The 72,089-nt window shown below is 35.8% G+C and overlaps 3 protein-coding genes, 1 non-coding gene and 2 pseudogenes across 8 annotated transcripts; 1 reads left to right on the plus strand and 5 right to left on the minus strand.

The window, feature by feature from the left end:
• Positions 1-21,962: 21,962 nt before the first annotated feature.
• LOC140182252 (NAD(P)H-quinone oxidoreductase subunit K, chloroplastic-like) lies at positions 21,963-23,297 on the minus strand (annotated as a pseudogene).
• A 3,059-nt stretch (positions 23,298-26,356) lies between these two features.
• Positions 26,357-33,714, minus strand: LOC112779736 (cyclin-H1-1). 5 transcript variants are annotated; one of them, XM_025824072.3, is made up of 16 exons: positions 33,512-33,714; positions 32,623-32,710; positions 31,838-32,057; positions 31,212-31,301; positions 30,833-30,883; positions 30,473-30,551; positions 30,198-30,316; positions 30,042-30,115; positions 29,044-29,164; positions 28,884-28,952; positions 28,683-28,724; positions 27,569-27,646; positions 27,203-27,261; positions 26,989-27,073; positions 26,812-26,900; positions 26,357-26,701 (listed from the first exon to the last, which is right to left on the minus strand). In XM_025824072.3, exons 4-16 carry the CDS (start codon positions 31,269-31,271, stop codon positions 26,620-26,622), a joined length of 1,008 nt encoding a protein of 335 aa, XP_025679857.1. In that variant the 5' UTR covers positions 31,272-31,301; positions 31,838-32,057; positions 32,623-32,710; positions 33,512-33,714; the 3' UTR covers positions 26,357-26,619. The 5 variants fall into 5 exon arrangements, 3 of the variants coding, with proteins under 3 accessions (XP_025679857.1, XP_025679858.1, XP_025679859.1); XM_025824073.3 differs by having other exon boundaries at positions 31,838-32,037; positions 33,512-33,694; XR_003815948.2 differs by lacking the exon at positions 26,989-27,073.
• Positions 33,715-36,448: 2,734 nt separating this feature from the next.
• Positions 36,449-39,050, plus strand: LOC140182253 (uncharacterized). Its single transcript, XM_072228394.1, has 5 exons — positions 36,449-36,525; positions 36,628-36,776; positions 37,384-37,526; positions 37,639-38,269; positions 38,515-39,050. The coding sequence occupies exons 1-5, from the start codon at positions 36,449-36,451 to the stop codon at positions 39,048-39,050; spliced, it is 1,536 nt and encodes a 511-aa protein (XP_072084495.1).
• A 10,267-nt stretch (positions 39,051-49,317) lies between these two features.
• LOC112778292 (protein LATE ELONGATED HYPOCOTYL-like) lies at positions 49,318-53,058 on the minus strand (annotated as a pseudogene).
• Positions 53,059-57,338: 4,280 nt separating this feature from the next.
• On the minus strand, positions 57,339-57,446 carry LOC112782040 (small nucleolar RNA R71). The gene has a single exon (XR_003192783.1). It is a non-coding gene; the product is annotated as a small nucleolar RNA R71 (small nucleolar RNA).
• Positions 57,447-64,226: 6,780 nt separating this feature from the next.
• On the minus strand, positions 64,227-65,108 carry LOC112778293 (protein FAR1-RELATED SEQUENCE 9-like). Its single transcript, XM_025822628.1, has 2 exons — positions 64,706-65,108; positions 64,227-64,600 (listed from the first exon to the last, which is right to left on the minus strand). Exons 1-2 carry the CDS (start codon positions 65,106-65,108, stop codon positions 64,227-64,229), a joined length of 777 nt encoding a protein of 258 aa, XP_025678413.1.
• Between the last annotated feature and the right edge of the window lie 6,981 nt (positions 65,109-72,089).

Consider the following 72,089-nt stretch of genomic DNA (forward strand, 5'->3'; position numbering starts at 1 on the left):
ATGCCAAATTAGCAGGAGAAAAACGATTGCTCCAGCTAAATGAGCTAGAGGAATTCAGATTCACAGCTTTTGAAAATGCCAAGCTTTATAAAGAAAAATCAAAAAAATGGCATGACAGAAAGCTGTCATCTAGAATCTTTGAACCAGGACAGAAGGTCCTGTTGTTTAACTCTAGACTCAGGCTATTCCCCGGGAAACTGAAATCCCAGTGGAGGGGACCATACGTGATTACAAGTGTGTCACCATATGGTTATGTGGAGCTTCAAGATATTGATTCTGATAAGAAGTTCATTGTCAATGGACAGAGAATCAAGCATTATCTTGAAGGCAACATTGAGCAAGAATGCTCAAGGCTGAAGCTAGACTAAAAGCTCAGCAAGGTCCAGCTAAAGACAATAAAGAAGCGCTTGCTGGGAGGTAACCCAGCCATGGGGCATCAATCCTCTAAGCATTTTTGCCCTATTTTTATTTTTATTTTTATTTGTTTATATAAAGTTCACTGACACTAAGGTACAGAATCATTTGTATAAGTTTACAGGGTTACAGAAGGAATCTGCACACAAAACAGAGATAGGGAGCTCAATGGCAAGAAAACGCCAGTAAAGGGGCATTTTGGGCGTTCAGCGCCCAAAATGGGCATCCACTGGGCGCTGAACGCCAGTAAGGGCAGCAATCTGGGCATTCAACGCCAGAAACAGGCACCCAATGGGCGTTGAACGCCAGTAATGGCAGCAACTGGGCGCTGAACGCCCAGGAGATCAGCATTTGGGCGTTGAACGCCCAAAACAAGCAGTGTTTGGGCGTTCAAACGCCAGGAAGACAGGGAGGAGCCAAATCCATTTATCCCACACGTATTTCCATTTTAATTTCAAATTTTATGCTTCAATGCATGATTTTTTACATGAACATGTCAAGAACCCTGATTTCTAAAATCCTTAATTTCTAAAAATCCATCTTTCCAAATTCAATCCAACTCTTTTCAAAATCTTTTCTGAAAACAAATCTATCTTTTTCACTCAAAAATCTTTTCAACTAATCCATATCTTTTTTCAAATATCCATATTATCTTTTTCAAAATTCAGAGTTATCTTTTTCAAAAATCTATCATATCTTTTCAAAATTAAACTCTATCTTCTATCTTATCTTTTTCAACTCAATCTTTTTATCTTATCTCTTCCAATTTTTCGAAAACCCACCCCCCCCACCCCTTTAAAATTGGGTTCGGCCTCCCCCCTCCTCCATCAACAAGTGCACCTCGATCTCCTTCTATCCCTCTCCTTTCTTTTCTTTTGCTTGAGGACAAGCAAACCTCTAAGTTTGGTGTGTTTATCCGAGATCACTAAGATCATGGCTCCCAAAGGAAAATAATCCACTCCAAGAGGCAAGAAAGAGAGCGTTCCAAAACCACTTTGGAATCAAGGGAAGTTCTTATCTAAAGAACATTCAGACCATTATCTTAAAGTAATGGGTCTGAGATCAGTGATCCCGGAAGTTAGATTCGATCTGAAAGAAGATGAATATCCGGAGATCCAGGAACAAATTCGAATCAGGAACTGGGAAGTCCTGGCTAATCCTGAAACGAAAGTAGGAAGGAATATGGTCCAGGAGTTCTATGCTAATATGTGGCAGACTGACAAGCAAAAACTATCTGGAACTGCCTACTATGAATTTCGGACCACGGTCAGGGGAAAGATTGTTCACACCACCCCTGACAAGATCAGAGAGATATTAAAGCTACCTCAGCTAAAGGATGATCCAGACTCCTTCAACAAGAGGATGATGAGAGCAGACATTGGCCTGGATAAAATTCTAGAGGACATATGTATCCCTGGAGCCAGGTGGACCACCAACACAAAGGGCGTCCCAAATCAACTCAAGAAAGAGGATCTAAAACCAGTTGCCAGAGGATGGCTGGACTTCATTGGGCATTCTCTGTTGCCTACTAGCAACCGCTCTGAAGTCACAGTTAAAAGAGCAGTGATGATCCATTGCATCATGATGGGAAAGGAAGTGGAGGTTCATCAGCTGATTTCAACTGAGCTCTATAAGATTGCTAACAAAAATTCAAAAGAGGCCAGGTTGGCTTATCCAAGCGTGATTTCTCTGCTCTGCAAGGACGCTGGAGTAAGGATGGGAATAACTGAATATATCCTAATTGAAAAGTCAATCACCAAAGCATCAATGGAGAGACAACAAGCACAGGAGGATCCTATCAAGAAGAGAGCACAGGAATTGCTCCCAGAGATTCCTCAAGCGGAATATTGGGAATATCTTGAGACGTCTGTCACCAAGATACAGGAAGCTATGGAGCAAATAATAAAACAACAGAAGGAACACAGTCAAATGCTGACCTATATGTTTAAAGAACAAGAGGAGCAGGGGCGTGACTTAAGGGAACTGAAGCGCCAAAAGTCTTCTCTTGTAGGACCAAGCATCCCAAGGATCAGAGGAACCCCCGTTCCCCCAGAATAAAGGTTGTTAACTTCCAATTTCTGCCTTAACTCTGTGACAATGTCTTTATAAAAGTTTACCTTAGAAGTCATATAATAGTAATTAGTATCTATTTGATTTTATCTCCAATTAAGCTATAGTTTATTTTTCTCATCATCATTAAACATGAATAAAATAGTAGATCTCTTGAATAAGAAGCAATAAAATTTCGAGTTCAATAAAAGAAATTCTAATTGGTTAAATGTGGTGGCAATGCTTTCTATCTTCTGAATGAATGCTTGAACAGTGCATATGTCTTTTGAATTTGTTGTTTAAGACTGTTAAATATGTTGGCTCTTGAAAGAATGATGAACATGAGACATGTTATTGATAATCTGAAAAAATCATAAAAATGATTCTTGAAGCAAGAAAAAGCAGCAAAGAACAAAGCTTGCAAAATATATATATATAAAGAAAAAGCAAGCAGAAAAAGCCAATAACCCTTAAAACAAAAAGGCAAGGGCAATTGAAAAGGATCCCAAGGCTTTGAGCATCAGTGGATAGGAGGGCCTAAAGGACTAAAATCCTGGTCTAAGCGGCTAAACCAAGCTGTCCCTAACCATGTGCTTGTGGCGTGAAGGTGTCAAGTAAAAACTTGAGACTGAGCGGTTAAAGTCAAGGACCAAAGCAAAAAGAAGAGTGTGCTTAAGAACTCTGGACACCTCTAATTGGGGACTTTAGCAAAGCTGAGTCACAATCTGAAAAGGTTCACCCAGTTATGTGTCTGTGGCATTTATGTATCCGGTAGTAATACTGGAAAACAAAGTGCTTAGGGCCACGGCCAAGACTCATAAAGAAGCTGTGTTCAAGAATCATCACACTGAACTAAGAGAATCAATAACACTATCTGAATTCTGAGTTCCTATAGATGCCAATCACTCTGAGCTTCAATGGATAAAGTGAGATGCCAAAACTGTTCAGAAGCAAAAAGCTACTAGTCCCGCTCATCTAATTAGGATCTGAGCTTCAATCAAAAACTCTGAGATATTATTGCTTCTCAACCTATTAGTCTTCTATTTTATTTGTCTAGTTGTTTGAGGACAAGCAACAGTTTAAGTTTGGTGTTGTGATGAGCGGATATTTTATACGCTTTTTGGGGATAATTTCATATAGTTTTGAGTATGTTTTAGTTAGTTTTTAGTCTATTTTTATTAGTTTTTAGGAAAAATTCATATTTCTGGACTTTACTATGAGTTTTGTGTTTTTCTGTAATTTCAGGTATTTTTTTGGCTGAAATTGAAGGAGCTGAGCAAAAATCTGATTCAGGCTGAAAAAGGACTGCTGATGCTGTTGGATTCTGACCTCCCTGCACTCAAAGTGGATTTTCTGGAGCTACAGAACTCGAAATGGCGTGCTTCCAATTGCGTTGGAAAGTAGACATCCAGGGCTTTCCAGCAGTATATAATAGTCCATACTTTGCATAAGAATAGATGACGTAAACTGGCGTTCAACGCCAGTCCTCTGCCCAAGTCTGGCGTCCAGCGCCAGAAAAGGATCAAAAACTGGAGTTGAACGCCCAAACTGGCACAAAAACTGGCGTTCAACTCCACAAATGGTCTCTGCACGTGAATTGCTTAAGTCTCAGCCCCAGCACACACCAAGTGGGCCCCAGCACACAGAAGTGGGCCCCAGAAGTGAATTTCTGCATCATCCATCATAGTTTATCCAATTTTTGTAAACCTAGGCTACTAGTTTAGTATTTAAACAACTTTTAGAGACTTATTTTGTATCTCATGACATTTTCAGATCTAAACTTTGTATTCTCTGACGGCATGAGTCTCTAAACCCCATTGTTGGGGTGAGGAGCTCTGCTGTGTCTCGATGAATTAATGCAAGTATTTCTGTTTTCCATTCAAACACGCTTGTTCCTATCTAAGATGTTCATTCGCGCTTAACTGTGATGGAGGTGATGATCTGTGACATTCATCACCTTCCTCAAATCATGAACGTGTGCCTGACAACCACCTCCGTTCTATATACGATTGAATGAGTATCTCTTAGATTCCTTAATCAGAATCTCCATGGTATAAGCTAGAACTGATGGCGGCATTCATGAGAATCCGGAAAGTCTAAACCTTGTCTGTGGTATTCTGAGTAGGATTCAAGGATTGAATGACTGTGACGAGCTTCAAACTCCTGAAGGCGGGGCGTTAGTGACAGACGCAAAAGGATAGTAAATTCTATTCCAACCGGATCAAGAACCAACCGGTGATTAGCCGTGCTGTGACAGAGCGCGTGAGCGTAGTTTTCACTGGAAGGATGGAAGGTAGCCATTGACAACGGTGATCCACCAACACACAGCTTGCCATAGGAGGACGTGCGTGCGTGAACAAGAAGACAGAGGAAAGCAGAGATTCAGAAGACAAAGCATCTCCAAAACTCCAACATATTCTCCATTACTCCATAACAAGTAACCTTTAATCCATGCTTTATTGTTTATTTGCAATTCAACTGATAAACATAATTGACTTCCTGACTAAGATTTACAAGATAACCATAGATTGCTTCAACCCAACAATCTCCGTGGGATTCGACCCTTACTCACGTGAGGTATTACTTGGATGACCCAGTGCACTTGCTGGTCAGTGGTACGAGTTGTGAAAAGTGTGATTCACAATTCGTGCACCACGAGGCGCTATGAATTCTAAAAATAAAAACTTATATATATAATACAGTTGAATAAGATTTATTCTAGGAGCCTTTGAAGAAAAGTTAAAATCTAAAACGGTAAAATGAAAAGCGCAACACTCACGACATGTAAACGATAAACAGAAAAAGATAAGGGAAGCTAACATAGATATAACTGAAAGAGAGTTCCAAGGTACAAATATCAAAGCTCAAGACATGACTCGCGAAGATAAACCGGCCTGAGAACCTAAGTATATATATACATAAGAGAACTCAAAATAAGCCCAAAATACAAAGTTACAGAACCTATTTCTCCAAAATAACCTCTGAGAGGAAGTTAATACGTCAAATACATAAGCAGTGGAGAAAGAGTATCTACATATATACATATATCCCAAAATAAAGCCCCAAAGACAATGATCTCCACTATCAGAAACTTCCAGCATGCCTCAGCGAGGTGCCGCCTAACCTGCATCTGAAAACCACAAATATTGTATGGGATGTGAACCGGGGGTTCTCAGCATGGTAATGGTGTCGCATACATAATAAATAAGGTCCTGAAAAAGCCAGAGGCAATCCTAGAACGCCGACACTTAGATTATAAGACTTAAAGAATTAGAATGGAAACCATAAACAAGGGTGGTTTTCTAAGGTTCTTAAACTTAACCAAATTCTTACTAAAATCCTCAACTATCCTCTTGATCCTCCATCCTCTAAGACAGCATCAGAACAACACAGACAAACAAAGCAGACAAAGCAAACACAAGTAAAATACAAGAAATGCAAGTAGCAAGTATAACAGGTAAGCATAATAATCACATAGGCAAACCCAATTAATTCACAATCAAACAAAGCACACATATGCATATGATGTATGTCTATCCTACTGGCCGTTAGCTCACGTGTCGGTTAACTACCAGAACCCGACACATCCGGTAGCTAATTCGGATACTGTCTCTCGACTGCGCATCTCCAAGAGGCATAAAATCAGGGGATTAGTGCCCTACCACCTTCTCCTGGAAGCATACACTAGGGAAAATAAATCGGGGATTAGTGCCCTACCAGCTTCCACTAGTGAGGCCTGCCATACTAGTTGAGGAATTAGTGCCCTACCACCTTGCAGACAGAGAGAGAAAGAATGTAAGAGAATACGTCGGGGGATTAGTTCCCTACCACCTTCCTCACATCCCACAAAACACATTCACAATAAATGCGGGGGAATGAATTGAGGGACTAGCATCCTACCACCTTTTCCACTTCTTACAAAACACAATCACAAGGAATGTGGGGGAAAAATATCGAGGGATTACCGCCCTACCGCCTTCCCCGCATCCAATACATCAGTATCATCATTATTCCTTTACATTCATTCATTATAGCCATGGCATCACACATATTGCTCATGTATTCACATTTTTCATATATAAATCATCACTTTCCAACCTTACTTCACCCCCAAGATACCTCATTTTCCCTAGCTTCATCTCATTACTAGGCCTATTACTAAGATCTAGGGTTAAAAGAGTGAAAATAGAGGTTTAGATGTTCGAAATTGGGTTTTAAACACATAAAATCAAGTTTACTGAAAATAGAGGTCACGCGTACGCGTGGGTCACGAGTACGCGTGGGAGTGCATTACTGAAAGGTCACGCGTATGCAGGATGCCTAACTTGAAAGAGTTGGTCGCGTTGCGTGCAGGTGGTCGCGTACGCAAGACCTGCAGAATGCAAAAATGTTGAATGCTGCAGAATTTTCAGTTTTGCACTCCAAACTTCCAATGGCCATAACTTTTTCGTTTTAAAACATTTTTCATCCATTCTTAGAACAGTGTAAACTTCACGGACCAAATGTTCATAGGAAAAAAGTTTGAAACAATTTAGGGGTCTGGAAACCGAGTTATGGCTCACCAAAGTTCAGCCAAAAATCAGATTTTCACAAAAATACTCTAACCTCTATTTTCAACAATTCACCATTCAAAACCATTTTCCTATGCTCATAATCAACAACAAAATATACCATATCACAAAAACATAGCCCCACATCCTACCACAACCAATCATACCTCAATTTTAAACAATCTCATACATGAACTTCTCAATTAAACCAACAAGATCATCAATAATTCGTCACACACACACACACACACACACACACACACACACACACACACACACACACACACACACACACACACACACACACACACACACACACACACACACACACACACACACACACACACACACACACACACATATATACATATATATATATATATATATATATATATATATATATATATATATATATTCATCCCCATCATCCTCATCATTCATCATTAAAATCATCATTCTTCAATACATTCTCACCACAATATCAATTGCCAAACTTCATATTCAACCCAAATCAACAATTATCGTCAAGGATACTAAACATTTAACACAATCATGCATTCCAATCTATCCTATGGCCATCTAGCCTAAGTTTTCACAACACATTATATATTAAATACGAGAAACAAAAACCATACCTTGGCGATTTTTCGATAAACCCGAAACACCTCAAGCATTTTCCACACCCCATGATATCAGCCTCAACTTTCAAAATATATCACTATAATTAGTCCCTAAACTCAAAATCCCAAGAATCCACAAGAGGGTTAGGGTTCTTACCTTGCCCATAGCTCAAATAAGTCAAACCCAACAAAACTCACGAGCTAATTCAAACCTAAACACCAAATCATAGAAAATTCAACATACTTTTACATTGAATTTTCAAAATTGGGAAGGAAGAAATTGAAACTGAGAAGTGGTTTCCATACCTAATCAATAACTGGCCTTTGTAGAGCTTGTCGCGTGGTCGCAAACGGTGTGGCGATTGGAGCTCCGAATCAAAAGTTATTTGGATTTGAATCTAATCAACAGTTTGTGTTTTGGAAGAGTATTTTTCCCCCTTTTCCTGAGTTTCCCAACGCGGAAATGATGATGAAGAAGGGAAATGAGCTGAAGCTCATTTTATTCATGGGTTTTTTTAGGGCTTTGGGCCTATTTTGGCTCTGGTTCAATCGGTTCGGCCCGTTTGGCCCAATTTTGGACCAAATTCTCTAAAATTAGTGTCAAAATTTTATTTTAATTAGCTCTATCTTATTAAACTATAAAATTCATATTTCTAACTTCTTTTATTAAAAATTAATTTATTGATTAATTAATCGCTGAATTTACGGGGTTTACAATTGCCTTTTTTTGTACCCCCCACAATGCTTTGTTGCAGCCATACCACGTTCTCATTCACCACTGGTGCTTCTACCTTCTTAGTCCATCTATTTTTATTTGGGTCTTTATCTAGTGCAACCCTTCTAGGAGACTCTACATTCTCCTCTACTACTCTTTGTCTCCTTTCAATATGAATTCTTCTTCCACCACCATTTCTACTTGTTTCCTCTTTGTTGCTCTTTGTGTTCTTTATATCGCCCCCTTCTGTACTTCGCTTCTCCAACAAAAATCTGTCTTCCTCTCAATACCATATTATTCATATCTGCAATAGCCTTTAAAGCTCCAGTTTTCGTAGTATATTGTATAAATGCAAACAAGTAGATCTGTTCATTCTTATTCTTTCGTGACAAATAGATATCTATAATTCTATCAGTCCATTTAAACATGCTAAAGATTTCTCGTTTTTATATATCTTCCGAAAGATTGTCTGCAAAAACTGAGAAAGAATCAAGCTCCAATCAATGATACTCCTCTTTGTTCCAAACCCTGGGATCTTTACCATGATGTTTTATGTTCCCAGCCCGATCTCCCTCTGTGTTTTTCCACCTCGCTCTCTCTCGCTTTCTCATCAGTTATGTTTACTCTTATAGTAATATTATCCTATAATTTATACTGGCCAACTTAATAATGAATATGTCAACTTAAATCAATTCTATAAACCAAAAATTAAATTAGCACAAATATATTAAATTTTCATACCTAATATCCAATGGAAACATGGGTATATTCCTGATGCTTGAGCTCTAAGAAACTTGTGGTATATTTAGGACACCAATAAAAAATATATCTGGCAGTATGTGTCATGTTGCGATGGGTCGCACTTAATAGAGTGTTATATTCATGCAAGAACAACCAAACTCTAAGATAGCTATCACTAACGATATCTATCAAAGTTAGCTAATAAAAGAGCTACCTCACACAGTGATAAATCCAGAAGTTTTAAGTTGTGGGGGCAAACATATAACATATAAGAATAACAAAAATTTTTACATAAATATATCGAAGTATGTATAATTAAATAATACAAAAATATTAAATATTTAATAATTTTTTATTATTCATATTAGTATATTATTCATATTTAAAATTTAATATTACTAAATATTAAAATACATATAATAATAGTAAGCGTGAAATTAGTATAGCAGATTGATTTTTTTTAACCAATAGATTTTTTATTTAGTGAAGCATGTCTTTTATAAATTATTTGTGATGAATGATATATTAGAAAAAAGGTGCACCAAATTTCTTATATATTTGTTATACATTTTATATATTACTTAATAATTATTCAATCATTTAATAAAAAATTAAATTTGATTTATAATAATAATAATAATAATAATAATAATAATAATAATAATAATAATAATAATAATAAAGAAGTTGGATAGACAGGTAGATAGATAGATAGAAGTACAAAATTTTTTATTAACAAATTTTTTAAATAAATTTTATTCAACTTATGTTTGAGAATTAATCACCAAAATACAAATGTAGTTTATTAGTAAATATTGAAGTTGAGTAAAAAAATATAAACTTCAACTAAAATAAATTTATTATTATCACAATGTTCTATTTCTTATTAAATTAGTTTAATATATAGGGTCTTGATAATATCCTAAAGATATATTTTAAAAATAAACTATGATAAGTGTATGCCAAAATTAACTATTAGTATAAAATATATATTAAAATAAAAAATACATACTAAAAATGAATTAAATTATACATATATTTATACACAATACACTAGTAGATGATTTTAGTGTACATAGCATTTTTGTTTAAGAAAAATATAAATTTTGTTACTAAAAGTAATTAAAAAGATAAGCTATTTTATAGTTTCAATGTATTGAATACATTAAAAAATTTAAAAATTTTATTGTTACATTTTTAAAATGTTCTTTAAAATATAAAATAGTTAAATTCATTAAATAAAATAATTTTTTGACAAAAAATTTAATAAAATAAATTTTATTTTTAAACGGGGACAAACACAATTTTATAATGGGCACATGTATATATGAATGTATACTTTTTTGTACATTTTAAAAATGCTAATGGGGCACTTGTCTCCACAAACTCAAATGTGGATCCATCCTGTTCGGCATGAATAAGATTATTTGAATTGTCCATCATAAAGTAACCCAATTAGCATCATGATGTAGCATCTTGTATATTGCCACAAAATATACGCATCAACTCAAAAAATAAGATGTTAAACTTTATCTCTAAACTATGTCAACTTGATAATGAACACCTCCTTCTTTCATATGGTTACATGAAAGACCTGGCATTAAGTAGGTCCTCTACCCATGGCCATGTCAGATGTTGGTGCCATGTTTAAGAATCTCTCGTGCACCTTCAACTAGCTCTTCATTAGTATATAGGTTGAGGTGAGTGACAATGCACTCACTCCAAGATAAATAAAAGATACGAATTTGCAAGCTCTATCGTCTAACAAATGCAGAGATCACGATATTATCAAACAAGAAATCCTTGAACTACAGTATATGGCCAAAATTGGCCTTCCTAAGAAGGCACTTCTAGTGGAGCAAGAATATAGTTAACACGCCTAAGTAGCAACAGACAAGGTGTTTACTGTGATAAAATAAAATTAGTAAAATTCAAACAAAACAAAATAAAACTATTTTTTTTAATTTATTTCCCATTATAATCTCTTTCGTCAGTCTATTGATATCTACAAGTGAACCATAAAATTTTCTTTTTAAAGAAAAGTCACAAAAATTAAGAGAAAACTATAAACTCACAAAAAATTCACTAAAAATCAAGATTTTTAACTAATGCTTGTTCTGATCTCATTTGTAGCAATATATAACGGACTTTAACATTTACATCATTCACATTGTGATCTAGATATATATACACACTTACAATGATATACCCATTTACAATGTAACATTACAAGAAAAATGCTGAGTACCGTCGAATTTACTATTAGAAAAAGAATTAAAATCTGACGGTAATTAAATTACTGTCGGATTTACCATCGAAATAAATCAGACGGTATAAACCTCGCCGGTAAATGGTTACCATCAGATTTTTTTTTGTCCAACGGTAATTACCGTCGAATTCTGTGACAAAATATAGTTAGTACGAAAACGAAATTTGATGAACGGTACTGGCAAAATATTTCTGACGGTAACGTTGGTACCAAGTCATACATCACCCGCCAACTTATTTACATTAATTATATTCAGATTTTAAATTTTCTTTCTTTGGTTCACCATCCTACTCTTCCGAGGTAGTTTCCTGATTATCATCGAACTCGTCTACCTCTTCTTCGTCACCATCGACCCCGTCTTCTTCTTGAAGATCGTCGTCCACTGCTAGAAGTGCGTCGACATCTATTCCAACGTCAATGATGTCATCATCCATAACAGCGGACCTAAGGGTGATTGGCTCACTGGTATCAACCACCATTTTTGTAGGAAATGGGTCGTCAATCTGGTAAGGTTCTTGACCCTCTGTCCTATCATTAGAATCGATGCGGCCTCTTGACTTAGGCTTAACCATAACCACCCAACTAGACTTACATGAACTCGGATAAGGCAAATAGTATACATGTCGTGCATTTTGAGGTAGAATAAAAGGATCGTAGTGTCTATATTTCCTTGTTACATTAACTTCAGTGATATTGTAGCCCTTGTGCTTTCATGTTTTTTATCACGAACTTGGATCATACCATTCACATTTAAACATGCACACCTTGTAAGTAGTACGAAAGAAATACTTTAATTCAATTATGTTGTGCAACACACCAACCAATCTGAGTGACCCCTGCCTGAATACCCGCGAACCCAAACTCTGGTGTTATCTTTTTTCTTTCTAATTGATCATTGTAAGGCATGAAATTGATATCCATTAACAGTGTACATCAGATAGCTAGTGCCCTTATTCATTGGACCCTAACTATGTGCAACTAATTCTGAATTTGTTGTATCAGTTAGCTGCATGCTGACATATTCTCTGAACCAACGTGAAAAATTGTTCAATGAGTTATTAGAATTTACCTCTTGGAATAACCAATATGATTCATCATAGGATAAAGAAGTTTTAATTAGATTAAGAAGTTAGTATCTTACTAATTGCAGTCTTTACCAAGACTTAAAAAACTCACATGAGGTAGGGTAAAATTTGGTCACAGTTAAGCAACACATGCAGATGTGCAGCATCGATTTCATTCTGCTCTAACCAGTAGTCACTGTTCGCACCCATTGCAGCTCCTTCCAAAAAAAAAAGATTCGGTATGTTGTTTCACTTGACGAGGATTCTCCCCTCTCATCGTTCCTTGCAACCTTTGTTCTATGTAACTCAACATGAGACTGAAAATAGAATGAGCAAAATGTAGATTTTTTTTAGCTAGAAATGCTTCGCAGATGCTGCCCTCAATCTGAGCTCTATTCTTCATGGTGCGCTTGAATGAACCAATCATCCTCTCAAATGGGTACATCTACCTAAATTGGACCAACCCACAGTTTCTTTCTTCATACGATAGGTGGACTGCTAAGTGTCATAATGTCAAAATAGGGTGGAGGGAATATCCTCTCTAGCTTACAAAGTATGATGGAAAAGTTCTTGTCCATGATTATGAGGTCATTAATGCTAAGTTTTGTAGCACATAACTCCCTAAAGAACTCACTTATTTTTGTGAGGGGTTTCCAGATGTTGGTTGAAAGTTCTCTAAACGCGAAAGGAAGCAAAGACTTCATGAAGACGTGACAATCATGACTCTTTAACCCAGCAAGTCTACCATGTGACACGTTTGCACACCTGCCCAAGTTAGAAGCATAACCATCAGGAAACCTTAACCCTCTAATCCACTAACAAACATTTAGTCTCTGCTCCTTCGTTAGAGAGAACACCGCCTTTGATTTATCCCACTGCCCATTATCAAATCTCTTTAAGTTCAGATCTGGCCACTTGCAAATGTCCACCAAGTCTATCCTAGCCTTATCGTTGTCCTTTGTTCGCTCATCGTCCATTACTGTGTACATGATATTATCAAACACGTTTTTTTCAATGTGCATCACATCAAGACAATGTCGAACCAAATTATCTTTCCAATAAGGCAACTCCTAAAATATACTCTGTTTAGTCCAATTATGCTCCTGGGCATATCCCAGAAATCTGAAACCTGTCCCATTATCGACGATCCTTGGGATTCTATGGACACATTGCCAAACTTGCCTACCATCCAACCTCACAGGATCCTCTTCGTGTTCAGTTTATTCTTTTTGAATGAGTTCCTGTTGCGCCGAAAAGGATGATCAAAGTCGAGGAATCTTTGATGGCAATCAAACCATGAATTCTTACCGCCATTCGGCAACCAGAATGCCTTCATATCCTCCATACATATGGGGCATGCCATTCCACCCTGAGTGGACCAACCTGACAACATGTCGTATGCAGGAAATTCGTTAATGGTCCACATCAACGCAGCCCGCAGTTGGAAGTTTGTCTTCATCGAAATATCATACGTTTCTACACCATCAATCCACAACTCCTTTAACTCATCCACCAAGGGCTACAAGAAGACATCTATTTTGGCCTTAGGATTGCTAGAACCAGGTATGATGCAAGTTAGGAACATGTATGGGTCCTTCATGCACATTTCGGGACTCAAGTTATAAGGCGTCACGACTACAGGCCAATAAGAGTACATGTTATCGAAATTGGAATTCGATGCAAACCCGTCAGAGCATAAAGCTAGTCTAACATTTCTGGGATCTCTCGCAAATATAGGATGGACCCAATCAAAATGCTTCCATGCTTCTCTGTGTGATGGATGCGTCATGATTTCATCATCTCTCTTGTTGTTACTATGTCAGGTCATGTGAGGGGACGAACTCATCGATGCATACAATCATTTCAGCATAGGGATTAAGGGCAAGTAGTGCATCCATTTCATTGGAATTCTCTTTAACCAGCATTTACCGATCTGTTCTCTCTCGACTTGGAACCTCGGTGATGTACAAAATCTATATTCAATTAGGACTGCATCTGTCTTGTAGTACAACATACAACCATTCAGACAACAATCAATTTTTACCGCATTTAGACCCAAATTTGAAACTAGCTTCTTTGTTTCGTAGTGATTTCGGAAGATGCCAATGGACCCAACAAGTACTAGTTCGTTGCAAAGGGTAGCCCACTTATTGAAGGACAAGTCCGAATGAACGCACCCCTTGTACAAACGTTTCGCAGGAGATTCTAACATATGATAAAATGTCTTCGCTTCCGAGTTAGGCTCTTCTTCAGCCTCTTCCAATTCTGTAATATCTGTTACATCATACACCATCTTGCTGTATCTCTCTTGGTTAGCCTCCCAACTCATTTTATCCATTTTTAGGTTTCTCACCACCCGAAACCTCCTTGATTGACAACCGAACCTATTCAAATTAGAGGCAGGCCGATTAATTCCCTATTCGTCCACTTTTCCGTGTTTCGTCCAAATCTAATAACCATCTTTGAACCCATTACGGTAGAGGTGAAGCGTTATGTGCGCAGGTCCTAACCACTTAGTCAACCGACACTTTTGACACGGACACCTAGATACCCCTTCAGACCTAAACAATTCCATGCTCAAGATATGCACGACAAACGCGTCAACCCCTTCAAAGAATTTAGACTTTAAACCCCCCGACCACCGTTATCCCTCTCATACATCCATAAACGATGACTTGGAATCATATTAAAACACACATCCTATAATTCAACGAACAACACAAATTATTCAATTTTTTAGAAAATTTGGTAGAGGCTATCCTGTAATTAGACTCTCCCGCCGAATACAATTATTTTTTTCTGACAAACCAAACATGTTTTAAACAATTTGAACAGCAATTCGACAGAATTTCTCCTTGATTCAAAGACATCCATGAAATAAATATAACATGTTTCACATAAAAAATAGCTACAGGCATAAATTATAACGTACACGCATTCAACAAAATATGAAATCATAACCATTCTAGTGCGCAGCCTCTTATAACTCAACAATTTTTCAACAAACAAGGGTTTCGAGAAGGTGCTACTACGCAACCTTCTCTGACTTTCATCTTAAAACTCTATTCTAGGAAAAGTAATTCCAACTTAAAATTTAAAAAAAAATCATTATATTCAGAGATTAAAAAAAACTAACCTAGAAGATTACTGCAAAAACAACCAAAAAAAAAAAAGCAAACTCCAACTGATCTCAGAGAGAATAGCACCGTTCTTATAAAAGAACAATGTATTAAATTCACAAGCTGAAACTAAATCAGAAACAAATTTGAAAGAATAAGTAAAATTTATTAGTCCAATTAATTATAACCTAATTCTAATTTCACCAAACTAACTAGAAACATGTCAAAAATAAGCATCATAAGTTTAATGCAATTGAAAGAAAACTCATTCATTAAACTCCACTAAAACCTTCCAACAACTCAAGCACTCTTAATCTCACCTTATTTAATCTGCTCTAACATTATTTTATTTTTACATCCATTAAATTAACACAACAAACTCTAATCACCCACTTTGTTAAACAAATTTAACCACCGATTTAAATTAAACCCTAACAAAATGATAAAGCCACAAATTAATATGTGAAAATGAAATAACCATACCAACAATCAATTCGATGATAGTGGCTGCATGGTCTCTTTAACGTGGTGGTGACAAAGGCGGCAGCGACGGTGACGTGAACGGCAACCACGGCGGAAGCTGTCACAAATACAATAGCAGAATCGATGGCGATGTGCAGCGGCGGCTTCAGTGGGTACTCCAGGCAGTGGAGACGACGACGACGAGGACTTCTCGACGGCGATAGAGAGAGCACACCAGAAGAGAGATAAAGAAGAAAGAGAGAGGGTTTGGACAAGTGAAGAAGAGGGGTTCCGCATTTGAATTTTAAGCAACATTTATCGTCGTATTTTTCCGACAATAAATCACCAAAACGACACGTTATATTAAACTGTTATATACCGGCAGATTATCGCTAGAAAATCCGATGGTAACATTGGTGCCGTTGAGTCTTATTTTTGCGCCAACAATTACCAGCGGTTTTTGCGACGGAAAATATATTCCGACGATAACCTTTTCTAGCGACGAATTTCTCTTCCTTTCCGTCAGAGAATCTGCCGGTACAACTCGACCCTAAATCCAACGGTAATTTCGACGGTACTCAACATTTTTCTTGCATTGTAAACGAGATATGTATCAAAATAACATTACTTGTCTCATTTATATTATAAAGAAAATATGTGTATATTTTTCTCGTCCCACAATAAACAAAATATGTGTATACATTTTTTGGTTCCACCTATAAATGAGATGTGTAATGTAAGCGAAAATGAAAATTTTCCCACATTTTCATATATTGATAATTATTAAATTTATTTTAAAAATGTCATGCATCTTTTTTTTAACTAAAATGGCCCATCCTATATTCTTCCGACTCGAATAAGTCATGTCAGCGAATAAGCCGTAGTTGAGACAACATATGTCCCTCTCCTTACTAAAGAGGTCTTAGGTTCGAACAATATCTAATGTAAGTTGACCAAAAAGAATAAATCATGTCTTACTAATTTAACTTGCTCGTCTGTTCAAGTCAATCGAGCTTACTTAGGAGTTGAACTCATTTTGATGATTCTCCTAAATAAGGTTGTTGGACTATGGGTTGACCTATATATAAGCTTTAAAGATATGGAGTAGACCCAATACTGACTTCTTGACCTCATTCTGTATCCTAATCCTAATAACTAATTGGTAATTACATTTCATTTTCCATCTTTGTCTTTCACACTTTTCATTAGCATGTTTTGTTGAAAGATGTTATTTGACATCAAATTACGAGTTTAAATGTACGTATTTTATATAATTTATAGTTTCATCAATCCATTCTTTCACGGGTGTTATTAAGGGTGTTCATGAGTCGAATAAATTAGATTTATTTTCGTCTGAACCCGACCTTAAATATATACCGAATTTTTTTTGGATCGTAACCTAACTCTACCTGATGAAACCTCATCACTTTCGAGCCACAGTAATATCATATTAAATTATATTATCTTAGACTTAAACTAAATTATATATATCAAGATAATAACATATATATATATATATATATATATATATATATATATATATATATATATATATATATATATATCTAGAATACTAATAAATGCGATATATTAGATACTCACAAATAGCAATATAAAGAAGATATCATTATTCATTAAATATTATTATCTTGATATATATATATTCTAATATATTAATAAAATATAATATTAGAATTATTAATATAGAAAATATTACTTTTTATGAATATATATAAAATTTTAGTAAACAATTTCTACTTAGTCTATTTAGTACTTAGTCTATTTATAAAGTAGAACATTTTTATCAGTCTCTTTTTTTTATTTAATGAATAATGATATCTTCTTTATATTGCTATTTTCGATTATTCCAATAATAAAATTTCGAAAGCAAAAACATAAATGTACTCCTATGAATGTGGAAAATCTAACAGAAACAAATTAATAGATGATTTTCGATAGGGATTCAAAAAAATGAAGCCCTTCTATATTCATCTGTAATTATGAATTGAATCTTTATGAATGACTAACGAAATTGAATCAAGAAAACTCTAAAAGAAAAGAATGGTTCCAAAGATGAAAAAAACCTAATGGATTTTAAATTTATGCAAAATTCTTTTCTTTCAATTTCAAATTTCTAAAATGTCCAAGATATGTTTTACATCTTCTATCCGAAAATCTTCTATTTTCATAAAGTTTTCGTGACTGGTATTAAAAAGGTCCAATAATGTATGTATATTGGACCTTCTGAGACAATTATAGATCCTGGGAGACAATTCTAATTGGTCAATAAAAAAAGATTTAAATTCTATCTCTTTTTTGTTTTTTCTTAGTTTAGCCAATGTATCATGAAAAGTGAAACCGGGTAAAGTAACTTCGATTTCTTCGATGCAGTCTCATTATTGTATATTTCTAGCCCAAGTGTATCTTATTTTTATTACGAATTATTTTTCTTGGTTAACAATAGTTGTACTTTTACCAATAGCCGGGGGTTCCTTAATATTTTTATTTCCTCATCGAGGAAATAAGGTAATTAAGTGGTATACAATTTGCATATGTTTAATCGATCTGCTGATAACAGCCTATGCATTTTGTTATCATTTCCAATTGGATGATCCATTAATCCAACTAACAGAAAATTATAAATGGATTAATTTTTTTTATTTTTACTGGAGATTCGGAATAGATGGACTCTCTATAGGACCATCTCCTCTGAGATAAATCATATTGATAATGACTCTTTAACAACCAATTTGTCCATTGATTCATTAAAAAATTGGGGGAGGGGTTCTTGGATATAAATTTAAAATCAAATATTCTTTGTATTCCAAAAAAAATAATCTTTTATTTCATTCTTAAGAAAAGGAGATTTTCGATGATATGCAAAAACATATTTTAACTTATATATGTTAATAACTTGGGTTTCAGTATGCTTTATATACTGCTTTTGGGCAACCCTCTCAACAACTAAGAGATCCATTCGAAGAAACCGAGATAATATATAAGCCTGATCCATGCAGCAACATAAAATTAAATATATTCCGTTTGAATTGGAATTTTCTCCATCATGATTATGATTCTAAATATTGTGAAAAAATGATTACAATAATTAGCCTGGGACAATTTATTTGTGAAAATGTATGTCTATCTCAAACAAAAAATGGACTAGAACTAAAATTAAAATCGGGACAAGTTTTAATTGTTAAAATGGATTCCAGATCCCACGAGTGAATAGAAAGTTAGATCTACATTAGATCTCACCTGAATCGCCCCATCTATCCTCCTGAGGAGAAGTTTGGTTTCAAACTCCGGTTCGAACAGGAGAAGTATGCCATGCTAATGTGCCTTGGATGATCCACATCTCAGGGTCAGGCACCGATGAGCACATTGAACTATCCATGTGGCTGAGAGCCCTCACATTCCAGGCACAACGACGCAATTATCAGGGGCGTGCTCTACCACTGAGCTAATAGCCCGTCGTGTGGGCCTCCCGCTGAGGCCCGCTATGCCAAAAGCGAGAAAAACTCCATCCCTCTCTTTCTTTCTTTTTTTCGCCCCCGTATGGCAACATGGGGCGAAAAAAAAGAAAGAGCTCCTATCAACTTGTTCCAACCTAGGATAATAAGCTCATGAGTTTAGTCTTACTTCACCTCCGAGAAACGAAAGAAAACTTCCATCTCCAAATTTAACTCAGACGTAGCTATCCACTCTCAGGTTGGGCAGTAAGGGTCGGAGAAGGGCAATCACTCATTCTTAAAACCAGCATTCTTAAGACCAAAGAGTCGGGCGGAAAGGGGGCTCTCCGTTCCCGGTTCTCCTGTAGCTGGATCCTCCGAAACCACAAGAATCCTTAGTTAGAATGGGATTCCAACTTAGTACCTTTTGAGATTTTGAGAAGAGTTGCTCTTTGGAGAGCACAGTACGATGAAAGTTGTAAGCTGTGTTCCGGGGGGGAGTTATTATCTATCGTTGGCCTCTATGGTAGAATCGATTTCTTCATGTTACAGAGGAAATTTTTAGCAAATAGTGAGTTCGTTAAACTTTCTGTGATACAAACATGAAGTTCCTTTTTTATTTTTATTCAAGCGTAAATAAATAAAAAAAGAATTAATTTAATTTGAATAAAGGATATCACTCTTGACAAAGAAAAGGTTGGTCCATCTTTTTTTTTATTTACGCATCCTATTTTTTCTATTTTTTTTTGAAGGGGGGAGGGGGTTACTAACTCAATGGTAGAGTACTCGACTTTTAAGTGCGACTCCATTTTTTACACATTTTTATCAACAATTTGCTTGTGTAGGCGGAGATCCTGTATTTTCTGAATCTTTGTGCAAGGAATTACAAAAAAAAAAATTTTCACCAACGATGTGAATTAGGAAGGATTGGTCGACGAAATCTGATTTTAAGTGATTTCAAAGAAATAGAAAAATTCCGAAATTTCTTTGTATTTGTATGTAGTAAAAGCGCTTTCTTTTTATTTTTTTATTATGATTAACGATATACTATTATCAACATTTGTATCACAATCTTTTTTTCATATCCACAACTCGGATACTGATGGTACACTCAAATATAATACAAATCGAATAATAAAAGGATTTGTCAGTGGAAAAAACGTAAGAATGAGGAAACAATGAGATGGTCCTGATTTTTCTTGTCTATCAAAAAATCTCAATATTTTCCACTATCACCCCCAATAAACCAAACTCTGCCTTACGTAAAGTTGCCAGAGTACACTTAACCTCTGGATTAGAAATCACTGCTTATATACCCGGTATTAGTTCAAACTCTTCGATACTGGGTAAAAGATCCACCCCTTTTTCATTTATTAAGATTGTCTCTTTATGAGTATTGTAATTGGAATAGTCTTATTACTCAAAAAAAACTTATTTTGACTTTTTCAAAAAGTAATCCAAGATTTTTCTTGTTTCTATATAATTTTTATGTATGTGAACACGAATCCATCTTTCTTTTTTTACGTAAAAAATCCTCTTTTTTATGATTAAACTCTTTTAGCGTTCTTTTTGAGCGAAGAATGGAAAGATAGAAATAAAATGACTACAATTTTAGGTATTCACTTAATCTTGTTAGGCATAGGTGCTTTTCTTCTAGTATTCAAGGCTCTTTATTTTGGGGGTATATATGATACCTGGGCTCCGGGAGGGGGGATGTAAGAAAAATTACCAACTTGACCCTTAGTCCAAGTATTATATTTGGTTTACTAAAATCACCTTTTGGAGGAGAGGGATGGATTGTTAGTATGGACGATTTGGAAGATATAATTGGGGGGCATGTATGGTTGGGTTCGATTTGTATACTTGGTATTCACTTAATCTTGTTAGGCATAGGTGCTTTTCTTTTAGTATTCAAGGCTCTTTATTTTGGGGGTATATATGATACCTGGGCTCCGGGAGGGGGGATGTAAGAAAAATTACCAAATATGGAGGCTGACGCCAACCCAGTGCCGGAAGTTCAAGGAAGTTGGTGACCTGATGACAGGGGAGCCGGTGACCGAAGCCCCGGTGAACGGCGGCCGTAACTATAACGGTCCTAAGGTAGCAAAATTTCTTGTCGGGTAAGTTTCGACCCGCACGAAAGGCGTAACGATCTAGGCACTGTCTCGGAGAGAGGCTCGGTGAAATAGACATGTCTGTGAAGATGCGGACTACCTCCACCTGGACAGAAAGACCCTATGAAGCTTCACTGTTCCCTGGGATTGGCTTTGAGATTTTTCTGCGCGGCTTAGGTGGAGGGCGAAGAAGACCCCCCTTTTTTACTACTTTGAAATATTCGAAGATATTAGAAGTATTGTGCAAAGATTTAAATAATTTTATTTATATGTTCACTCTTTTTTTTATTAACTGAAGCCTTTACAAAAGAGATAAAACCGACGAATAAGAAACAAAACTCATTACGAAAAAAAAATATTTTATCTTTTATTCTTTTTTATGGAATATACACATCAATCTTTAGAGATCATACCTTTCATTCCGCTTCCAGTTCCTATGTTGATAGGGGCGGGGTGTAAAATATATCTTTTCTCACCATCCCCATAGATTATGAGACAGATGTATGCATTTCGATTAGGGTCGTATTCTATGGTTACGATTCTACCATATATGTCTTTTTCATTCTGGCGAAAATCGATTTTACGGTATAGACGCTTATGACCTCCCCCTCTATGCCCTGCGGTAATGATTCCTCTGGCATTACGGCCTTTACCACAACGATGTTATCCATAGATCAAATTATTTCGTGGATTGGATTTGACTTGACTGTCTACGGCTCCATTGCGTGTGCTCGGGGTAGAAGTTTTGTATAAATGTATCGCCATGCTATTAAGTATTTTGATTTAAATTCATTTCTTTCTAAGAGGTGGAATAGAATAACCCGGTTGAAGCGTAATGATCATACGTCTGTAATGCATTGTATGTCCCATAATAGGTCGCATTCTTCATACTTTTGTATTACCTCTTCTTACTGCTGTATTTATGTTAATGCACTTTTCAATGATACGTAAGCAAGGCATCTCCGGTCCTTTATAGAGAATATGGATCCTAGATATTTCTAATCAATCATTTTTTATTTTGGGGAGGAACAAAAGTATTTCATTGCTACAAATATGGATTATTAAAAAAATAAGACATGTATTTGGATATTTCCCTGCAACTTAAGACTTAACAAAATTAGCGTCTTATTTTTTTATTTGACATACACGAATAGTTGAGAGGGATTCTCCGAAGAAAAAACGGATTATGGGAGTGTGTGACTTGAACTACAGCCTGGCAAATAGACATCCATAGGAATTAGCTTATCAACTCCCCGAACAGTACTATAAGAATCGGTACTGAACATACCCCCTGTAATTGTACAGGCTCCCATAGCAATAACATATTTTGGTTCGGGCATTTGCTCATATAATCTAACTAAAGAAGGAGCCATTTTCATAGTTACTGTGCCCGCTGTTAAAATAAGGTCTGCCTGCCTAGGACTAGATCGCGGTACCAGTCCATAACGATCAAAGTCGAATCGTGATCCTATTAATGAAGCAAATTCAATGAAGCAACAACTGGTACCATAGAGAAGCGGCCATAAACTGGATAGTCTTGACCAATTTGAAAGATCATTTAATGTAGTTGAAATAACTGAATTTTGGGTTGTTCGATCAAGTAAGGGAAACTCAATGGAATTCATAACTGTCTAAATATTTTTTTTTATCTAAATATTCAAGAATTAAGACCATTCTAATGCCCCTTTTCGCCATGCATAAACTGAACCAACAATTAGGATAAGCACAAAAATTAAGTTCATGGATTCAATTTAACCTAGGTATCCATAGAGCAATAAATGATTTTTATATCTGAAACTCATTAGAAAAGAAGGGAAATCTACCAGAAAAAAAAAATCATTATATAAATGAGAAAAGCCTCCAAGGTCCCATCCCCAAAATGCTAGGAGGTGTTTGGAAATGGTTGAAGTAGTTGAATAGGAGGATCACTATGACTATAGCTCTTGGTAAATTTACCAAAGATGAAAATGATTTATTTGATATTATGGATGACTGGTTACGGAGGGACCGTTTTGTTTTTGTGGGTTGGTCCGGTCTGTTGCTCTTTCCTTGCGCCTATTTTGCTTGATAACAAAGCAAAGTAAGTTGATCAGTTAATTAAATAGAAATAATAAAATAATAAATCGGAGTTAGTACTCTAGTTTGTACCATCCAAACAATTCAATTGTTTAACGTACTCCGAATGGGATAAGAAAATTCCGAATACGTATACGTATTTATTCCCTTTCTTCTATTAATTGAAGAAATAATTTGAAAATAAATCAGCAAGTACAAAAATGAGTAATAACCCCTAGTAGAGACTGGTACGATTCAATTCTACATTTTGTTCGTTTGGGTTTGATTGTGTCGTAGCTCTATAATTCAGATTAGGTTTATCGTTGGATGAATTGCATTGCTGATATTGATCCCAAAAAAGAAACAGTGGGTACTGCTAGTCCGTGAACAGCCAACCATCGTACTGTAAAAATTGGATAGGTCCTATCTATCGCTCGTTGGATCAAATCGTTTTTGTTTACATGTTTTGTAATTATAAGAAAGAAATTCTTTTTTATTTGCTTGGAATGATGATTCATATCTAGAAATATATGAGTCTTTCTTATCTTTAATGGATTGATATGAAAAAAGATCATATTCATATTGTGTGTTTTTTTTTAATGAGCCTAATTGTTGGTTTTTGTAAGGAATTGATCTAGTTTTTTCATATGAATCACATTTTTTTAAATCTTTATTTTGAATGACATGACGTCTTCTCCATATTACTATATCTCTAGAGTCAATAATTTTATATGAGGAACTACTGAACTCAATCACTTGCTGCCGTTACTCTTCAGTTTTCTGTTGAGGTCTATCCTGTGGAGGTACTCAAATTGGATCAGTGATCGATTTCTAGGTTTCGCCGTAAACCTAATTAGTTGCTTCCAATTACGTAAATCAATAGTTCAAACCGCACTCAAAGGTAGGGCATTTCCCATTTTAATAGGAACTTCTGTACCAGAAACAATAGTATCTCCAATTATAGCCCCTCTGGGGTGTTAAATATATCTTTTCTCACCATCCCCATAATGTATGAGACAGATGTATGCATTTCGATTAGGGTCGTATTCTATGGTTACGATTCTACCATATATGTCTTTTTCATTCCGGCGAAAATCGATTTTACGGTATAGATGCTTATGACCTCCCCCTCTATGCCCTGCGGTAATGATTCCTCTGGCATTATGGCAATCGCCTGAATCTTAAGACGTTCTTCGAACCAATCATAGACTTCATTGAGATAGGTAAACCAAAGGAACTCCCCTTCTGAGAACCGTATATGAGAATTTTATCTCGTACGGCTCAAACAGAAAAACCCAATACTGGTTGTAACAGAAACGGATATGTTAAATAATAAAAAATTTTAAACTTCTTAATTTAATCCTATTATTCCAAATCTTATTTGAAGATAAGAAAAATATATAAATCCTTAAATTGATCTGTGTAGGGTTATAATGCCAAAATCTCAAGTCGGCGCACTCGTCTTTATCTTGATCTTTACAGGCCTCTTGAATATTCTATTTACTTCATTTTTTCTTTGATTTTTTTGTAGAATGCGACTTTTTTAGTAAACAATTTCTACTTAGTCTATTTAGTACTTAGTCTATTTATAAAGTAGAACATTTTTATTAGTCTTTTTTTTTATTTAATGAATAATGATATCTTCTTTATATTGCTACCTCCGGGCCCAAATAACTCAATTTTCTACCATGAACTATTTGGGTCATGGATTGGTTCGATCCAGAACTTAAGATAATGGGATTTTTGGCGCAATCGCCCGGGAATTGAGACAGTTAAATTTCACTAAAGGACGAGGAGGGATTCGAACCTCCGACACTGTGGTTCGTAGCCACGTGCTCTAATCCTCTAAGCTACATGCCCATCCCATCTCCACTTCTTCCCCATACTACGAGAGAAAGGGAAAATGTGAAAACTACCATTAAAGCAGCGAGGCGAACTGCTAGTTTTCGGATACGAGATATCCATCCTAGTCATTATGGACGCATTTGTCCAATTGATACGTCTGAAGGAATCAATGTTGGACTTATTGGATCTCTAGCTATTCATGGGAGAATTGGAATAATCGAAAATAGCAATATAAAGAAGATATCATTATTCATTAAATAAAAAAAGACTGATAAAAATGTTATACTTTATAAATAGACTAAGGACTAAATAGACTAAATAAAAATTGTTTACTAAAATTATATATATATATATATATATATATATATATATATATATATATATATATATATATATATATCAAGACAACATACATAAGCTAAACTAAAATTAAAATGATTATAATTTTCAAATAAGATAGAAACTTACTTGAATTCCATAATTTTATTTTCAAACAAAACATACCTTGAAAATGTTCATCGTTCTCTAAACATTTTATTTATATTTTTTATTTTGAATTCAACCGGACTGGACCTGGTGACCCAAACACTGATCTGAACCTAGTTGAATAATTTACCCAGGTCGATTTTTTAAGTTTTGATTTTGACCAAGTCATAATAAAATCAGGTCAAACTTGACCAAAATTGATCAAACCCAAACCGGGTCTTCGGCCGAACTGGACAATGAACACCCTTAAATGAAATTCAGATTTCCAGCAAAATAATTTTTATGACCACATATGCGGCTTAGTCATTACAAAAAGTTCCAGTATGATTCAGCATGTTAAAGATACAAAATCGATCATTAAGTCCAATTATCTCTAGTAGTGAAACATTGCAACCTCAGTATTGAAGGATTCTAAACATCAAGCATGAATTTAAGAATTGAAGAATTTCAAACACCATATTATTTGAAACAATGCATATGAACCCCAACTCAGGGACATGCGTATGCAACAAAAATTACAAAATCAGACTCACTAGACGCCTGCGTCAGTTTTTCATTGTTTCCCTTCCCTTAATACCATGTCAACTTTCATTTTCAAACAGCTAAAACCATTCCCTATCGAAAAATCAGAAACTGGATAGCTAGACTGAAGGGAAACATAAACCTAGGCAGGAGGCGGCGCATTGTGTGCTTCACTTGAGCTCTTTTTCGACTTGTGCTTTGATTTCTTCTCTCGCTTCTTTCCCCTGTAAAGCAATCCAAAATTATACAGCATGAAATATCTCAAACACATTTTGCAGTGAGGTTTAGAAGTAAATGACTAGCTTGCAATTCAACATAAGGGTTAAGGAAGTACTCGTCATGAGAGCTTTGACCCCAACAAGACTTCAGTTTCCTATTGATATGCTTCAATTCTTTATCTGAAGGAAATTTGTATTTCATAACCTGGATATTTAGATGCAAGCAACATTGGCTCCATATTCAAATGACAAATATTCAACTTAGTGACAAATATTCAAATGAGACACAATACCAAAGAATCAATTGTGTTAAGTGCTTCAATAAGCTCGGACATTGTATGTGTGGAGTTTTGACGAGAAAATAAACTGCTCAGATAACTGCAGTAGTAGAAAAGCGTATAAACCAATACATTAATTTTCATCAAAGAATACTACAAGATAATATCCAAGACAAATTCTGTCTCAGAATCAAATTTTGCAGAGAAAAAATGTGAAGGGATAAGGTACCTGTCAAAGTCAATAACTTGATGGAGTGCAACTGAACTGCGCAAAGCAGCTAAAGCCAACTGCATTAAAAGACTCGATCATATAGATATTAAGATTGGAGGCAAAAAGGTTTATAACTAATTTGAACTAGAAGGTTGGAACTAGATTGGCGATAAACTGTAGAGGGTGTTTGGTTTGTTGCCTTGTTCTATTTGTAGACAAAATATTTGAGAAACATAGCATTGTTTTCTGTTAACCAGTCTCTCCAAAACATCAATTAATTTGAATACATCAGTAGCGTTTCATAAAATGAAATTCATTAATTCGTGTCACAACACAGTAGATACAATTCGGAGTTCTGAAAGTTACATAATATTGTTAGACTACCTGCGCAGGAGGAAATAAAAGTGGTGCATCTGTAAGCATCATTTTATCAATTTCCAATCTAGCTGTGTCTTGTAATCTCTACACATCACGAGAAAAAGCAAGTTATTTCGGATTTTCAACATCCTGGAATTCACTCAATAAAACAACAGTTAAACAGATAAAACTGTAGCTCTGAAAATCTGTCATAGGATTATGGCGTATGGTGTAGCGGGAAATGGCTGAAATGGTGGATGGACTGAAAATCTATCAATATTAGCAACTTTCTACTCATAAAGCATCAATTAATTCAGCAAATTCAACAAATAAACACAATATTAAGTCACCAAAAACATAAGAGATGATGAGTAGTGACCCTATGTAAATTGAAATAAAGGATAAAGAATACAGGTTCAGAACTTCAAACTGAATGGAAGAGAGGAACAAACCAGAAAAACCAAAATATTCAAAAAAAAAAGGAAAAGAAAAAAAGGATAAGATAAAGTAATGTTTTTGTAAAGCTAGGGAAGGAAAAGTTGGAAATGAAAACCACCTAGCGTGGAGGAGGAGGGCCAACTGCTGGCAGCAGCAATGCTGCGGTGCGAGATGCTGCAACGGCTTCTTCGTCGAGCAGCAGATGGCGCCTCCAGCAGCAGAGAGAACAACGAAGAGGGAAAACAGAGGAGGAGGAGGAGGAGGAGCGCAGCACACAGCAGTAACGCTATTGGCAGTTCTTCCAGATGCGAAGAGGTAGGGAGTCCGACAGAGAGGGAAGAGATTTTTGGGTTGGTGAGGGAACCAGAGGCTAAAAAGCTAGTGTCTGAGAATTTGAGCTCTCTAACTTGGCTATTATGGTTTCCTAAATGACCAAAATAACCATCAAATGCAAAAAGAAAAAATTACACCCAAGCCTCCCATTTCCGCCATTCACATTGCGGACCACCATAGCGTAATGGCGGTGGCCCCAAAATCCGCCACGTCATTTCCCCATGGCACCATGATAACCACAATTTCAAAACACTGATCACAATGTATTCTTGCATGAGTAAATGTATAAAATAATGATTTCCCCCTTAAGAAAAAAAGAAAAAATATGGAAATCATCTCAGACCAGTATTTTGGATAGTAGGAGTAGTACCTTCAACATTTGAAGCTGGTCCTCGCTAGCATTGCAAAAGTCCTTTCATCATTGCCATTGATCACAAATTCCAGCATAAAATAAGATCAGTAGTAAAATCCAATGATAATAGCAGACTATAAAAATCATGCCATTCAATATGATGTAAAAAAAACAGACAATTTAATTTAAAATTCCACTCATTGACCAACCAAAGCATACCTCCATATCATCCATAAAACCTTCAAGTGAACGATATGGTGCATAAACAATAAGATCAAATTCCAAACTCTACAAAACAAGTATTTCATATCATCAAAGAATAAAAGTTAAGATAATAATAAAAAGATACATAGATTAGATATGTTAAGCCTATCCATGCCTGATAAACTATCATCTCATTATTGAGAATCATTTGATGATCCTGTGAGATCCCTTTACCAAGCTCCTCAGCAGAGACATGGTTTTCTTCTATCTTACAAGCAGCATATATGCAGGTCAACCTATAAAAAATTCAGTCCAAGTTATTGACAGGCTAACATGTAATAAAAACATTTAACTAAAAAACAAAATCAAAGATTTAAAGCCAGGCAATCAGCTCTATCTTGATAATAACATTGCTTGGTTTGGGTGGAGGCTGGTGTCAGATGAAGGTGAGGGTGAAGAGAGATGGTGAGGGATGGAGAAGGTATAACAAGAACATATATTTTTTCCTCCCTCTTTTGGTGGTTGCTTCCAAGGACTTGATTACAAAACTTTAGCGATTCAAAATCACGGACCTAATTACAAATAAACCACAGGAACCAACCAAATAACTAAACCTTGAAAAACAATTAAAATTTACAAATACAACCCTGGCTTGGATGAACTGTAATACAGCGAGCTGCACAAGTAATCAATCAAACAATTACAACGAAAGTAGGATTTTACGCACAAGTCCCCTAGAATAAAAAAAAGAAAGGTTTTCGTTTGAAGCCTAAGACTTCTAAATTCCCAATAAACTGAATGCATGAAAAATCTTATAAGGCTTCCACCTTTTTTTTTTAATCATTTAGCAAAACTCTTATAAATAATATGTAACTGTTCATCTTTAGTCCAAACTCCAAAGGTCATCTTATAGGAATCTGAGCAGTCAAAATTGGGCCTCTGCTGTACAGCGCCTGACGACAACAGGATATAGGTATTAGGGAAAGGAATTTCAACAAAAAAAAAAAACTGTGCAGAAGGAACTAGGAAACTTCAGGGACTCTAGGACACCCTCTGCTCTTGTAGATCCAGAACACCAATGAATGCACACCGTTTTCTAGGTATATTACTCTATTTCTTTGTACTCTGAACCAGTTATCACCTATATAGACTGAGACAAATCACAAACCTTACATTATATGTTTTGGCTGATGTTCCATTACTGACCAGTGCAGGTAGAACCTTTTAAAATAGATAAGGGCCGTTGCCTACATATCATAATGTTTACAAAATTAGTTCATAAACACAGACTGTTTATAAAATCTGGAAACTGAAGAGGAGCTTGCATACCTGGATCTTATGAGGGAAGTGGAAATTTTTACAAACTTCTTGTAGCTTGTTTTCATAAAACACTTTTATAGATTGTTCTTCTTCAATACTAAGAGGTTTTGACCGAGAATGCTTTTCAGCTGACAGAAAATAATACCCTTCTTAACAGTTAGAAATTTTAAATAAACTATCACGAGCAACACAAAGCATTTTCCAAAGCAATTGAAAATTAGAAGACAGAGCATTATCAACATCCTAAGAAAGGAATGAGTGAATTCTCCTGAAATCACATTTACCATTATCCTTCGCAGAATTCTGAGGTTCAGGATATGACATTGTCCCATCACTATCTACTTCCATCAGAGTTGCTCCACACTATTAAGAAAATTTAATAGCCATCATTAACCAGATATAAACTTAAAACTGTTCAATGAAACGTTATTTATGTAGGAAATAAAATAAAACAAAAAACAATAATCCCCGCATGATTAGACCACAAACATCCAAAAATGAAAAATGTAGACCCCCATGCTTTCTGATTGAAAAGTTTGCAAATTAAAAATATTTTTATAAGAACAGCAAAAGCGAAAAAGAAAAGAAAAAAAAAAGGGGGGGGGGGGGGGGGATTCACAAGCACATTATAGAAGTGTACATACCTTCTCTAAAGTTTGTATGGCTCTCTGACTAGCATCTCTATATTTTTCAACCTAAGACAAAAACAGATATACTTGAACCATAAACCACACATAATACAGGAGAAAATAGAATTTCATCAAACTTTTGCATCAATTGCACAAAAAAGTAAATTGCACATTTAAGAATTAAAATTCAACCTACTCAGCAATTTACAAATCTAAAATTATCTCCATGTAAAGCATAATATGAGCTTATCCAGAAAATAAATCATCATTCAGTGGTGAAGGAACATAAGAGACTATGCCTCATGAGTCATGATTTATAGTTTCTTTTTCAAAGAAGTCCTTACAGCCAGAAAAGAAACATAGATGAATAGAAATGATAGAAAGAAACAAGTACCAACTGTTGAGGAGTGAAGATCCACTTGGCACGGTGGGTAGAGGTCAGAAAATCCGCCATGTCCAATCAGAAAACTGTTGGCCAAATGCTCTAGTATGCACATTTATGATATTAGTAAGCACATTTATAAGGGGAAAAAACCATAAATTACGTTAGTGATGGACAAAAACATCAATGAAAGAAACAGTAGCCATGATTTTCCCTAAGAACGGCATCTGGGTTCAAGTGTAACAATGGTTCCTTGATGTACTGATCATTATAAATGTGTTTGCATAAATAAAGAATTTTAAAATTTGAGAGAATTTTAAATGCTATTAAATTTAATTCATCAATTGAACTTGCTTCATTTACAAAGTTCCATTTTCCAAAAATTAAACCTAGTAAATATAAACAAGGAGAAAACTATAAAATTCAAAGAACTCATATTCCTTGGAGGCATTTCATCAAACACCTTCATTACACAAAAACATTCCTTCCTCACAATCCCTTCACGCTACATCTTTGAACTATCAATCATTCCCCTTGATCAAACCAAGAACCATCATACTTTTGTACCAATTCGAGGGAGTTCACATACGGCATATTCAAAGAGCTTTCTTTATTAAGCAGAAGAGTGAGAGAAATACCTCAGACTCCTCCAGAGATGTCGGTTTCAGAAGTAGCAGCAAAGATGATGAAGGAGCTGGTCACGGAGAAATAGGGGTGAAATTGCAATATTGCATTTTTGCAAGCACCGATTGTTTGAAAGCTCAAAGTATTCCGGGATGAGGGCGAGTCAGATAGCGCACTTCAGTGCAACACTTGTTTAGGGAGCGTCACTGTAATGCTGAAAAGCGTGTATATTTCCTAATTAAAATGAATTTAGTTAGCATATAATATTGACAAGCGCAAGATGGGCAATAATAAAATGTATATGAACAATGATCCTAATTTATAATTATCAATTTAGGCTAGTGGGCAATTCACATAAACAACATAGAATTGTGTACTGAAAGAGTTAAAGTACACAGCTGACCTCTAAAATTTTTCTTTGGCACATTTTTCTTTGAAACTTAACATTTAACATTGTTTTAATGCTTTTGCACTTTCCCTAAACGTATGTTCCCGTTTCCCACCCTTTTTACATTTCAGGTTAATCATAGTGACACATTTTGCATGATCCAAAAGAAAGTGTTCTTCACTATGAAGTCCAAGTGCAGAACAAAACAGCACCATCTTTCCATTCCCAAAGAAAATAAAAGGGAAAGGAATAGAAAAGAAGGAAAACACAATATATTGTTTGATATGAATAACTCATTTAAGGGGGAGAAAGGGTCAAAAATAGAAAATTAACCCAAACCGTAACCTAACACTGAAATGAAAAGAAGTTTCTGTATAAAAGAAATAATGATAAAGATTAATCCAGAACAACCTTAAATTACTTGCAGCATGTTGTTGTCTCCTTCGAAGACCCAATTTTTAACCCAGCGCGCAAGCGTCGGTAGAGAACTCGGCTCCGGCTGCGATGGCAAGAGGTAGTCGATCGGCAGTGGCACAAGACAGTTGCGTTAGTAGCTCGTACGTTTTATAAGCATGAAGGTGTGGAAAAAGGCAGAATTTTACATAAAAGTACTAATATTTTGACCAGGGTTGCAAACGGGCATGCTCGCCCGCCCCGCCTAAGTCCGCCAGGGCGGGCCGGCCCGCCTCGTCTGACTGAACGGGCTTCTTTACTCTTTTTGGGTTACAAACAGGCATGTTCACCCGCCCCGCCTCACCTAAGAATGCGGGGCTGGCGGCCCGCTCCTTCTAACAGAAGGGCTGTAAACACTAACCCTCCCCGCCACGCCCCGCCCTGACCTGACTTGCCTAAGCCCGCCAGAGCGCCCCGTCTAACTGAACTGGCTGCAAACACTAGTCCGCCCCGCCAAGAATGCTTCTTTACTCTTTTTGGGTTGCAAACCAGCATGCCCGCCCGCCCCAATCCGTCTAAGCCCGCCCGGACGGGCCAACCCACCCCGTCTAACTGAACGGCTGCAAACACTAGCCCGCCCGCGCAAGAATGCTTCTTTACTCTTTTTGGGTTGCAAACGGGCATGCTCGCCATCCCCGGCCGTCTAATCCAGCCGGAAAGGCGGCCGCCCCGTCTAACTGATGGGCTGTACACACTAGCCCGCCCCGCCAAGAATGCTTCTTCTCTTTCGTTTTTTTTTTCGGGTTGCAAAGAAAAAAATTACAAACTTTATAGAACAAAAGCAGCACAGCAGATTAGCAGAAACGAGGCACAACAGAGAGAACAGCCGATGAGGGAAGAGAATTACCTGAACTGACGCGGTTGTCGGTGGAAGCACCAGGGGAAGGATCGGCGAGCACGGGGTGGAGACTGGAGAGAGCAGGAGAACGAGTCAGTGGAGCAGAGGATGAGGGACCATTGGTGCCATTGCCACCCTAATTTTGATACAATAGAATATGAAATGAAAAATTAATTTTTTTTTTTTTATTTTGAACAATTACCTGGTCCCTCAAGTTTTTATAGTAAGACATTTTAGTCCTTTATATCCAAAAATATACATAACAATCTTTAATATTTATTTTTGTTAAATAATATAGTTTTTTTTGTTAGTTACCCCGGTTTTACCTTAAATGAAATAAAGACCACTTTAATCTATTTATCTATCTATCTATTCTATTATATAAAAATCGGATGTCTGCACTTAATGATGAAGCTGACGTGGTATGTTTTGGAGAGTATTTTTTAATTTAATTGTTTTAATTCATTCAATACAATTTATTGTACGAATTTAATTATATCAATTAATTGATTTGATTAGATATTTAAATATTAATATAATTAATATAATTTATTATAATTTATATTACTTAATTAATTATACTACATTAATTATAATTCATTATATTAGTGAATTAGTCTTTGGATTTATAAAGTCTAAAATAAAATAAATAAATTATTATTTATTATAATTAAATTTATTTATATACTACATATGAATCTATTCTATCTATCTATTCTATTATATAAAAATCAGATGTCTGCACTTAATGATGAAGCTGACGTGGCATGTTTCGGAGAATCTTTTCCAATTTAATTGTTTTAATTCATTCAATACAATTTATTTTACTGATTTAATTATATCAACTAATTGATTTGATTAGATATTTAAATATTAATAAAATTAATATAATTTATTATAATTTATATTACTTAATTAATTATACTACATTAATTATAATTCATTATATTAGTGAATTAGTCTTCTCATTTATAAAGTCTAAAATAAAATAAATAAATTGTTATTTATTATAATTAAATTTATTTATATACTACATATGAATTAACATTAATTTATAATACATAAAATTTGTGGATTGTGATAAAAACGTAAATCAGACAAAAAAAACGCATACAATTATAGAAGAATTAAATCTATCATCTTTATTTATTTTTAACCATCGTTTTAATTTAGATTTTAATTTTTTTTAAAATCAGTGATAGTGGAATTTTATTGATGCTAGATAAAATTATAGAAGAATCTACGAAGCAGCATAAGTTATTGCTCTTTCAACAAATCATACCACATGTAAAAATAAATTAATTTAAATAAATCAAATTTGAATATATATATATATATATATATATATATATATATATAAATTAAATTGAATAAATTCGATTTAGACAAATACGTAATAAATTGAATTCATAAGGTTCGAATTACATGCAACTTCTGAATAATTATAATGATATGGGTATTGTATATAAAAATTAATACAAAAATAATTTAAATTATGTAAATATTTTTTTTATTTATGAACTATTAAAAATGAACGAAAAAATGTTGTATGAAATTTTAATTTTTTTGTATGGGGTGTTATATAAGGTTGCGTTTGTTTACAGAGACAGGACACTAAGACAAGGACACTGAGACACAAAATCGTGTTTGGCAGAGGAGACATGGACAGAGACAATGTGTCCAGAGACACTGAATTAGTGTATTTTGTGTCCATCCTGACAGGAAGGACACGGAGACACTAACAAGGGACACAACTTATTTTTTATTTTTTCTTTCATTATTCTTGTTAATTTTTCATAATTATATTTTGTATTGTTATATTTTTCATCTCAAATTTTTTGAATGAAAAAAAATGAGAATAAATTGAATTTTCATAATTTGTTCTAGTTTATCACCAAACAGAATACAAGAACACAAAATTTTGTGTCTCTATCAGTGTCTTATCCTGTCCTGTTCTCAGTGTCTTGTCCTGTCATGTTCTTAGAAACAAACGCAGCCTAAAATACTAATCTCATTATAATTATTTATTAAAACAGAGTACAACTAAGATTTTACTAACAAAATTAAATATTAGGGTTAAGTACTAAAATCGTCCCTAAGGTCTGGGGTGAAAATCAAAATCGTCCCCGACCTTTTTTGGTTATTAAAATCATCCTCAACGTTACAAAACGTTATAAAATCGTCCTTTTCCACTTCAATTTTATTTTTTTACCATATTACCCTTCATTATTAATAAAAATAATTAAAAATAATATTAAAAAATTAAAACAAATCCCACCCCAACACCCCCCTCCCCTCCCCCCTCCGCCCTCCGCCCTCCCTCACTCCCTCCCGCCTCCCCCCTCCCTCACCTTCCCGTAACCCCCTCGGCCCACTCCCTCACTCCCCACCCCTCAACCCTCACCCCCTCCGCCCTCCGCCCTCCCTCACTCCCTCCCGTAACCCCCCTCCCTCACCCTCCCGTAACCCCCTTGGCCCACCCCTCAACCCTCACCCCCTCCGCCCTCCCTTACTCCCTCCCGCCTCCCCCCTCCCTCACCCTCCCGTAACCCCCACAGCCCACTCCCTCACCCCCACCCCTCATCCCTCACCCATCACCCCACTCCCGACTCCCTTCACTCCCTCACCCTATCAGCCCACTCTCTCACCCCCTCACCTCCTCACCCTCCCGTAACCCCCTCACCCCACTCCCGTAACCCCCTCCCCCAGAACCCACCACCAAATTCAGCAACAACAATTCCAAATTTAAGCAACAAAACTTAGCAAAAAATCAGAATAATCAAAACTCAGCAACAATAATCAACAAATTCAGCAACAACAATTCCAAATTTAAGCCAAATCACAAAAAATTAAATTATAGATATTCCATAACAAATTTCACAAAAAATTTAGAAATTATACAACAAAAATTCAGTTCACAGAAGAAGAAGAAGAAGAAGCAGAACAATGGCGGATCACAGGTGGCAGGGCGGCGGTGCAACGGTGGCAGCGGCAGCGAAGAGCGGCGGCGTCCATGAAGACCGGTGGCGGCGGCGAGGACCCTTCCCCTTCCCCCTCTTCTTCCCGAAACCCCCCTCCCCCCTCTTCTCCCTTCGCGTTCCCTTCTCCCTTTCCCCGAGGAGCAGAGCGGCAGTGGCAGCGAAGAGCGGCGGCGGTAATGAAGACCGATGGCGGGGGCGAGGAGAGAAGAAGAAGAAGAAGAAGAAGAAGAAGGTGGTGGTGGTGCGGTGCGGCAGGGCGGCAAGGCGGCGGGCGGCGGTGCAGTGGTGCAGCGGTCCCTTTCTCTCCCCCCTCCCCTTTTTTCTCGTCCCCCCTTTCTTTCTCTCCCCACCCCCAGCCCCCTTCTCTGTATCTATCCTTTCTTTCCTTTATTTTTTTTATTTTATATTTATTTTATTTTATAACTATATTTATTTTATTTTATAATTTTTTAATGAGGGGTAGTTTGGTAATAAAAAAATAAAATTGGTAAAAAGGATGATTTTAAAGCGTTTTTTAACGTTGAGGATGATTTTAATAACGAAAAAAGGTCGGGGACGATTTTGATTTTGACCCAAGACGTTAGGGACGATTTCATTACTTAACCCTAAATATTATATTTTTATAAAATTTTAAAATTTTTTATTGTAAACACTTTTTGTGATTATTATAAATATCTATCTATTCTATTATATAAAAATCGGATGTCTGCACTTAATGATGAAGCTGACATGGCATACTTCGAAGAGTGTTTCCCAATTTAATTGTTTTAATTCATTCAATACAATTTATTGTACTGATTTAATTATATCAACTAATTGATTTGATTAGATATTTAAATATTAATATAATTAATATAATTTATTATAATTTATATTACTTAATTAATTAATATAATGCAGAGTTAACAATGTCAAATGATGAGATTAAGCAGTTGTGCTTAATGGATATAGACAAGATCTTACATTCCTCTGGTAAAACCTTAAAAGACTATCTTCCTATGCCTTTAGCAACTGAAGTAGAATTTTCCTGGTTAACCGAAAGGGTTATTAGGGAAAAGCTAAACTTTAACAAGGATGATTTAAAGAAAAATGCCTCAGACATGTTAGCCAGCGCAATACCTGAGGTGAGATATGCATTCGATAAAATTGTTACAGCTGTGTATTGTGATGAATGGGAGATTTTTCTTTGTGTATGGTCATGGGGGTGCTGGAAAAACATTTCTCTGGAACCTTATGTCTGTTGAGATTCGCTCAAGGGGTGATATAGTGTTAAACGTTGCTTCGAGTGGTATTGCATCTTTACTTCTTCCCAATGGAAGAACGGCACACTCAAGGTTCAAAATACCGCTGAATATAACTGAGGATTCTGTATGTAACATCAAACCTAGTTCCCCTCAAGCAATATTGCTGTTGATAGCCAAACTTATAATTTGGGATGGGGCTCCAATGATTAGTAGGTACTGCTATGAAGCACTTGATAAATGCTTGGGTGATATCATGAGGTGTTCTCCAACATATAGCAAAGATTTGCCCTTTGGAGGAAAAGTGGTTATACTAGGTGGAGACTTTAGACAAATTCTTCCTGTCATTCTACGAAGATCGAGACAACATATCGTTCATTCAACCATGAATTCGTCTTGTCTTTGGAAGTTTTGTCAAGTGCTCAAACTAACAAAAAATATGAGATTCTCTATAGAGACGACTGCTTCAGATCAAGATGAGACAGAGCAATTTGGTGAGTGGGTATTGAAAGTTGGTGATGGTCTAATAGGTGACAATATGGATGGTGAATCTGAGATATGTCTTCCAGGAGATATTGTTATTCCTTCTTCGGACCAGGCATTTGATGAGTTGGTTCATTTTTCTTATCCAAATATTTTGGAAAACATGTCCTCAATGGATTTTTTCAAAGTAAGAACTATACTGGCTCCCACACTAGACATCGTTGAAGAGGTCAACAACCATTTGATGGCTATCATTCCTAGAGGGGAAAATTAGATCTTAGTTCGGATTCCATTTGTATGGATGAAGGGAATATGGAGAGTCAACTAGATCTCTATAGTCCTGAATTACTGAATAGCATAAATTGTTCTGGTTTGCCTCCACATAAATTAATACTTAAGGTTGGTGTTCCGGCGATGTTACTGAGGAATATTGACCAATCCAGTGGTCTTTGTAATGGTATAAGGCTACAAGTTAGAAAGCTTGGAAATCATGTCATAGAATGTGAAGTCTTAACGGGTAACAATGTTGGTCATATTGCTTTGATTCCAAGAATGAATATTGTACCAACAAATGAAACCGTCCCAGTTAGATTCCAACAAAGACAATTTTCCATAATAGTATCGTTTGCCATGACAATTAATAAGTCTCAGGGACAAACTTTATCTCATGTTGGATTGTACTTGCCCAAACCAATTTTTACACATGGCCAACTATATGTGGCACTTTCAAGAGTTAAGAGTAAGAGATGTTTAAAAGTTTTATTTATAAATCACGTAGGAATGTCTGCAAATTCAACCATCAATGTTATTTATAGAGAAGTCTTTGAAAAAATAGTATTCTAATGTAAATATTTTAATTTTATTTTAAATTCTGTATCAGTGTATAATTATTTTACTTTAAAAAATATAAAATAATTATTACTCACTTTTTTTAAGTTAAACTTTGATTTTGATAATAATTTTATAAATTTTTTAAAATAATTATTATTTTGTATTTTTGTTTTAAATATCGAAGCATATAATTTTTTTTTTACTTTTATAAATTTTTCCGTGCTCATCACGGGTTCATACACTAGTAAAGACACTAAAAATATCATTTTTAAAGATATTTACATGTGTCATATTATTATTAAATATTTTTATTGAACCGGTTAATAATTTATTTTTTAATAAACCAAAAAAAATTAGTTTATTATAGCAACAATAATAAACCCAATTGTCCTTATTATAATTATTAGATCCGGTTTGATCCGATCAATTTACACAATCTGAACTGAATCATGTTTAAATTTTTTGGTAAAAAGACAAATATATCCCTGACTTTTTATTTTGCGGACATTTAAATTCTTAAAAATTTAAAAATACAATTAGGTCTCCAGAAAAAAAATCTAACCTTATCTCATTGTCCCTGCCCAAACCCAAATCCAACCCCAATCTCTCACTAATCTCTCAAGCTGACCCGAAAAAGAAAAAAGCTTAGCCATAACGTCTCTTTCCTCTCCCTTTTCTTACTGAAGCTCGAGCTTTCATCTCTTTTCTCACTGGCTCAATCTCAAGCTCTCTCCCTCTCTTGTTTTCGGTCAAGCACTTAAGGTCCTCGTCGCTCTCTGTGTCATCAATCGTCACCATCTTGTTAGTCATCACCGTCTCGCACTCAGTCGCACTTGCATGCAAAGTTGTCGAACTCGCGAGTCTAAGTAAACTCGTGGAGCTGACCTAGACTCGACTCGCGAGTTAACTCGTAGACTCGTACGAGTTCACCTGTTATGAAGTTTATATATATATAATTCATACATAATGTATATTTACTCAATTCTAACCCTTCAAAATTAATAATATCAATCTTAAAGCACATTATAAATTATAGTAGCATACATTATAACAAATATTTTAAAATACACATTCAAATCCTCTATAATTATTCTTATACAAATACAACATAGAACACAAAAAATTAAAAATTCTAAATCTGTAATACTAAATCTTTAATTGAACATTGAACAATATCAAATAATCAAATTAACTCTAAACAAAATAATTAATTACTAATCAGCCATGAATGGATGAATCATCTGGCCATCTAACATAAACGATAAGCAATAGGCTAAAATTAGAAGCAATAAAATTTAAAAAGAAAAAAAACTAAATCAAGAAGCAAATGCTCAAAAAGAGGGCAAAAGGCATACAAAAAATAGAGGATACAAAAGAAAAGAAGGGGCAAAGTCCCAACAACAGCAGATCGAAGACAAGGGTGCAGCAGATAGTGGTGATGAGGGTGCAGCAGCAGCACGAAATGACGGCGACAAAGAGTCATGGATTTTACAACGGCGCAAACCAGAACAGAGATAGGACTGTAGGAGAAGTAGTCGTACCGTGAACGGTGATAGCATGATGGAGTTGCGGATAGTGGAGATGTGAAGAAATATAAAGTAGAGGACAACATAGGTAAAATTCACAAAGACAATGGTGCAAATCAGAGCAGAGGTAGTAGACACAGGTGAACAGCGGCAGCTCGACGGGGAACAGTGACTGCGACAGAACATGGAGAAAGTGAGACTTGAGAGAAACAATGCTGATGAGTGAGTTTTCTTTCATTCTTTAGGAGTGTTATCGTAACCCTAGTAAAAAAAATATTTTTTTTTTGGTTTCAAAATGGCGCTTTTTTTAGCAAAAATGAAGAAAAACATAAACTCACTAACTCGGTCCTAAACTCACGAGTTTGTCCGAGTTTGACCGAGTCTAGCCGAGTTTACTCAGGATAGAGTCTATGTCCGAGTTAACTCGTTTCCATATCTAAACTCGTAAACTCATACGAGTTTACGAGTTAACTCGAGAGTTTAACAACAATGCTTGCATGCCTTCCCCGAGCTTGTCGTCACTGGCAAAAGAAGCAGCTGGTAGGAGTTACTAGAGCCACCGGCACAGAACGTGCAACACATCGATCCACTATTGCATACAGAGGCGGATGCGATGGCATTGATGTAGGTATGGCAGAGGCTGGAGGAGGAGCAGTTAAGCGGCGACATAAGAAGCGTTTGGGTGCAATTGAGGTAAACAATGGTATTGGAGCTTGTGATGTTGAAAGGGAGGGTACTGTTGAGCTGGATCCCTTGGTGAACCTTATCGGTGGTGACACACGTGTTCGGCAGGAGCGACACAGGACAGATGATGAGACGTTGGGACTGAGGGTTTATGGACTCGATCGGGTAAGAGTTGTTGAGCTTGTCGAAGACGAGAGTGTTAGAGGTACATCGGATCTTGTAGGCGGGGTCGCCACAGGTTGGGGTGGTGCTTAGTGGGAATGGGACGATGGCATTGCTGCACTGGGGGCATGGGGTTGCTGGTATCACGTGAGATGAAAAGAAGGGATAATAAAAGGAAGAGGAGGAGGTTGGTTGGGGATAAGAGCAGGAGATATGCCTGTTTTGCATTGGCAAAGAGCTGCTAGTTATGGGCAGACTAGAATATTTGGCATTTTGCAGTTTGTTGCTACACAATCAACACCAGCTCCTTGTCCTACTGCTCAGGTGATTGATTTTGATTATGTATTATTGTTTGTTGTTGTGTTTGAACATGGCCTAACTTCGCTAGAATTTCAGTGAAATAAAATATAAAAATAATATGACATTTCCTTTGTTTGTGTCCTGGGACGCAAGTTTAGAGAAAAAAGTATCTCCAAAAAGTGAGAATTTGGCTGCAGCTTCTGCTGACAACATAAATGCAAAGCCTGAATCCAAGCTTATTGACAGACAGGTAATACTTTAATAGTCAGTTTTGTAGGAAGCTTCTCTGTATTTTGAAATTACATTTAGGTGAATAGATAATTACTAATTAAGTATTTGGATTGGAATCATGACACTGGCCGTTGGTTGGAAAATTTAGTCATTCTTCTGCATCTAGTAATTACTGATGGATGGCATAAGTTAGTTTGAATTAGTAATAGAAGCAGCAGATATCAACAAGCCCTTATTAGCACAAGAAATGAAAATACGAACCATTTTATAATAGAAAATTTTCACACAAACATAACTTGTTAGTGGATATACCTTGTTAGTTGTTAGTGGATATCTAATAACCTTCATTCTTCAAATGTATTCAGTTTTATTCTCTATTTGTTATTTTGCAGAGATGAAGTTGTTTGTCATTGTATTTCCTATTAGCTTTGGGTACTTTGGTGCATTTAAAGTACTAGCAAACCAATTATTTAGATTAAATATCTCTAAACTTTTTTCCTGTTTAAAAAAAATCTCTCTTATAGGTGAAGGTCTTCTTTGCCATTCCTAAAACTATTGCAGCAAAAATTGAGTTGCCAGATGGAGTTGTACTTCAAGGTGTATTTTCTCCATGGAAACAAACTATGACCCTCTATGAGGTTTGTCCTTCAACAAATTTGATACTTTATTTGAGGGGAAAAATTCAATCATGAAAGTTGGAAATTTCTTGAGCTAACTATTTACTATCAGATAACTATAATTGCAATTTACAAAGAAATCCCTAGTTGTATAAAATGATTTATGTTGTATGTATGTATATTGTTGTAAACTCATGCAATACATTGTGGATGGATTTGACTGTTACTTCGCATATCCCCCATCTTTTATCAGATTAGTATTTCTTCTGGGACTGCTACTTAGCATTGTTCTTGATTTCCATGTTGATGATGCAGTTTCTCAGCTCTGCTTTGAAACAACCAGGTTTGAAGTTTGAGCTAATGCATCTGGTAGTAGTCTGACAGCAGACAATTCCTCAGTTCACTAAAGCAGGGAAGAACAGTAAAACATTGGAGGATGAGGACTTGATACCTTCAACTCTAATTAACTATCAGTTTAGTGTTTCAAGGCACTTGGTACCTTCAGCTCTAATTAAGTTCTTAAGTGGAGGCATTTTCTTTATAAGTTTTCCCAGCTATCACTTGCCAGCATCTGCCTTTCAGGCCACCTTTTCTTCTTTTGTTTTTTTCCTCAACAAATGGGCTTTCTCACCTTTCATCTGTAGTTTTTGGGCCCCAACTAATCAACTATGGCCTATTACCAATGCATGTAATAAAAAATATAATTTGATATACCAAATGAAAAAATTCATAATTTAAGCTTAGTTCTGGAAAAAAAGAAAAGCAGAATATGTTATAACTTTAACCTATTTTAACATGTTTGGTGTCTTTTGTGATGTTTATGTTTGCTGTGTTGTTACCTTATTATTTAGTAACGCGTCTTATTTTATGGCATCTTGAAGCTTGGAAAGGGTGTTGCCAAGGCACTGTCGACGATGATATGCGAAGCTGTTGTGCATAGGATAACAACAGTTGTATCAGAGTTTGTGAAAATGGTTAGTTCCTCATCAAAAAGTGAGAGTGACGGTGTAAAGATTTCGAAGAGTGCTCTAGCTGTTACACCACCATCGGACACTTTGAAACGCTTACTTGACGCCAACTCCTCAATGTGTTTGGGTGACGAACCAGTCACGAAGAAGAGGACTCTGAGGTGCAAGGGAAGAAAGCGTGGACTACCGGTCTCCGAAGTTAAGGTTTTTTATTTTTTAAATAACAAAATTTAAATACTACTAAGATAGCATTTGATGAAATTAATACACAATATATGATGTTATAGTTCACAAAGTTGCATTTACTGTGCGTCTTCCTATAAATGCTCCATTGGTTGTAGGATCGACAATTCCACATTTCTTCTTTTGAACCACATTGTATGTCTTTTGTCTCTTCAAATAATAATAACAATAAAAAATCATTGGGTAAGTTACTAAGTTTGCAATGAGTACCCTGAAAGAGTCATCCATTTCCTTCCCTTCGAAACCTAACTCACAAATAAAAAACAACCCTTGATAGTATACATCGAATGTTCCCCTTTATGTGCAATTAATACAGGAATAGTATTGTCAAATATAACTTATTTCAAGCCAGACCTATGATTTAAAAGTAGATAATGGTGTCAATTCCTGTTGGAAAACTTAATCTTTTCTTCCTAGCAAAATATATCCCAATCCATATTGTTAATCATGTTTAAATAATGAATAGCTTTTAAGAACTTTGTAAATGTCTTACTCTATTACCCTGTTATACATACTAACATACAACCATAAGACAACGCTGCATATTGGGAAGTTGGTGAAGGACACATCAGCCAAGCTAGTGATATGGATCACCATGTTGTTTATTTTTTAATGTTGTCTAATTTTATTTTAATTGTATTTCATGTATTGAACCATATTATAGTTTTTAAAGTTGCATGGTCCAACTAATTAAAAAATTGATTTAAAAACATAAAATAAAATCTGCTCCTCATATTCTCCTCTCTTTCCCACTAGATATGAGGTCCGAGCTTCACCAATGAGAGCTTTAGGCTTGTGAGTACCAGATTTTTTTCTACTCATCATATTGTGCCTGTTAGTGACATTTGAAGGCTGATTAGAATCCTGATTAGTACTAGGGAGTTAAATTTCAATTGCTGATATGGGAATTTAATTTGTTGATGTGGTGAAAAGCTGATTAGTTGAGAGAATTGTATTGAAAAATAAGTAACAACAATGCTTAAAATAATTATCATATTTTTTGAATTTGCGAAAAGAATTGTATTTTGGGAAAAAGGTTTCTCCGGGTCGTCCATGGCTTTACTATAACAATTACAATCCAAACATGGATGGGTATGACATGCCACATGTAAGTGTGCTTAAATTTTAGGATAACACTAGTATTAGAAAAATTGTTTATTTTTTATATGAAAAAAAAGTATCTGGCTGATTTTGTGTGTATACTTTGATTAAATAATTAACGTTTGACATTGTTTTTATTGTGTTTGGACCTTTTATTTCGGCCAACTAAAGAGATAAATTTTTTTTATAAAGAACTGGTCATTGCTACTTACATCTTTGGAAACGATTTGGATCCAGAGTAAGTAAAATTAATTTATTTCTCATTTTAATTGCTAATTTGTCATGTAATTATTTTTTTAACCTTTTCTAATACCATAGTATAATATTTTGATTTTATGATTTTAAGAAAGTGCTTGTTCCAAACGATTATTGTCGTGGCACACGCAAGACTCTTCTAACTATTATGCCTGGCAAGCCAATAATTGGTGATGTAAGAATTATTTCTGCAGTATTTATTTATTGTGCTTGCAAAATTATCAAATTTGGATTAGTGCAGCATAACCATGATTGTTTATACTCCATAGGTCCTTATCTTAGTTTGTTTGATACTCACCAAAGGGTCATTTGGGCCAAGAGGAAATAAATATGGCAACCAATGGTATTTGCCACTGATATTTTCCATAAGTTTATTGGTAGTTCGAAATTTAGTCCTCAATATTAATATATCTTTTCAGATAGACTAGAAATATAATAAGATTCCTCACTTAGTTCAATATTCAATGTAGCAAATTATTTTACGCCCAAAAACAGAACTATTTTGGCACAATGAAATACATCAAGGATAACTTCATAGGAGACCTTGGCGGTTTACACAAGGTTCGTTAATTTCAGTGAACATTCAATTAATTAGTACAATAATATTTCATGGCTGTTTTTGGTAAAAATGATCTTCTGAATGTTGTTGTAGATTTTTGTGCCAATTTACCTGAATGGTCATTAGTTTCTTATAGTGGTTGACTTGCTTCATGAGACCGTGTGATATCTGAACTCGTTCAAACATTGCACATTGATGCGAGAGTGTAAGAGTGTTATTGACAATGTGTTAAATTACCTTAAGAAGTTTTTATCCGACAATAGCTTTTAAGAAACATCTTCATTTAGAAACCTTCAATTTTCTAAGTATAAATTCAATGATGCAGTTATCCCGCAACAATCTACCAAATCGTAAGTTAAAAAATACGAATTTTTAAAGTACATATTCAATTTTTTGGCTGTTTGTTCTTTTATTATATTTCTTTGTTAATGTGTGCCTTAAATTGTGGCGAAGGAATGACCGTGGTATTTAGGTCACTCAATGGATGGTCTTCAGTCACTATTGGAGACCCGATAAGACATGGGTAAGAAAAATGTCATTATTAATGAAGTTATGTTTATTCCATTATCTAATACCATTGTTAATGTCTGTTAGGTTGTCAATGATTACTCAAAGATGCGACTGGCTATGGATTTGGTGAATGACGAGCATAACACAAAACGGGATATGATAAAGGAGCTTGCTGTTACTGACTGGAATAAAAAGATGCAGCAATCTATCCTTCAGACTTATGATTTTATAATGCTTGTTATTAGTAGTTATGGATTGAATTAGACCATTTTAATTTTCTTTGAAATACAATCTATTTTTATATTTTGCACTTATTTCTTTTGAACTATTTAGATACATGTTGATCTTTATATTTATAATGATTTATACATTATTTTTTGGACTATTTAGATATATGTTGATTTTTTTATTCATAATTATTTATACATTATTTCTTATGCCCATGCTATTTTATTTCTGACATTATGGCTTTGTGATGCCACATGATTTTCTTGCAGCAATTGTTTCATTTTTATTGCTTAACTGGTTATACTTTAATCCGAATTTGGTTAAAAAAATGATTGGATGCTTAGCTTTATTGTAATAAAGTGAAAAAATCATGCCTCCTTTCGGCTCTTCAAAGCTTAAATATGATTGCTCCAAATAAATAAACAATAACAACATATACACACCTCTTTCGATTATGAGGAAGGAAGACATACCAAAAAGCTATTCAATTCTCATTTATACTTTACTTCGCGCATCTATCTTGAAGATGAACACACACCTCTTTCTAGCACAATGATAATCAAATTATACCAAATTTCTCTTATAATATGTTTTCTTTTCTTGCTTTACACAACCTATATTTATGAGAGTTCGTTCTTATTCCTAAGCAAAGTGAACTATGTTTTAATACTTGGTTTCACTTAATTATGTGCCTCTATTTAGTACTGGATTCTTTTTATTTTCAAGAAAATCTTCGGATTATGAAGCTTACCCTATATATATATATATATATGGTAACCACATCAACGTAAAATCATACCCTGTTTGAGAAAAATTATTCCAATTCCAAGCAGAGTTTGAAAAATGAAAAAAAAAAAGAAAGAAAAGAATTGATAGATAGATGATGACTGCGCATCATGTTATGTTTTTCTATGCTTTTTCATATTAAAAATTAGTTTATAATGCCCAATTATTGAGTATTTATTGTGCTTAAGTTGAATATTACTTTGATTGCTTGAGTTAATAAATTTTATAGGAAATGGTGGAAAAAGAAGCAATAAAAGCACTAATAGAGGAAGCACACTCCCAAGGTGGCAAAAGAGTTGGAAACAAACTCAAAGAGAAGCAAAAGAGAATTTGCAACCCTGACCTCTTCACACTTCAAAAAGAATAACTCGAGATACAAAGCTCCAAATGAGGTGATCTCATTGCCATTGGAAAGTAGACTTCCATAGCTTTCCAAACATATATAATACTTTATGGTGGACACTGGATTTGAGGGTATAAATTGCTATTCGTTTAGCTTCACAATTTCAGCGTAAAACAAATCCCTGCACTTCGCCAAACTGACCTCTTCACCTTCAAAAAGATCATAACTTGGGCTAGAGAAGTCCAAATGATATGCTTTTAGCGGCGTTGGAAAGCTGAGATCCAGAGCTTTCCAATGATATATAATAGTCTATAGTGGTGATTCATTTTTGGGATGCAATAGACCAATCATTTAGCGAGTAAGGTTTCCCAAACCTTCAAAAGCCCAAAATGCCACTTCAATGACACTCCACATTGAGCCACTTCCAAATACTCCCATTCCTTCATTTATTCTTCAATGTTTCAAGCTCCCATGAAGAGAATTAAAATTTCACAAGTCCAAGTCAAGCCACAATTAACAATCAATCAAGGCCACAAGAATCATCTAGAAGTAATTAGGAAATTTGCATTTGATTTTAATTTCATTTGAATTTGTAATTTAGGTAGCTTATAAATAGGACTTTAGCTTCATCATTTTACACACACAATGGAGGGGTGGAGGTGACTCCACTGCCCTTTCACTCTCATTCTCTTCTCTTTTTCCATTTCTTTCATATACACTTTTGTAAATATTTAGTTATGAGCTTCTAATTTCCAACATTGGGAAAGAGAGCTCTATTGCTATTTGATGGATTAATTTGTTTTTATTCTTCTTCTTCTCTTCATTTCTCTTTGATTTACTTGAAGGATTTTTGTTCTTCATGCTTAGTATTCAATTATCTTGGAAAAGAGATTGAATGCAAATTAGGTTTCATGGGAACCTTGGAAGAGGAAACATGAAACCATGCTTGAAAATTCTTCTCACACTTGAGTAGATTTGGGTATGGATGGGATATTGTGACATTTAATCTATCCATTATTTGGGTCTAGAAAAGTGTGTGGTATAATTAGGGACCATTCTTCATCTCTTCTCATGAGCAATTAGACCAAGGAATTGGCTATTGATCAAGATTGGGGATATTGAGTTACCAAAGAATTGGGACTCAATCACTCATGATTGCCAAGAGGTCAATGAGTTGCATGATTGAAGATGAGATAAAATCAATTGATCCTAAGAATGCAATATCTCTTGATCCCAATGTTAATTTCATTCTTAATTCTTGTTATTTACTTTTTGTCTTTAATTCTTGTTATTTACTTATGCACATTTATGGCTTTCTTTATTTTTGCACATTTATGCCTTCCAAGTGTTTGTAGAAATGCTTCACTTGGTTTTACTTTCTAGTCATTTACTTTCTTACACTTTACTTTCTTGTACTTTCCATTCGTTGCAATTTACATTCTTGCACTTTGATTTTTAGCACTTTAATTTCTTGTCATTTACTTTTCTTGCACTTTATTGCTTTCCTTTACTTTCATGTCATTTACTTTTCTTGTTGCTTATCACTCAAAATTGAATTGTCTAACTAGAATAATTAATCAACTATTGCTTGCTTAATCCATTAATCCTCGTGGGATCGACCTCACTCTTGTGAGTTATTACTTGACGACAATTCGGTATACTTGCCGAAGGAATTTTTGTAGTGATATATTAATTCCACGTATCAATAGACAGATAGATAGATATCAGAAAACTATACGGTAAAATCAAGAAAAACGGCTGAATCAAGGATCATAAATTACTTAATGTTCATCAATGCTTCCAACCCTATTTTCCTTGGCCTCAATTGAACATCTTTTGTAAGGTTTGAAGTCGGTTCGACGAGTCTTGAGCTTTCCTTGTCCAAGTCATATGGTTAGCAGTCCCTCTTCCTCATTATTCTCTATACATGGCATCATTTTCTGAATACCCTAAAAAATAGAACTGCATTTCTTGCTCTCTTGGCCTTCATCCTTGATATCTATGGTTTGCTTGTTATCCCTGATGCTGTCCATTTCCTGATCCTTGTTTAGCAAATCGGGCAGAGGCGAAAAGCTTTGTGGCAACACCTCTCTGGCAAAGAGAGCCTGAAAGGCCAGTCGCCCCTGGTAATTAAGGTTTCATAAGAAAAAGCAACGCATGATTGCATTGTATTAAAATAATTTCATGAAAAGAAAATGTGATACAATGTTACCTCTTCGGAGACCTCTTTCCAAGAATCAGTAAGGTTGCTAACACTCCTACTACGACGATTACTAGATTCAATGGCTAAATTGTTAGCATCAGCTATTTCAGGCACTTCCTTCCCTTGCTCATCCTTCTCTAATGCATCAGTCTCCAATTCGCTGCTAGAGGTTGTGTTGGAACCACATGAGGATCGATCGACTGATTTTCTATCTTTTGCTTTGTTGGAATCAATGCGCTCGGATATTTCTTTATTCAACTCTTGATCAGTAGCCTTGGCCGGCCAATATCTGTTAAAGATTATTTTTTCGTTAACAAAAGAGAGAATTTCATTAATGTATTGAGGCCAAAAGAAAGCACTTGCAAGTAAAATCAATTTTTTTCTATTGAACCTTGTGAATGGTGTAATAGGGAGCCCACACAGGCTGAATAGCTTTAAATTTGTCAAAAAACTCAGATAGAAATGCAGAGAGATATCCAGTTCCAATTTTTTGCTGACAGGCAGAGAGACCGGCAACAATGGCTGACATTTTATCCTTCAATTTATCATTCTGTGTGCTCGCCCATATTAGAGCTGATGCACTTAAGTAATGCCCTGCAGGAGTGTTAAAAACACGTTATTATTAGACCAACATTGATCAGGAGAAAGAAATCCAATACTACATTGTCAAGATCCAAAAAGTGAAACAATGAACGTGTGAGGGGAAAATGGTATTCTTTTACAGATAAGAAGCATGCGATAAGTAATTAATCTGGTAGGTTGTAACAATCAGCTCCACAATTTTTTGTTCAAATTTCCCACTTATATTACAAGTACCCAAGGAGTAAATCCATGTAAGCTTTCTGTGCTTTGTTTTAGTTGGATAAAATTCCTTGAAAACTTCAACGCACTTGATCTAAAAATATTAAGAGAGGGAAGCTGTTACTTGTAGACCAAAATCTACTTAATCCAAGTGTACCAAGTACTTGGCACCATGTTATATAAGATGCTTATATGAAGAATATGTAGATTACCATTTTCGTTGGAAGATTGAGATCAAAAGATTTGTAACTGGGCCAGAAGCCATTAGTCAGAACTGTAACTGTCAAGTCTATTCCAGGGTCCACATTAGGATTATTGCTTAAATACTCCTCAAAGCTAGTTTGATTCTCCTTTGCCAGTGTCAAGTTTGTAACCTGGTGGAAGCAAAAAGCAACATAATTTTTAGTTGACCAGCCAAAAAGAGATAAACATGGTATATGTAAAGAACCTATCATTCCTTCCATCTTTGATGTAAACTGTCCACCACATTGTTGCTTCAATTTGGCCTTCATGATCATCGTTGGCACTCGTAAAAAAGAAGTCTTCAAGTAAGCTTCTTCCTGAAAGTAAGCAATTATAATGAAACAATTGCGAAAGAAGAACAACATCAAATTAACCTAGGTAATAACAAAAACTGAAGAAGCCAAGAGCACAAAATAGGTTCGAGCAGAGAACATACCCGTCTATAAATAAGCAGAGAACATACCCGTCAAAAGAGCATCACCTTCAATAAATAGAAAAGCATTTCCAGACCTCATCAACAATATCATTGCCAATCCCTGACATAGAAAATAGAGCCAACCGATCTTCATATGCACTGACAGCAACAAAACAACCACTGCAAAAAGTCAAACATAAGAATTGAAAATATTCGCAATAGTTTACACACTTTGCATTTGTCCATTTTAACATGGTGCATTATATTTTGAAAGCACATTATTATCCAGATTCCAGATAACTAGAAAACTATACATCCATTCTATTAATAACAGATATCACTTATATTAGTAAGTGAAACCATATGGAATAAATAAGACAGTAGCATATATATATATATATATATATATATATATATATATATATATATATATATATATATATATATATATATACCAGATAAAATATTACTTAGAATCAACTGCTAGCAATCTTTCAGGGAGACCAATTGAACAAATCTCAGTACTTAAAATCCATGAATTTCAATGAGTTCCTTAATACAGATAGACCAGTTTTGCCAAAGCCTATAAACATTATTGGTTGTTTGGGTGGATTGGTCTATTAATACACCTTCCATTTTAAATTCAAATAAACACTTTAATCTTTTCTCAAATCATCATAAGAGACCCTTTTGAATGTTAGAATGAATAAGAATAAACAATAATCTGATATGGGCTATTTACATTTTCCTTTTGCAATTAAAAAGTCTTCAAACAGAAACCTGAACAACTGAGTATATGAACTTCAAAAAATAGAGCAAATTCTAACTTAGTCAGGTTAACTATATAAATCAACAACTATTGAATCCTTATGCACATTTCAGTAGAGTCTAGTGTCTATTTATTAAATTTACCCATAAGAAAATATCTAAAAATTTAATAATAAAAATTTTATATCAACCTCAATGCACTACTATTTGAAATTCAAAAATTTAAACAACATCTTAAAATATACTCTCATCACACTATAGAAGTATATGGTACTGCATCCCATTAAACTTTGAAATTTGTCCTTGTTGTACAACCTGTTCTCCACTGTACAAATAAATTTGAGAGAAAAAGAAAGGACTTTAGCGAATCATAATGTGATATCAAATAATTTAAAAATTACTAAACAGTAAGAATTAACAATGCAATAATTAATTTCTTATTATTCATACCTGTAATAGCCACTGATGACTTCCATATGGTAGGATGGGAGCCCTATGGCTATTAATCAATCCTAAATCACCTAGCCCAAATCCTAGCTGTACAGATGCATTTACTTTTGTATTTGGCACTGCTGATGTCCCTTAAGAAGCCATAGGGTCCTTGGGAAGCTCCTATGAAAAAAATGATACATACAATCAACATTGCTATCAAGTATAACTATAACATAGAATTTACAAGTTTATTTTAATTCAAGTAACCACTATGGCAATATTGTATCTTACTGACCTCTTCTGTACCAAAGCTAGTTTGTGTGTCAATACTAGTCTTATCACCCGAATCGTCACCGTCATTTCTCACAAGACAATTCTTCTTCATATGACCAGCACGGTTGCATTTAGTGCATCTCCGTTTACCTCTCTCTCTTTTTTTTTCCCTTGGGTGCACCTTTTGTCTTGACTATTGAAAGGTCACCAACAGGGTCGGCATGGGAGAATCACTTGTTTGTCTTTTCAAGAAAGATTTTTGCTCTAGTGTTTTAGTCCAACGACAGACTTCATTCATAGTGTCATGGAAAGAAGGATCATCTTGAGCTCCTAAGAATACCATCCACGTAACTGCCACTGAAAATGCGCCATAACGCATTAAAAGTTCTCTTTCTCTGTCTTGTGCAGTGCCCCTAGCAAAATTTTCATCCAGCTACTTTTTGGTATCCTTCGACCATCTTTTCAAAAGAAGACTATCTGACAACTTCTGTAAACCTACCATTTTCATGGCACAAAACATATGGCTGCAAGGAATGCCTTCACTACTTGATGAGCGGATAATTTATACGCTTTTTGACATTGTTTTTAGTATGTTTTTAGTAGGATCTAGTTACTTTTAGGGATATTTTCATTAGTTTTTATGTTAAATTCACATTTCTGGACTTTACTATGAGTTTGTGTGTTTTTCTGTGATTTCAGGTATTTTCTGGCTGAAATTGAGGGACTTGAGCAAAAATCAGATTCAGAGGTTGAAGAAGGACTGCTGATGCTGTTGGATTCTGACCTCCCTGCACTTAAAGTAGATTTTCTGGAGCTACAGAACTCGAAATGGCGTGCTTCCAATTGCGTTGGAAAGTAGACATCCAGGGATTTCCAGAAATATATAATAGTCCATACTTTGGCCAAGAATAGATGACACAAACTGGCGTTCAACGCCAGCTCTCTGCCCAATTCTGGCGGCCAGCGCCAGAAAAGGATCCAAAACCAGAGTTGAACGCCCAAACTGGCACAAATGCTGGCGTTCAACTCCAAGAAGGACCTCTACACGTGCAACACTCAAGCTCAGCCCAAGCACATACCAAGTGGGCCCCGGAAGTGGATTTATGCATCAATTACTTACTTCTGTAAACCATATTAGCTAGTTTACTATAAATAGGACATTTAACTATTGTATTAGATATCTTTTGATCCTGGATTGTATCTTTTGATCACTTTTAGATCTCTAGACCTCCATGGGAGGCTGGCCACTCGGCCATCCTTACCCTCTATTCACTTATGTATTTTCAACGGTAGAATTTCTACACTCCATAGATTAAGGTGTGGAGCTCTGCTGTTCCTCAAAGATTAATGCAAAGTACTACTGTTTTCTATTCAATTCTTCTTATTTCGCTTCTAAGATATTCATTCGCACTTCAACCTGAATGTGATGAACGTGACAATCATCATCATTCCCTATGAACGTGTGCCTGACAACCACTCCCGTTCTACATTAGATTGAATGAGTATCTCTTAGATCTCTTAATCGGAATCTTCGCGGTGTAAGCTAGAATGATGGCGGCATTCAAGAGAATCCGGAAGGTCTAAACCTTGTCTGTGGTATTCCGAGTAGGATTCAATGATTGAATGACTGTGACGAGCTTCAAACTCGCGATTGCCGGGCGTAGTGACAGACGCAAAAGGATAGTAAATCCTATTCCAGCATGATCGAGAACCAACAGATGAATAGCCGTGCTGTGACAGGGTGCGTTGACCATTTTCACTGAGAGGATAGGATGAAACCATTGACAAGGGTGATGCCTCTAGACGATTAGCCGTGCCGTGACAGGGCATTTGGATCATTTTCCCGAGAGAAGACCGAAAGTAGCCATTGACAATGGTGATGTATCACATAAAGCCAGCCATAGAAAGGAGTAAGACTGATTGGATGAAGATAGCAGGAAAGCAGAGGTTCAGAGGAACGAAAGCATCTCTATTCGCTTATCTGAAATTCTCACCAATGAATTACATAAGTATTTCTATCCCTATTTTATTAATTATTTTTGAAAAGCCCATTACTATTTTATATCCGCCTGACTGAGATTTACAAGGTGACCATAGCTTGCTTCATACCAACAATCTCTGTGGGATTCGACCCTTACTCACGTAAGGTATTACTTGGACGACCCAGTGCACTTGCTGGTTAGTTGTGCGAAGTTGTGAACCATGGTATTGGCATCATGTGTTTGGCGCCATTACCAGGGAAAGAAAGAGCAATGAATTTTACATAATAAAAGTGTAATCACAATTTCTGCGCACCAAGTTTTTGGCGCCGTTGCCGGGGATTGTTCGAGTTTGGACAACTGACGGTTCATCCTGTTGCTCAGATTAGGTAATTTTCTTTTTTGTTTTGTTTTCAAAAATTTTCCAAAAATCTTTCAAAAGTGTTTTCTTTTGTTTTCGAAAAAAAAAATTTATTCAAAATTTTTAAAGAATGAATCCTAGTGTTTCATGAAGCATGTGAAGCCTGGCTGGCTGTAAAGCCATGTCTAAATTCTTTTGGACTGAGGCTTCCACTCATAAGTATATGAAGTTGGATGAAATATCAGCTGTTGTATACATGAGAGGTATCTATGTTTGCTGAAGCTTGGCTGGCCATTGGCCATGTCTAGTGTTTTGGACCGGAGCTTTCATTGAAAGCTTGGCTGGCTAGTGAGCCATGTCTAATTCCTGGACTGAAGCCGTAGACTAAGAATGCAAGATTCCTGGAATTCAGATTAAAAATTTTGGAATCCTTATTTTCCTTTTTCAATTAATTTTCGAAAAATCCAAAAAAATTAGAAAATCATAAAAATAAAAAAAAATATTTTTCTGTTTCTTGTTTGAGTCTTGAGTCATGTTATAAGTTTGGTGTCAATTGCATGTGCATCTTGCATTTTTTTTCGAAAATTTCATGCATTCATATTGTTCTTCATGATCTTCAAGTTGTTCTTGATAAGTCTTCTTGTTTGGTCTTTGCATTTGCATGTTTTGTGTCTTTTCTTGTTTTTCATATGCATTCTTGAATTCTTAGTGTCTAAGCATTAAAGAATTCTAAGTTTGGTGTCTTGCATGTTTTCTTTGCATTAAAAATTTTTCAAAAATATGTTCTTGATGTTCATCATGATCTTCATAGTGTTCTTGGTGTTCATCTTGACATTCATAGCATTCTTGCATGCATCACATGTTTTGATCTAAAATTCTCATGCATTGCATAATTTTCATGTTTTTCTCTCTCATAATAAAAAATTCAAAAATCAAAAAAATATCTTTCCCTCTTTTCTCTCATAATTTCGAAAATTAGATTTGACTTTTTCAAAACTTTTTAAAATTTAGTTGTTTTTATGAGTCAAATCAAATTTTCAATTTAAAAATCTCATCTTTTTCAAAATCTTTTTCAAAAATCAAATCTTTTTCAAATTTCTTAGTTATTTTCGAAAATTCTAAAAACATTTTTCAAAAATATTTTTCTTATATCAAATTTTCGAAAATAACATCACCAATTAATGTTTTGATTCAAAAATTTCAAGTTTGTTACTTACTTGTTAAGAAAGTTTCAAACTTTAAGTTCTAGAATCATATCTTGTGATTTCTTGTGAATCAAGTCATTAATTGTGATTTTAAAAAAAAATCAAATCTTTTTCAAAAACTAATTTCAATCATATCTTTTCAAAAATATCTTCTTATCTTATCTTTTTCAAAAATTTGATTTCAAAATATCTTTTCTAACTCCCTAACTTCTTATCCTTTCAAATTTGTTTCAACTAACTAACTAACTTTTTGTTTGTTTCTTATCTTTTTCAAAACCACCTAACTAACTCTCTCTCTCTCTAATTTTCGAAAATATCTCCTCTCTTTTTCAAAATTTCTTTTTAATTAATTAATTATTTTAAATTTTAATTTTAATTTTCGAAAATTACTAACATTTTTCAAAAACTATTTTCGAAAATCACTAACTCTTTTTTCAAAAATAATTTTCGAAAATTCTCTTCTCTCTCATCTCCTTCTATTTGTTTATTCATCTACTAACATCTCTCCCTCACTCACAAAAAAAAAAGAGGATCTCTATTATTATTATTTTTCTATGCCCTCTTCTTTGTCATATGAGCAGGAGCAAGGACAAGAACATTCTTGTGGAAGCAGATCCAGAACCTGAAAGGACTCTGAAAAGGAAACTAAGAGAAGCTAAAATACAACAATCCAGAGATAATCTTTCAGAAATTTTCGAACAGGAAGAGGAGATGGCAGCCAAAAATAATAATAATGAAAGGAGGATGCTTGGTGACTTTACTGCACCTAATTCCAATTAACATGGAAGAAGCATCTCCATTCCTGCCATTGGAGCAAACAACTTTGAGCTGAAACCTCAATTAGTTTCTCTGATGCAGCAAAACTGCAAGTTTCATGGACTTCCATCTGAAGATCCTTTTCAGTTCTTAACTGAATTCTTGCAGATATGTGATACTGTTAAGACTAATGGAGTAGATCCTGAAGTCTACAGGCTCATGCTTTTCCCTTTTGCTATAAGAGACAGAGCTAGAATATGGTTGGATTCTCAACCTAAAGACAGCCTGAACTCTTGGGATAAGCTGGTCAAGGCTTTCCTAGCCAAGTTCTTTCCTCTTCAAAAGCTGAGCAAGCTTAGAGTGGATGTTCAAACCTTCAGACAGAAAGAAGGTGAATCCCTCTATGAAGCTTGGGAGAGATACAAAGGACTGACCAAAAAGTGTCCTTCTGACATGCTTTCAGAATGGACCATCCTGGATATATTCTATGATGGTCTGTCTGAGTTATCTAAGATGTCATTGGATACCTCTGCAGGTGGATCCATTCACCTAAAGAAAATGCCTGCAGAAGCTCAAGAACTCATTGACATGGTTGCAAATAACCAGTTCATGTACACTTCTGAAAGGAATCCTGTGAATAATGGGACGCCTATGAAGAAGGGAGTTCTTGAAATTGATACTCTGAATGCCATATTGGCTCAGAACAAAATATTGACTCAACAAGTCAATATGATCTCTCAGAGTCTGAATGGAGTGCAAGCTGCATCCAACAGTACTCAAGAGGCTTCTTATGAAGAAGAAGCTTATGATCCTGAGAACCCTGCAATAGCAGAGGTGAATTACTTAGGTGAACCTTATGGAAACACCTATAACTCATCATGGAGAAATCATCCAAATTTCTCATGAAGGATCAAAAGCCTCAACAAGGCTTTAATAATGGTGGAAGAAACAGGTTTAGCAATAGCAAGCCTTTTCCATCATCCACTCAGCAACAGACAGAGAATTCTGAGCAGAATCCATCTAGCTTAGCAAACTTAGTCTCTGATCTATCCAAGGCCACTGTAAGTTTCATGAATGAAACAAGGTCTTCCATTAGAAATTTGGAAGCACAAGTGGGCCAGCTGAGTAAAAGGATCACTGAAATCCCTCCTAGCACTCTCCCAAGCAATACAAAAGAAAATCCAAAAGGAGAGTGCAAGGCCATTGACATAACCAAAATGGCCGAACCCAATGAGGGAGAGGAGGACGTGAATCCCAAGGAGGAAGACCTCCTGGGACGTCCAGTGATCAATAAGGAGCTTCCCTCTGAGGAACCAAAGGACTCTGAGGCTCATCTAGAGACCATAGAGATTTCATTGAACCTCCTTATGCCCTTCATGAGCTCTGATGAGTATTCCTCTTCTGAAGAGAATGAGGATGTTACTAAAGAGCAAACTGCCAAGTTTCTTGGTGTAATCATGAAGCTGAATGCCAAATTATTTGGCATTGATACTTGGGAAGTTGAACCTCCCCTGTTCATCAATGAACTAAGTGATCTGGATCAACTGACATTGCCTCAGAAGAGACAGGATCCTGGAAAGTTCATAATACCTTGTACTATAGGCACCATGATCTTCAAGGCTCTGTGTGACCTTGGTTCAGGGATAAACCTCATGCCCCTCTCTGTAATAGAGAAACTGGGAATCTATGGGGTGCAAGCTGCTAAATTCTCATTAGAGATGGCAGACAATTCAAGAAAATAGGCTTATGGACAAGTAGAGGACGTGTTAGTAAAGGTTGAAGGCCTTTACATCCCTGCTGCTTTCATAGTCCTGGATACTGGAAAGGAAGAGGATGAATCCATCATCCTAGGAAGACCTTTCCTAGCCACAGCAAGAGCTGTGATTGATGTGGACAGAGGAGAATTAATCCTTCAATTGAATGAGGACAACCTTGTGTTTACAACTCAAGGATCTCTCTCTGCATCCATGGAGAGGAAGCAGAAAAAGCTTCTCTTAAAGCAGAGTCAACCAAAGCCCCCACAGTCAAACTCTAAGTTTGGTGTTGGGAGGCCACAACCAAACTCTAAGTTTGGTGTTGAACTCTCATATCCAAACTCTAAGTTTGGTGTAGGAGAGTCTCAACAATGCTCTGAACATCTGTGAGGCTCCATGAGAGCCCACTGTCAAGCTATTGACATTAAAGAAGCGCTTGTTGGGAGGCAACCCAATTTTTTATTTATCTAACTATATTTTTCTTAGTTATATGTCTTTATAGGTTCATGATCATGTGGAGTCACAAAATAAACAAAAAAATTAAAAACGAAATAAAAAACAGCAGAAGAAAAATCACACCCTGGAGGAAGCATCTGTCTGGCGTTCAACGCCAGAACAGAGTATGGTTCTGGTGCTGAACGCCCAAAAAGGGCAGCATCCTGGCACTGAACGCCCAGAACAAGCATGGTTCTGGCGTTCAACGCCAGAAATGGCTAGTAAATGGGCGTTGAACGCCCAAAATGGGCACCAACCTGGTGCTGAACGCCCAGAGTTGTGTGCAAGGGCATTTTGCATGCCTAAATTGGTGCAGGGATGTAAATGCCTTGACACCTCAAGATCTGTGGACCCCACAGGATCCCCACCTACCTTTGCTCACTTCTTCTCACCTCTCTTTCACACAATCCCATAAACACCTTTCCCCAAAAACCCTTCACCAATCACCTCAATCTCTCTTCCCCATCAACTCTTCACCACTCACATCCATCCACTCTTCCCCATAAACCTACCTCACAAACTCCACCTACCTTCAAAATTCAAAACCAATTTCCCACCCAAACCCACCCTAAATGACCGAACCTTAACCCCCTCCCTCCCCTATATATAGCCCTCCATTCTTCCTCATATTCACACAACACAACCCTCTCCTCTCTACTTGGCCGAAACACACTTCATCCCTCTTCTCCATATTTTCTTCTTCTTCTTCCTCTATTCTTTCTTTTATTGCTCGAGGGCGAGCAATATTCTAAGTTTGGTGTGGTAAAAGCATAAGCTTTTTGTTTTTCCATTACCATTGATGGCACCTAAGACCGGAGAATCCTCTAGAAAGGGGAAAGGGAAGACAAAAGCTTCCACCTCCGAGTCATGGGAGATGGAAAGGTTCATCTCCAAAGCCCATCAAGACCACTTCTATGATGTTGTGGCCAAGAAGAAGGTGATCCCTGAAGTCCCTTTCAAACTCAAAAGAAATGAGTATCCGGAGATCCGACATGAAATTCAAAGAAGAGGTTAGGAAGTTCTAACAAATCCCATCCAACAAGTCGGCATCCTAATGGTTCAAAAGTTCTATGCCAATGCATGGATCACCAAGAACCATGATCAAAGTAAGAACCCGGATCCAAAGAACTACGTTACAATGGTTCGGGGGAAATACTTAGATTTTAGTCCGGAAAATGTGAGGTTGGCGTTTAACTTGCCTATGATGCAAGGAGATGAATGCCCCTACACTAGAAGGGTCAACTTTAATCAAAGGTTGGACCAAGTCCTTATGGACATATGTGTGGAAGGAGCTCAATGGAAGATTGACTCCAAAGGCAAGCCGGTTCAACTAAGAAGATTGGACCTCAAGCCTGTGGCTAGAGGATGGTTGGAATTCATCTAATGCTCCATCATCCCCACTAGCAACCGATCTGAAGTTACTGTGGATCGAGTCATCATGATTCATAGCATCATGATTGGAGAGGAAATAGAAGTTCATGAAGTCATCTCTAATGAACTCTACAAAATAGCCGAAAAGTCATCCCCCATGGCAAGGCTAGCTTTTCCTCACCTTATTTGCCATCTATGTTACTCAGCTGGAGCTTTCATAGAAGGAGACATTCCTATTAAGGAAGAGAAGCCCATCACTAAGAAAAAGATGGAGCAAGCAAGAGAGCCCATTCATGGAGCTCAAGAGGCGCAGGAAGCTCATCACCATGAGATCCCGGAAATGCCTCAGATGCATCTTCCTCCACAAAACTATTGGGAGAAAATCAACACCTCCCTAGGAGAATTAAGTGCCAACATGGGACAATTAAGGGTGGAACATCAAGAGCACTCCATCATGCTTCATGAAATAAGAGAAGATCAAAAAGTAATGAGGGAGGAGCAACAAAGACAAGGAAGAGACATAGAAGAGCTCAAGGACATCATTGGTTCCTTAAGAAGGAAACGCCACCATCACTAAGGTGGACTCATTCCTTGTTCTTACTTTCTCTGTTTTTCGTTTTCTATATTATGTGCTTATCTATGTTTGTGTCTTCATTACATGATCATTAGTAGTTAGTAACATTGTCTTAAAGTTATGAATGTCCTATGAATCCATCACCTCTCTTAAATAAAAAATGTTTTAATTCAAAAGAACAAGAAGTACATGAGTTTTGAATTTATCCTTGAACTTAGCTTAATTATATTGATGTGGTGACAATGCTTCTTGTTTTCTGAATGTATGCTTGAACAGTGCATATGTCTTTTGAAGTTGTTGTTTAAGAATGTTAAATATGTTGGCTCTTGAAAGAATGATGACTAGGAGACATGTTATTTGATAATCTAAAAAATCATAAAAATGATTCTTGAAGCAAGAAAAAGCAGCAAAGAACAAAGCTTGCAGAAAAAAAATAGAAATAGCGAAAAAAAATAGAAAAAGAAAAGCAAGCAGAAAAAGCCAAAAGCTCTTAAAACCAAGAGGCAAGAGCAAAAAGCCAATAACCCTTAAAACCAAAAGGCAAGGGTAAATAAAAAGGATCCCAAGGCTTTGAGCATCAGTGGATAGGAGGGCCTAAAGGAATAAAATCCTGGTCTAAGCGGCTAAACCGAGCTGTCCCTAACCATGTGCTTGTGGCGTGTAGGTGTCAAGTGAAAACTTGAGACTGAGCAGTTAAAGTTAAGGTCCAAAGCAAAAAAAAAGAGTCTGCTTAAGAACCCTGGACACCTCTAATTGGGGACTTTAGCAAAGCTGAGTCACAATCTGAAAAGGTTCACCCAATTATGTGTCTGTGGCATTTATGTATCCGGTGGTAATCTGGAAAACAAAGTGCTTAGGGCCACGGCCAAGACTCATAAAATAGCTGTGTTCAAGAATCATCATACTGAACTAGGAGAATCAATAACACTATCTGAACTCTGAGTTCCTATAGATGCCAATCATTCTGAACCTCCATGGATAAAGTGAGATGCCAAAACTATTCAAGAGGCAAAAAGCTATAAGTCCCGCTCATATGATTGAAGCTATGTTTCATTGATGGTTTGGAATTCATAGTATATTCTCTTCTTTTTATCCTACTTGATTTTCAGTTGCTTGGGAACAAGCAACAATTTAAGTTTGGTGTTGTGATGAGCGGATAATTTATACGCTTTTTGACGTTGTTTTTAGTATGTTTTTAGTAGGATCTAGTTACTTTTAGGGATGTTTTCATTAGTTTTTATGTTAAATTCACATTTCTAGACTTTACTATGAGTTTGTGTGTTTTTCTGTGATTTCAGGTATTTTCTGGCTGAAATTGAGGGACTTGAGCAAAAATCAGATTCAGAGGTTGAAGAAGGACTGCTGATGTTGTTGGATTCTGACCTCCCTGCACTGAAAGTGGATTTTCTGGAGCTACAGAACTCGAAATGGCGTGCTTCTAATTGCGTTGAAAAGTAGACATCCAGGGCTTTCCAGCAATATATAATAGTCCATACTTTGGCCAAGAATAGACGACGCAAACTGGCGTTCAACGCTAGCTCTCTGCCCAATTCTGGCGCCCAGCGCCAGAAAAGGATCCAAAACCAGAGTTGAACGCCCAAACTGGCACAAATGCTGGCGTTCAACTCCAAGAAGGACCTCTACACGTGCAACACTCAAGCTCAGCCCAAGCACATACCAAGTGGGCCCCGGAAGTGGATTTATGCATCAATTACTTACTTCTATAAACCATAGTAGCTAGTTTATTATAAATAGGACATTTCACTATTGTATTAGATATCTTTTGATCCTGGATTGTATCTTTTGATCACTTTTAGATCTCTAGACCTCCATAGGAGGCTGGCCACTCGGCCATGCTTACCTTCTATTCACTTATATATTTTCAACGGTAGAGTTTCTACACTCCATAGATTAAGGTGTGGAGCTCTGCTGTTCCTCAAAGATTAATGCAAAGTACTACTATTTTCTATTCAATTCTTCTTATTTCGCTTCTAAGATATTCATTCGCACTTCAACCTGAATGTGATGAACGTGACAATCATCATCATTCCCTATGAACGCGTGCCTGACAACCACTCCCGTTCTACATTAGATTGAATGAGTATCTCTTAGATCTCTTAATCGGAATCTTCACGGTGTAAGCTAGAATGATGGCAGCATTCAAGAGAATCCGGAAGGTCTAAACCTTGTCTGTGGTATTTCGAGTAGGATTCAATGATTGAATGACTGTGACGAGCTTCAAACTCGCGATTGCCGGGCGTAGTGACAGACGCAAAAGGATAGTAAATCCTATTCCAGCATGATCGAGAACCGACAGATGAATAGCCGTGCCGTGACAGGGTGCGTTGACCATTTTCACTGAGAGGATAGGATGAAACCATTGACAAGGGTGATGCCTCCAGACGATTAGCCGTGCCGTGACAGGGCATTTGGATCATTTTCCCGAGAGAAGACCGAAAGTAGCCATTGACAATGGTGATGTATCACATAAAGCCAGCCATGGAAAGGAGTAAGACTGATTGGATGAAGATAGCAGGAAAGCAGAGGTTCAGAGGAACGAAAGCATCTCTATCCGCTTATCTGAAATTCTCACCAATGAATTACATAAGTATTTCTATCCCTATTTTATTAATTATTTTCGAAAAGCCCATTACTATTTTATATCCGCCTGACTGAGATTTACAAGGTGACCATAGCTTGCTTCATACCAACAATCTCTGTGGGATTCGACCCTTACTCACGTAAGGTATTACTTGGACGACCCAGTGCACTTGCTGGTTAGTTGTGCGAAGTTGTGAACCATGGTATTGGCATCATGTGTTTGGCGCCATTACCAGGGAAAGAAAGAGCAATGAATTTTACATAATAAAAGTGTAATCACAATTTCTGTGCACCACTACTCCACTGACTACATTCACACTCCATATGGTCAGTATTGTGATCATAAAGTACGTTGTATATATGTTGCCTCCTATCACACTCTTTAACTTTTAACACAACAGTAGTTGATATATTTTTCTCATTTATTATATCTAATGCGACCACTCATTGAATCTCCTTTTTTACTTCTCCAAGAATCTTCCTTGTGTAAAAATTTGCAGCAGAAAGCTCTAATGCTTCTAACCCAGTAGTTGGAATGGGCTCCCCATACACCGTCTTAAATTGAGAAAATAATTCATTGTGTTTATAGTCCCTAAGAGCATGCTCAAGATTTTGGACCAACTCTAGAAGACTTTGGCGATTGCAAATAAACCTCTTGATGAAGTTGTTTATCGCCTCACACCTTGATGTTGTTCTAAATCTAGCACAAAATTTATCCCTTAAGTAAGCTCTTGCCCAACTTTTTCTCTTTTCATATTCATTTAGAACCCAATCATTTTCCTCCAACCCATATTTTTTTATCATATTCTCCCAATATTCTTCAAATTCATCCGGATGCCATGGAACATACAAACATCTTCTGAAGTCGTTGGAAAAATTTTTATTTTTTATGTTTGCCGTTATATTCTTCTAAATGTGCAAACCACATAGTCGGTGAGTTGCATCTAGGAAGATTTTTTGAATTGCTGCCTTCATTGCCTCATCACCGTCTGTGACCACAACTCTGGAAAACTTGTTCAGCATGACTTCTAGAAATTTTTGCAACAACCACATGTATATTTTCGTTCGTTCGTCCTCTACCAAGGCAAAGCCAAATATACATATTTGGCGGTGATGGTTACAACCCGAGAAGATTACCAAAGGCCTTCTGTACTTATTCTTCCGGTAGGTTGTATCGAATGCAAGCACATCTCCAAAGCACTGATAATCGGCCCTACAATTGCCGTTTGCCCAAAATAAATTTCCCAGCCGACCTTCATCAGTAGCACTATACCTTGCCATAGCCATGGGGTCGACATCGGCTTTTCCAAGTAGATAGCTAATCATCGCATTGGAATCCCTACCAATGAGCTTTGCACGACGAGTTATTTGAATGTGGTTATTCAGGTCCTTCTTTGTGAACCTGACATGGTATAACCATCGGCTTGGCCTACCATTAGTCCCATTATTTTAGAGGTTAGAAGACCATGATCATGCATGGTGTTTGCCTGAGCCTTTTGTGCCTTAGTCAACCCTCAGTGGTTTGGAATTAGGTGTATCAAGCATTGTGGGACAAGATTGTGATTGTGCTTCTCGACTAATTTTTTAACCCTCCAAGTCAAAGTTTTTGTGTCAAAATACAACGCAAGCATGGCTTCACAACCAGTGCGAGTCAGCGCTCTATGCTTCCTCTTCCTATTCGAATTAGATATGTATTTCTCGGCTCTCTTTCCTTCCTTGTTGAAAAAAATGCCTTCTGCATTGTGTTCCATCTTTTTCACGTGCTATATCACACTTGAAAGCCTTTGCATGACTAGTAGTAGTATTTTATTACTTTTCGAGTTAAGTTATTTATTTTGATCTTTTATGCTTATTTTGAAAGATGTCTCATGTATTGCTCACTGAGCTAGAAAAACCAAAAGAAAAAGAAAAGAAGTAGTAAAATGCATGACACTTAAGTTATATGTTATGAGTTATTATGATTACTTTGATGTGGTGATATTGTCTATGATTCTGAATGTATGAACAGAACAGTGCATATTTGATAGTGAAGTTAAGAATGTTGATTCTTGAGGTATAGGAACTTAGAAAAATATTACGGATTCTCTAACTCAGTGAGAAATTGATCCTTGAAGCAAAACAAACAGCAATAATAATAATAATAATAAAAAGCAAGGTCCAAGGCTCTGAGCATCAATGGTTAGGAAGGTAAAAAATGATTAAAAGCTCAAAGAGTTGTTTTCCTAACCATATACTTATGGTGTGAATGTGTCAAGTAATCCTTGAGGCAAAGCACTAAGAGTCGAGACCAAATGCAAATACAGAGTATGCCAAAGGATCTGAGCACCACTGTCTGGGAGAAATAAAAAGAAATAAAAAGAAAAATTAGAACTCAAAAGAATTCCCCAGTTAAGTGCTCGCTTGTGGTGTTATTGTATCAAGTTAAGCTTGAAGACAAAACATTTAGAGTCACAGCTAGGCTCAAGGTGCAAAGCACCAAAGAAAAGATAAGAAAAAACTGTGTTCAAGGATCAATCAGAGCTTCAAGAGGAAGAGAGTCCATAATATCGTACGGGTTCTAGTTATGAGAGATATCAACAATTCTAGGCTTCAAAGGATAGTGAGACGCTGAACCTATTCAGAATTAGAGTACCATAAGCCCCACTCAGTAATTGAACATGAGCTTAAACGAACACTCAGGTCTTAGGCATTTTCTCTTCTCTTCTCAGTCCTATATTGTTTTTAGTTGCTTGAGGACAAGCAACAATTCAAGTTTGGTGTTATAATGTGTGAGCATCTTATACCCGTTTTTTGCTTATTTTCTAGTTAAATTTAGTTAGAATTTAGTGAGTTTCGTTATATTTTAGTGTTAAAATCTTCTTTGGATACTACTTTGAGTTGTTTTGGTATTTTTATTATTTCAGGTGAAATTCGAGCCAATTTGGCAGAGTTTTGGGCAAAAAGAGGAAGAAAGTGGATGTTGTCAACCCTGACCTCCATGCGCTCCCACGCGCCTAACTTGAGCTACAAAGGCCTAATTAATGCAATTCCAACGTTGTTCGAAAGCTAACTTTTAGAGCTTTCCATCGATATCTAATAGTTTATACTTTTCTTCTGGAATCACTGCCTTGAAGGGCGCTAAACGCTGAGCTTGGCGTTTAGTTCCCAGGAAAACAGAACCAGCCCCCAAGCCACTGACAATTCCGGTGCTGAACGCTAGAAGTGCGGGTCAACCTCACCCAAGGGAGCATTTTTTTTATGGGATTTAGCTTTTAATTATTATCTTATCTTTTATTTTTGTTATTTTTATTTACAAACAAAATCCTTTAGATTTAGAATTTAATATTTTATTTTAGTTTTAAATCAAATTAGGTTAGATATAAAAGGGAAAAGATTCACCCTTTAGGGGGATCTTCTCACTTCTGCACTTTCATAATTTTCAGAACCCTTGTTTTCTCTGTAAGTCATGAGCTACTAAACCTCCTTGGTTAAGGTTAGGAGATCTATTTATTTCTATGGATTGAGACTATTACTTTCTATTTTAATTAATGTATTGATTTAGTTTTAAGGATTACTTTCATTCTTCATTTTATGAATCTGGGTGGAACGAAAGTATGACCCTTATTCTAGATGCGTTCTTGTGACCCTTGAAAGAGGTCTTTCACCTGAACACAGCTTGAAAGTAAATTCCTCCTAAATTGCTAATTACTTGAACTACTCGGGATACGTGACATATAATCCTCTTAGCTTTGGGTAATTAGGATTTTTGTGGCCATAAACTAGATTTGAACTTAACCCTCTAATCGGAATCAAGTGACCAAGACATTGGCCGTTGATGAAGGTTAGAGGAGACTAAATTACTAAGACATTAGGGTTTGGTCAATTACAGTTTGCCATGAAATGAATCTTACATGATTAAAATAGTTAGTAAGAAAACTTAATCCGAAAAAGTAAACATATCCGATACCTTAACTGTTTTCTCTTATTGATTTCGCACCAATTCTCTTATTTGCTTCCTTTACTCTTGAGTTACTTTTAATGCTATTTCAATTCACCAAACCAAATTTTCTATTTGCCTAACTAAACCAATCAGTTGACCATTGTTGTTCAGCCATCAGTCCTCGTGGGATCGACCCTCACTCACCTAAGGTATTATTTGGACGACTTGGTGCACTTGTCGGTTTAGTTGTGGACATTCTAAAATTTCGCACCAACTGCCCATCAAAATTAAATTCTTTATTTTATCATCTAAATTTTACTTGTGCTTATACTTCCATAATTCCTTAAAAGCTATTAGTTGTAATTAAATTACATCCTTTGAAATCGTCACTAAAGATTACGAATCATGAAGTAGCATAAATTATAACTTATAAGCCTATTATAGTTCAATGGATATCCAGATTTTGTCCATCAAAGATGATCTATTCGAGACATTCATGAAGGAGAGTATTGGACCCTGCAGAGCTGGAGTTGACTTCTGACAAACTGCACAGGTTGTTAGTTACACACATTATCCCTCTTTTTCTATACTAAAAAAATCATATATGTATACAACTTAAAGGAACAAATTGTTTACTATTTTTTATGTTGATGCTCTGTATACAATATTTGTAAAAGAAAAACAATGCATCAATGAAAAGAAAATTTCAGTTTCTTATTGAAATTTACACCAGTGAATGTAGGATGATAATTTTTCTAATCCTGATGGTTCAATGACTCAATCTACTCTCAGCTACCTTTTTCTTAAATTATTATTATTATTATTATTATTATTATTATTATTATTAAATGATGTTTTGAAGCTTTATTTTGTATCGTCACGGTAAATCTATTCAGTGTTTATTACTAGCATTCTGCTTGGATATTGCTATCTTAGCAACTTTCTTTAAACTTCCTGCACAGAATGTTATTGGCTTTCAGCGAGAGGGCAAAGGATCAGAAGTTTCCAGAAAATGCTTCAGATCAAGAAATGCTCAAGATAGTCATGTCTAGGTAACATAGATGTTTCCTTGCCTATAATTGGAATATGTCACATTTAGAACTATCTCAAAATATGGTCGTAATATAATGGTAAGGTTTTTGTGAACTATGAAAGAGATATATGATTTGTCCATGTGCAAGGAAATGATATTTTGACCAGGACAATGCTGGAGCTGGACCAAATTCTACGAGCAAATGAAATTAACTTTGCAATTCTAGCTGCATTACCTGCTTTCATTCTCTCTCTCTTACTCATCATGTTAGTGCGTGCATGGTTGAAATAGGTGATCCCCCTTTTCTCTCTTCTTTCTCTTAATAGTTTGAACAAAAGCACAAACCTATGTCTTAGTTCTAAGCTCTTGCAAAAGCTAATATGCGCTCCAAACTGAAAAGTCCTCTTACAAAATGCCTAATAATAATAATGAATTTTGATAGTAAAATGTTCTAGTATTATCATGATTGTTTAATGTACAATAAAATAGAAAAAAGAAATCATGAATTCCCCACTTGGTCTAAAATCTAATTTCTAGTTTAATTGAACCAGTTGATATAGCTTTTGACATACTGCAGCTTCATCAAAATGGTAGAGTTGCTTTGATTACACTCTGCACAGATTTTCTAAAAGCTTCTTACTCCTTTGTATGATTCTTAAAACCAGTATGTGGGAACTAACAAAATTTTATGTATTCATATATCGTATATTTGGCATGATTTTCAATATACATTGAGTGAATCATATATGGTGAGCTGCATACCAAGAATGCTTTTTGGTATGTTTCTAACTGCTTACACAAACTACATAAGCTAATTCTACTTTAACTTCTATATCCACCATCCATCAAAAACCCAATTATGAAACCTCTAAATTTAGACATTACTTAAAAAATTCATTGGATGATTAAAATTATTGGCTGAATGCACAGATGATATTTATATGTTATTGTTATATCAGAAGCAGATGAATCAGAATCTATCCCTAACTCCCAAAACAAAACGACAAGTCCCAACTAAAGGATTTCTAGAAATAACCACACCAAGCCCATCAACCCTTAAAGCAGAAATTGATAAATTAAAATCAAGTTATGAAGAGAAACTGCAACATACCAAGAGGAATTATGGCCAAAGGAGGCCGAGACGACTGTGAGCAGAATGAAGGCATGGAACTGACTGCTAGACAGTGACGAGATAAGGAGTGACAAAGACAAATCCTGGGACCTGCTACGTTTGCCGCCAACGATGACAATGGCAGGAAAGGTGCACGATCGCGACTGAGTGCTAGACTGGAGACAGTAAGAGATACCCATTCCAAGAGAGCGACGATGAGGTTGAGTGCGACACCAAAGTCTGTGAGAGAGACCGAAGTTGGGAGAGGGAGAGAACTTGGGCGGGAGAGCACGTAGTGAGCCACAGAGCTCGAGCTTGACATTGAGGGAGGATATTTAGGATTGCTGAATGGCGTCGTTCTTGGATTTGAAAAAAAAAAGAATGATCCAATCTGATTATGTAAGTGGGCCGGATTGAACCGGATCTGATAGTTATGGCATGGACAATTAGGTTTATTGAAGTTATTATAAAAGACCGGTTTTCTGGTTTTAATCTTCAAATCATTAAACCGGTTTATTAAATACATCCAGTCATAGTTTGACACCTAAGCATCCTTAAAAAAAAATGTTTTACAGCAACTTGATGGGAGTATTCTGCCAAGTGAAATATTAACTCGCAGATATAACTTATAAGTATCCACATATGTATTTTAGACAAATAAATTTATATAGTGAAATATAAAATAGTTTCCAAAATTTTTTAAAAATCTCAAAACATTTTTTAAAAATTTTAAAATAATATTTTCAAATATTTTTAATCTTTTTCAAAAATTATCGTCTTATAATATTTTTGTTGATAAAAAATAAAATATTATTAAAAATGTAAGATCCAAAACTTTTAAAAAAGGGCTATCATGAGCTAATTTTAAATTCAATATTTTTGTAGTTTTAATTTCAGAAATTTATTTATTAAAGATAATTAAAGCAAGTTTCGATTAATTGAATTTGAAATAAATTAAGATTATTATCCAATTTTACAATTATTGAATTATTTTCTATATTTAAATTATAAAGTTGGTAGTTATGAAATAATAAGAATTTTATATGATTTGGACTAAATAATTAATATTTTAAAATATTAATACTAGTATTTTGGGAAAATAAAGAATTTAATTATATTATTTCTAATTATTGGATTTAAACATTTTATTCAAAATAATTTGTGAAATTGATGAACAAATAGTATTTTTATACATTATTATTGTTGGATTAAAATTTATTTCTAATTATTATATTATCTCTACTTTTATTTGAAATTACAAAACTATCCTTAAACCTAATTTTACTAAAACCCTAATTCCCAAATTGGGAGCTCCCAGGGCAACCACCGGCAAGATTCAGAGAGAGAAGCTTGAGGAGAGGGAGAGATCGACGGAGGGAGGGTTTCTGTTTGTGCGTCCGTGCCTCCCCGCCTCAGATCCGTCGCCGTCTCCACTGCCTTTCACCGCCGCTGATGTCGTCCGTCGCCGTCGCTTGCCATTTGGAGCGCCTGCATCGCTGTTTCCACCGTTCTGCTCACCGGGTGTGGCGCAGGTGTTGCTGGAACCACCATCAGGGCTGCCGCTACTCGGTGTAGTTGTTCTTCCCTTGTTGCGGTAGGCGTTTTCATTTCGGAATGCCCTTTCATTTCGGAAAGCCCTTTTAGTCAGTATTCTGTTATGTTTAGTTAAAGACTCTGAGGCTTGGTAACATAGGTTCGAGTTCTGATTGTTGCATGTCACTTTTAAGTTATTGTGGTTGCTGAGAAAATGGTTTGGAGCTGAGGATTGCAGTTGCCGTCGATCTCGGGTTGAGGCGAAAGGGACTCTGTGAGGCGTTTGGGCTATGGTTTCGCGTATTGAGGTAGGGGCCTTTTCAGAAAAAGCATATTTTATATACTGAAATTATTATATATGGATATTATGTGGTAAAATTATAGCCTTGAGTGATTGTATAAGTCTTATGTGATGTTAGTTGTCTTGGATGAATATGAATGCTTGTGTGACTGGATTATTATTCGGTTTTGTAAAGCAGATTGTTATTGAAGTGCTTCTTTAAAATTTTTTCTTAAAAAGTTGTTGAAATCAAGTTTAATCTGTTGTAAAGGAATGGAGTCCGAAATTGTTTTTCTTGAAAGATGAGAATGATATGATTTTTCGGAATCGGTCTGATTTGAAATTGATTTAGTTTTGAACCCGTGGAAGGGGTTGTGGAGTGGTTTGGTTGGGACCCGAAAAAGGTGGCAGAGTCCAAGTTTTAGGGGAGG

The sequence above is a fragment of the Arachis hypogaea genome, chromosome 19 (genome assembly GCF_003086295.3).
Source record: "Arachis hypogaea cultivar Tifrunner chromosome 19, arahy.Tifrunner.gnm2.J5K5, whole genome shotgun sequence".
Taxonomy (NCBI): domain Eukaryota; kingdom Viridiplantae; phylum Streptophyta; class Magnoliopsida; order Fabales; family Fabaceae; genus Arachis; species Arachis hypogaea.

Bases quoted from the DNA above. Each gene is read 5' to 3' on its own strand.
- LOC112779736 (XM_025824072.3), bottom strand. From the start codon at position 31,271: ATGGCGGATTTTCTGACCTCTACCCACCGTGCCAAGTGGATCTTCACT. The intron at 30,884-31,211 runs GTACTTGTTTCT...TTTTTGTCTTAG, and splicing joins TCTTCACTCCTCAACAGTTG to GTTGAAAAATATAGAGATGC. The intron at 27,647-28,682 runs GTACTACTCCTA...CGTGATGTGTAG, and splicing joins ACCAGCTTCAAATGTTGAAG to AGATTACAAGACACAGCTAG.
- LOC140182253 (XM_072228394.1), top strand. From the start codon at position 36,449: ATGGCGGATCACAGGTGGCAGGGCGGCGGTGCAACGGTGGCAGCGGCA. The intron at 36,777-37,383 runs GTCCCTTTCTCT...AATATAATGCAG, and splicing joins GGCGGTGCAGTGGTGCAGCG to AGTTAACAATGTCAAATGAT. The intron at 38,270-38,514 runs GTGAATCTGAGA...GTATGGATGAAG, and splicing joins AATAGGTGACAATATGGATG to GGAATATGGAGAGTCAACTA.
- LOC112778293 (XM_025822628.1), bottom strand. From the start codon at position 65,108: ATGATTAGCTATCTACTTGGAAAAGCCGATGTCGACCCCATGGCTATG. The intron at 64,601-64,705 runs GTTTGCACATTT...ATGAATTTGAAG, and splicing joins TGCAACTCACCGACTATGTG to AATATTGGGAGAATATGATA.